This window comes from Tachyglossus aculeatus, chromosome 7, assembly GCF_015852505.1.
Source record: "Tachyglossus aculeatus isolate mTacAcu1 chromosome 7, mTacAcu1.pri, whole genome shotgun sequence".
Classification (NCBI taxonomy): domain Eukaryota; kingdom Metazoa; phylum Chordata; class Mammalia; order Monotremata; family Tachyglossidae; genus Tachyglossus; species Tachyglossus aculeatus.
Window position 1 is genome coordinate 36961844 of NC_052072.1, and position 72089 is coordinate 37033932.

Consider the following 72089-nt stretch of genomic DNA (forward strand, 5'->3'; position numbering starts at 1 on the left):
GAGATAAGAAAGGAGGCCTGCAAGAGCCGAGCCTTCGACTACTGGCAGCTGACTCACCCTGTTTCTCAACCAGCAGAGAGCAGGAACATCGCCCTGCCCCCAGCAGGCCTCCACGCTTTCCTAGACCCACTGGTGCACGTGGAAATGCCAACGGCTCCTTTCCTAAATCCTCCTGGGGTACATGGATAGACAGAGGGAGAGGAGGGGAGCGGGAAGGGCCGGCAGGACCTCGTGGTCTGTACTCACTTGAGGTTCGCTCTCACTCTGGGGGTGGGAGAGGTGATGTCAGAGACAGTGGCGGGGGTCCGGCCCGGTCCCTGGATGGGTGGCCCACTGGTCCGGTGGCAGGAAGCCCAGTCCTCCCTCCGGCAGCCTGCAGACGGCAAAGGCAGCGCTTAAACGAGAGCAGGCTCGGCTTGTCAAACGAGAGTTCTGCACACGGTAAGCGCTCAGTAAATACAATGGAATGAATGACTTCCCTTCAAAGCCCTACTGAGAGCTCACCTCCTCCAGGAGGCCTTCCCCTCCTTCCCTTCCCATCCTTCCCCTCCCCACAGCACCTGTATATATGTATATATGTTTGTATGCATTTATTACTCTATTTTATTTGTACATATTTATTCTATTTATTTTATCTTGTGAATATGTTTTGTTTTGTTGCCTGTCTCCCCCTTCTAGACTGTGAGCCCGCTGTTGGGTTAGGGACCGTCTCTAGATGTTGCCGACTTGTACTTCCCAAGCACTTAGTCCAGTGCTCTGCACACAGTAAGCGCCCAATAAATACGACTGAAGGAAGGAGAGTGGGTGGGCAGCGGGTGAGAGGCAGATCCAACCTACTTCCCTTATCGCTCGGTTCCTGGCGCGGCCCACCATTTTTCCTGGGAGAAAGGCCTGTCTTTCCAAGACTGAAAGAGGTTGCCCTTGCTAATCCCTGGCTTGGGTGTCACCACAGCCGCTGCCCCAGCCCAGCAATGAGAGCAGGGACCCTTCTTCCACAGGGGCCTTCCCTCTCCCTCATCCCAGCCTCTTACCCCCGCATCCAACCAGCCTCCGTGGGCAGCCAACACCTCGTCCATCCCATCCCGGCCTCGGTGTCTCCTCAGTAGCATCTTAATCTCCAACACGGTCAGCGTTCCTGTGAGGCTTGATCTTCCTGTGCGCTTCCTCCCCTCTCCCTCCAAAGCCAGAGGAGAAGCCCCACCGAAGCCCACCTGCTCCATCTCTCTTTGCCCAAGCGCTCAATACATACCACTGATTGGGTGCCCAACGCCTCAACCGTCTCAGTCCTGGAAACCTCTGATTTGGAGAGTCTCAAGTGTTGGAATGGGATGGGATGCGGAGGGGAAGGTTGTCCCCTCTTGTAATGGCTTCTCTCCGTCTGAGCAGAAAGGAGATGAGGAAATGAGCGACCTTCTTCCCACCTTTCCCAAGCCCGTAAAGTGCAGGGTGCGAAAGTGGTGGAGAACAGCCTGATCATTACAACGCCCCCACTCTGCCCTTCCCAGGCCTTCCTCTGCTAAGAGGAAGCAGGGGGTGGGGTGGGGTGTGTATGTGTGAGAGAGAGAAAGAGAGAAAGAGGGAGAGAGATGGCTTCAGAATATCTTTCTCCTAGAAGAACCTCACAGTTCCCCCAAGGCAAGAACTCAGTCATCTCACAGCCCGGGGGTATAGGCCATCTTATGGGTGGGGAAACTGAGGCACGGCTGTGTTGAGCCAAGCAGTGAATCCAGAGCTCTGCAGAGAGTGGATTTACTCCGTAAGCAGGGCTATCATAGTGGTGGGGAAATCTCTCCATCTTCCCTTTTCTAATCTTTAGTCTCAGATGGAATGTTTGGCTCGATATTTGTCTCCTATTATTATGTGCTGCATGGGGAAGCAGCATTGCTTAATGGATAGGCCCGGGCCTGAGGGTCAGAAGGACCTGGGTTTTAAACCCGGCTCTGCCACTTGTCTCCTGGGTGACCTTGGGCAAGTCACTTCACTTCTCCGTGCCTCAGTTACCTCATCTGAACAATGGGGATTAAGACTGTGAACCCCATGGGGGACAGGAAATACATCCAACCCTATTTGCTTGTATCTACCCCAGTGCTTAGAATAGTGCTTGACACATGGTAAGCGTGTTTTAACAAATGCCATCATTAATTTGTTAAGGGCTTCCCTTGTGGCCCAGAGCACTGTACTAAGCCCTGGGGAAAGGTTCAAGAGCACTAATTCAGACCCACCTGATGGTCCACGACCTACGCGCTGTGGGGGAAGATGAAGAACAGAAACCCTGGGGAAAAAATAACAACACGGGACACTCACCGGAAGAAGTCACACTGAAAACCACTCAGGAGCAGGAACAAATGCAACCGAATCCATGGGCTATTTCCATAGGGGACTGGCTTTTGTCACCATGGATGCTTGCTTTGTGGAAATGTAAGGAGCTGGGAGACGAGCTATTCAGGAACCCAGCTACCCTAGGCAGAAGCTGTGCTCCCAGAAGGGAGAAGGAAAAATCTTCAGGAGGAGGAAGTAGCCTGAGGGGGCTAGGAGTCTTTCATTTACCTTTCTGAACCTTCTGCATCTCTGAACCCGTTGGTGTGTAGGTGTCCCTTCCCGGACTTGTTACACAGGCTTTGGGCTCCGGACCATTACTGTCACTTACCTAGCACTTTGGTCAAAGTGGTCATTTAATAATTATTCCTGGGGCTGTTGGCTCACTGGCCTGGAAACCAGGCAGGCTGAGGTAAGTGTGGATGTGGCCTCCAGGTCCAGAGGGAGTCACAAAATGGGAAGCGGCAGGCCTAGTGGGAAGAGCACTGGGCTGGGAATCAGAGGGCCTGAGCTCTACTGCTTCCCTGCTTGAATAAAATCTCAAGCCTTTTCTCTTTCTTTTATCTCTATTTTCACAGGATCATCGATAGACCCCTTGACCTCCCTGTGTCTTCCTGCCCCCTCCTCCTTACAGTCTAAGTAGGACGTACTTCTAGACTGTGAGCCCGTTGTTGGGTAGGGACCGTCTCTATTTGTTGCCAACTTGTACTTCCCAAGCGTTTAGTACAGTGTTCTGCACACAGTAACTGCTCAATAAATACGATTGAATGAATGGATGAATGACGTAGGACAGGTATTAAATTCCCATTTTGCAGTTGAGGAAACTGAGGCCCAGAGAATAATAAAATAATAATAATAATAATAATAATAATAATAATGGCATTTATTAAGCACTTACTACTAAGTGCTTACTACACACAGAGAAGCAGCATGGCTCAGTGGAAGGAGCCCGGGCTTTGGAGTCAGAGGTCATGGGTTCCAATCCCGGCTCTGCCAGTTGTCAGCTGTGTGACTTTGAGCAAGTCATTTCACTTCTCTGTGCCTCAGTTACTTCATCTGTAAAATGGGGATTAGGACTGTGAGCCCCCCATGGGACAACCTGATCACCTTGTAACCTCCCCAGTGCTTAGAACAGTGCTTTGCACATAGTATGCACTTAATAAATGCCATTATTATTATTATTATTATTATTATTATTATTATGTGCAAAGCACTGTTTTAAGTGCTGGGGCGGTTACAAGGTGAACAGGTTGTCCCACAGGCTCACAGTCTTAATCCCCATTTTACATATGAGGTACCTGAGGCCCAGAGAAGTTAAGTGACTTGCCCAAAGTCACACAGCTGACAATTGGCAGAGCTGGGATTCGAACCCATGACCTCTGACTCCAAAGCCCGGGCTCTATCCACTGAATCACGCTTGATTTGCCCAAGGTCACAGAGCAGACAAATGGTGGAGCTGTAAAACAGTGAGGACAATTTCACCCGAGAGGATTTGCGGACTAGAGGTTGACCTAATGGGATTCTGGAAATAGCAGACTCTAGGAGAGGCGTCTGCTCTTCTGCTGAGTGTTGGGTGGGTGTCCTGCAAGATCACCCCTTTCGGTCATGGCATTAGTATATTTAGAAGAATTCCAAACTGCAAAATGGTTTGAAAAACTTGTTTATTCGTGCCGAAACCGAGGCTGCCTTCTCCCAGAAACAGGTACGGTCAGCCGGCAACTAAATATTAGTTACCCAAATGCCACTCATTTTACAATCAGATGCTCACGCCACGGATCCAGACGCAGCTGAAATCGGTGTGTTAACACGCACCAGGCAGCCAAATTCTGTACAAAAATACATTTTCCAATTAAAATTATTTTTAAACGAATCAAACATTCAGCATATCAAATAAGAAGAGGCCACTAGCCCACCCCCGCACTACAAGAAAAACCTCAGCGTCAGACCCCAGTTGGCCGATGGTTCTGGACGGTTCTGGAAACGGAGGCGGCACTGGTGGGGAGAGATCGGGCAGGGCCCTCGCTTGATGGTTTGGGTTTCTTTCCGTAAGATAGAAGCCGGGGGATGGAAGGAAATTGCTTGAACTGTCTCAGGCCTGGCGACTGGAGGAGGAACCGAAAAAACCTGTTGATGTCCTAGATGGTCAGAAATGCCCGAAGATTAAGCCATGAAGAAATAAGTTCTATCTTGTAAAATCTTGAATTCCTTAGTTTTCTGTTTGAGAGAGAAGTTCAAAGTCCACCCAGAGTTCAGAAATTGGCGTTTGACTGGCAGTCCTAAAACCCCCCGCTGGGAACCTAGCATCTAGTACACTGACAATCTGCTTGGGAGGAATGGTATTCTCCCCCTTCTTCCTTGGAGGGAGAGCAATTCATGCCGCACGCTGACTGGTTTCCACTCTTCTGCGGAGCGTCAGTCCAGTTGGACCATTTGCCAAGATCCACCACTTTGCTGGGCTAGATCTACTTCACGCTCGAAAGCCTCCTGGGACCCTTTGCTTTGCAGTGCGTGCCTGGGAGCTTCCCAAATTCTAGGCCCAGGGCTCAGAAGAAACAACACGCTGGATTAAAAAAAAAATTGGCTGATTTATTTATTTTTAAAGTAATTTATATTTTTAACACATTGCATTTCCCAGAATGGAGAGGTTTCACCCAGTCCTTAGGTTTGAAGCGGCTGTTTCCTTCAAAAAATAGGCTCAAATCACTGCTCTTTACATGCCCACGCTGGGAGGAAGGGCAATGCTCCTGTTTCAGATTTGCTCGCCTAATGTAGCCATTCGACTCAAGAGTCCATTGACAGAGGTAACACATCGAGGAGGGAGGATCACAGAAGTGATCTTATCGAGCGGACGGAAAGGCAGAATCGGAGACTCTGTAGATTTACCACCCATGAGGCCTGAAGGAGGTTTAAAGGCAACACTGCCCAGAGGCGGGCAGAGTGATGGGAGTGACGTTTTATGGTCTTGCCAGCTCCGTGATTCTCCACCTGGGATTTGGAAGCTCGGAGGATCCCTTATTCGACTGGACTCCTGGCTGCAGGGAAAGGCAGGGCCAGCGAGACATCACCAGAGCCGCAAAGTGGGATCTGCCCAAGTAGGAGGACCGACAGAACATGCTTCCTGTGCTTGGGCTCACCCTCTCCTCCCTTAGAGAGGTTTTGGGGTCCCCGGGGCTCCGGCTTCTGAGCCAGGGGAAGGTTAGTTGGGGAGCACTGTCACTGCAGTAGTTGCGGGATGGAGGTGTGTCTTGGGGCAACAGCAGGTCCGACAGCTCGGACTCTCCTGCTGGCCTTCTAGACTGTGAGCCCACTGTTGGGTAGGGACCGTCTCTATATGTTGCCAACTTGGACTTCCCAAGCGCTTAGTACAGTGCTCTGCACACAGTAAGCGCTCAATAAATACGATTGAATGAATGGCCGAAACAACGCTCTCCAAACCGAGTATCTGTTGGGTAGACAGGCCTTGGGATGGTGTCGCGGAACCCGGGACCGCCTGATCCAGTGCCTTCTTGGAGAATTTTCAGGAGATCTCCACCCTCCATCCTCCTAGCGGTTTTGATTTTGTTGGAGGAACATGTCCCCGTTACTACCATCTGCCTCAGACTTTGAACCACAATTGCATGAAGCATGTGAAGAAGTGAAGAGGGGAATTGAAATCCCCCAAACATCTCACGTCCAGTATTCAGCCACCTGTCCCCGACTTCTCGGTCAGAGAGTGAGGGAGTGAGGAAGGGCTGCCGGGCTGTAATCTTCTGGGGGAAAAACTCAATAGGAGCCGGAGAAGTCTTCTGAGGGGCGGGAAAAGTGTCGGAAATGGCGTGGAGGAGGGGCCGGCATCTCCCAAGCTAGTCGGCTTGGACGTGGACAGAGGAGAGCTCGGTGGAACGGTCCCCTAGGAGATGCTGCTTCACGTCCTTTGCGAGTTCTAGCGGCCACGAAGCTCTACAGGGCACAGAATCCCATCCGGGAAGAAGAGCCTCTCGGGTTTGATACGTTGAGGGCAGGTGGATGTGGAAGCCTCGGAGGGGGAGAGATGGGGATGGAAAGGGTTCTGGATGAAAGCTACTCTGAAAGGGAGGAAAGAGGGTGCCACAAAGCTTCTGCTCCTCCAGCGGTCAGGGACGCCACGGGCTCCTTCGCCCAGGAAGCATCTTGGTGTAGAATGGAAGGCCGGCGGGTGCACAGAGCTCCTGGATTCCTCCACTCCCACCTGCTCTCCAGGATCCCGGCTCCAACGGTACAACACGTCTTGTCTTCTTCCATCAGCAAAGGAGCCTTTTGGATTCCAACTAAACTTTTATGTACTTTTTTTTTAAAATGCAAATTTTCATCCCAATTCAAGAAAATAATCACTAGCGATTCTCTTTCCATCAGCAAAGGAGCCTTTTGGATTCCAACTAAAGTTTTATGTACGTTCTTTTTTTTTTAAAATATAAATTTTCATCCCAATTCAAGAAAATAATCACTAGCGATTCTCTATCGACGGGAGTTGAGGCCCGCGGGGTCTAGGGAAGAGACCGCTCCCTACGAGGCGGTCTTGGATCGGTCTGTTTCCTGGGTTGATTGAGGAGAGTAGCTTTACTTTGAGTTTCTGATGGCCGAGAGGCTGCTTTCACACAATCAGGAGGGCCGCGAGAGACAGCAGCAGGAAGGCGTTCATGGAGGCTACGGCTGGGGATTGAAACAGAGGTGGATTATAAGGCCCATTCCCAAGGGGTGTCGTGAGATCCAGCCGATGCCTGCTGGCATCCGTTCCTGACTCGGTGGCTGGCTGGCGAACAATCAATCAATCAATCGTATTTATTGAGCACTTACTGTGTGCAGAGCACTGGACTAAGCGCTTGGGAAGTACAAGTTGGCAACAAAAACAAGTTGGCAACATATAGCGTCTGTCCCCAGTAGATTTCTCTTCCTGCTCCACTAGAGGCCAGACCCAGCTTGGGGAATGCAGCAGAAGGTTATTAACAATAATAATAGGAGTAATAAAGCGCTCAATAAATACGATTGATTGATCTGTTTAGCTCTTACTATGTGCGAAGCACTGTTCTAAGCACAGGGGGGCGGGGACAAGTTAATCAGGTTGTCCCACGTGGGGCTTCCAGTCTTCAATCAGTCATATTTATTGAGTGCTTACTGTGTGCACAGCACTGTACTAAGCGCTTGGGAAGTACAAGTTGGCAACATATAGAGACGGTCCCTACCCAACAGTGGGCTCACCGTCTAGAAGACTCATCCTCATTTGACAGGTGAGGCAGCATAGCAGCGTAGCTCAGTGGAAAGAGCCCGGGCTTTGGAGTCAGAGGTCATGGGTTCGAATCCCCACTCTTCCACATGTCTGCTGTGTGACCTTGGGCAAGTCACTTAACTTCTCAGAGCCTCAGTTCCCTCATCTGTAAAATGGGGATGATGATTGTGAGCCCCACGCCGGACAACCTGATCACCTTGTATCCCCTCAGCGCTTAGAACAGTGCTTTGCACATAGTAAGCGCTTAACAAATGCCATTATTATTATTATGAGGGAACTGAGGCACAGAGAAGTAAAGCGACTCGCCCGAAGTCACCCAGCTGACAAGTGGCGGAGGTGGGATTAGAACCCAGGACCTCTGACTCCCAAGCCCAGGCTCTAGCCACTGAGCCACGCTGCTTCTCTAATAATAATAATAATGATGGTATTTGTTAAGCGCTTACTATGTGCAAAGCACTGTTCCAAATGCTGGGACCGTTCTAAGCGCTGGATGATAATTGTGGTATTGTTAAGCATCTATTACATGCCAGGCACTGGTTTAATTGCTGGTCTTTGTGCCAGTGCCTGGTTGGTACAAGGTAATTGGGTTGCATATAGTCCCTGTCCCACATGGGGCTCAGAGTCTTAATCCCCATTTTACAGATGAGGCAACTGAGGCCCAGAGAGGTGAAGTGACTTGCCCAAGGCCACACAGCAGACAAGCGGGAGAACCAGGATTAGAACCCAGGTGCTTCTGACCCCCAGGCCGGTGCTCTCTCCGCTAGGCCGTGCTTGCGGTAAAGCTCTTGCCACCTTCACCCAAAAGTCAGAGCAGGTCAAACGGATGACCGGTGACCGGATGACCAGTGACTAGGCGCTTAGTACAGTGCTCTGCTCACAGTAAGCGCTCAATAAATACGATTGATTGATTGATTGATTGACTTAACGGACCATGCAAACGACTGCTGGTTTCTAGACTGTGAGCCTGCTGTTGGGTAGGGACCGTCTCTATGTGTTGCCAACTTGGACTTCCCAAGCGCTTAGTCCAGTGCTCTGCACACAGTAAGCGCTCAATAAATACGATTGAATTGAATTGAATTCAACTGGGCTCCAATGGCAGGCGTCTTTCCGACTACCAACCAAATTTTATGAAACGGAATCCTTTTGGATAGTCACCCTCGCACCTCGGCTCTCACGTCCACCGCAAGAACAGCATGCAGGCAGGCACTTCCCACCTCCTGACAGTTAGTAGGCACCCAGAAACGCGAATCAGCCCCGAAAACCATCAATCGATCAATCAGTAGTATGTATTTCCCAAGCGCTAATTTGTACTTCCCAAGCGCTTAGTACAGTGCTCTGCACACAGTAAGCGCTCAATAAATACAATTGATGATGTATTAGGCATGTATGTAGTAGTTACGCATTTATGTATGTGTGTACGAATGCAGTAGTGTGTAGCATGTAGAGAGGACTGTACTGAGCATTTGGGATTGTAATTTATTTATATTAAGGTCTGCCTCCCCACCAGACTGTAAGCCCGTCGTGGGCAGGGTATGTGTCTGCTTACGGTTCCTTCATTCATTCAATCGTATTTATGGAGCGCTTACTGTGTGCAGAGCACTGTACTAAGCACTTGGAAAGTACAATTCGGCAACAGATACAGTCCCTACTCAACAACGGGTTCACAGTCTAGAAGGGGGAGACAGACAACAAAACAAAACAAGTAGACAGGTGTCAATACCATCAGAATAGATAGACTCTAGACTGTGAGCCCACTGTTGGGTAGGGACCGTCTCTATACGTTGCCAACTTGTACTTCCCAAGCGCTTGGTACAGTGCTCTGCACAAAGTAAGCGCTCAATAAATGCGATTGAATGAATGAATGAATGAATGAATAGAATTACAGATATGTACTTAATAATAATAATAATGGCTTTTGTTAAGTGCTTACTATGTGCAAAGCACTGTTCTAAGCACTGGGGAGGTTACAAGGTGATCAGGTTGTCCCAAAGGGGCCCCCAGTCTTAATCCCCATTTTACAGATGAGGTAACTGAGGCCCAGAGAAGTGAGGTGACTTGCCCAAAGTCACCCAGCTGACAGTTGGCGGAGCTGGGATTTGAACCCACGACCTCCGACTCCAAAGCCCAGGCTCTTTCCTCTGGGCCACGCTTGTATCGTACTTTCCCAGGAGCGCTTAGTACGGCGCTCTGCACACAGTAAGCGCTCAATAATGCGACTGATTGACTCGGGAGAGAAGACATGAGTGACAGTTAGTTTTTTGAGTGCGCCAGGGTTTAGACTGTGAGCCCACTGTTGGGTAGGGACCGTCTCTATATGTTGCCAACTTGTACTTCCCAAGCACTTGGTACAGTGCTCTGCACACAGTAAGCGCTCAATAAATACGATTGATTGATTGGAGAAAGGACGGCTTGCCTCGCTTTGCCTTTGGTGTGCCATCTGGAAAAGATCACCGTGAGCAGCAGGAACCCAAGAATGGGCCTAAACTGCGCTGGGCTGGCGAAACAACAGCAGGGCGACACTCGGAGGCTGTTATACTGTAGTCTCCCGAGCGCTTAGTGCAGTGCTTTGCACACGGTAAGCGCTCAATAAATACAATAGGATGAACGAATGAAAACTCACCCGCGCCCGAGCACCGCAGCGAGCGCAATCCCTCCAGAGACTCCACGTACTCGGGGCCCAGCCACTCCAAGTACGTGGTTTTCTCCCGCACGGGCACTGTCTGGACGGTGGAGTCTTTGAAGAGCAGGTCTCGGTCGTGGTAATCCGAGGAGTCAAACATCTTGAAGCCGTTCTTGTTGTCGTCATTTCCGAATAAGTCCTGGAATGGGCACACGGACTTCCCTTTAAACCGGCCTCGGAAGCAGCCCGCTTTCCCGCCTCGCCCGGGGCGGCTTCCAACTTAGGCCGGGTCATTGGATGAGGAGAGATTGGGGAGCGGTGAGGGACGTGAGACCTGAGTCTACCCTTCCTCAGGAGGCGATTTGACTGGGGAAAACCCCGGGGGAAAGACTATTTTCATCATCAATCGTATTTATTGAGCGCTTACTGTGTGCAGAGCACTGTACTAAGCGCTTGGGAAGTACAAGTTGGCAACATATAGAGACAGTCCCTACCCAACAGTGGGCTCACAGTCTAAAAGGGGGAGACAGAGAACAAAACCAAACATACCATCATCATCAATCATCAATCGTATTTATTGAGCGCTTACTATGTGCAGAGCACTGTACTAAGCGCTTGGGAAGTACAAATTGGCAACATATAGAGACAGTCCCTACCCAACAGTGGGCTCACAGTCTAAAAGGGGGAGACAGAGAACAAAACCAAACATACCAACAGAATAAAATAAATAGAATAGATGGGTACAAGTAAAATAAATAAATAGAGTAATAAATATGTACAAACATATATACATTTTGCCCCAGGCCTCCTTGTGGATGACCTGAGAGCCCCGCAGCCCCTTGGCGGCTCTGAGGCTGAATGGCCCTTGTGGAGTCGGGGGCCAAAACCGTTCATCAATGGCCTTGCCTCCTTCCCTTCCCTCCCCATCGACTGGGAAAACCCTTCGCGGCCTAGAGCTCTGGGCTTCTCGGAGGCGGCCAGAGAAACTTCTAGAACGGGTCTCCTCCCCTGGACGTCTGCGCTGGGGTGGTCTCCAAGACAGTTAGTGGATCACCCTCAAGGACAGGATGGTATGGACACCCCTCACTCAGAAAGCCGGCTGAGGTCCGGGGCAGCGGAGACCACCGGAATTCCCGGCGGCCCAGGACACGGTTGGCCCGGCCCCAGCTGCAGCCATCGACGGGCGCATGTCGGTCTCAGAGAAATGCAGTCTTTCGTGACTTTTGACTTGCCCCTGACAGGCTCAGTTGGGGAATCTCTCAGGGGCCAGAGGCCTTTTCTCTTTGGCCCGAGAGCAATCAGGGAGGATAGGAGGCCAGGGGAGGAGGCCATTATTATTATTATTATAAGCCATGTTGCATCTCTAACTCCTCTCCCAGCTCCACAGCACTTATGTATATATCTGTAATTTATTAATTTATATTAAGGCCTGTCACCTTCTCTAGAGTGTAAGCTCATTGTGGGCAGAGATTGAGTCTGTTATAGCGTGCTCTCCCAAGCGCTTAGTACAGTGCTCTGCCCGCAGTAAGCCCTTAATAAATATGATCAACCGACTGAATGACGGGGACCCTGTTCCACTTGATTAGCGCGTATCTTCCCCGGTACATAAAAGAGTGCCCTGCTCATAGTGAGAGCTTAACAAACACCGTTTTTAAAAAATAGGCTAATGAATCCAACTCTGCAACTGTTTCAAAGAACCAAGATGCACTGAGAGGAGGTGGGTTTGGACCACCCTGATTGCTGCCCTGGGGGGCTCCTGGCTGCATTTTATTTTGTTAATATGTTTTGTTTTGTTGTCTGTCTCCCCCTTCTAGACTGTGAGCCCGCTGTTGGGTAGGGACCGTCTCTATATGTTGCCAACTTGTACTTCTCAAGCACTTAGTACGGTGCTCTGCACACAGTAAGCGCTCAATAAATACGATTGATTGATTGATTGATTGATTGTACTTCCCAAGTGCTTAGTACGGTGCTCTGCACGCAGTAAGCACTCAATAAATACGATTGAATGAATATGTTGCCAACTTGGACTTCCCAAGCGCTTAGTACAGTGCTCTGCACACAGTAAGCGCTCAATAAATACGATTGAATGAATGAATAAATCCCTGAGTGGCTCAGTGGAAAGAGCCTGGGCTCTGGAGTTAGAGGTCATGGGTTTAAATCCCGGCTCCGCCAATTGGCAGCTGTGTGACTTTGGGCAAGTCACTTCATTTCTCTGGGCCTCAGTGACCTCATCTGGAAAATGGGGATTAAGACTGTGAGCCCATTGTTGGGTAGGGACTGTCTCTATATGTTGCCAATTTGTACTTCCCAAGCGCTTAGTACAGTGCTCTGCACAGAGTAAGCGCTCAATAAATACGATTGATGATGATGATGACTGTGAGCCCCCCGTGGGACAACCTGATCACCTTGTGACCTCCCCAGCGCTTAGAGCAGTGCTTTGCATATAGTAAGCGCTTAATAAATGTCATCATCATTATTATTATTATTATTATTATCACCTGGCCCTACTCGCGGTCCTTACCTGAGCTTTGTCTAATAGTCCATACACTGCAAAGATGTTGGTGTCGGGGTGGACCATGACGGCTTGGGCGGGCACCTGGGCCAGATTGCAGGCGGCATACTGAGTCACCTCTGCCCGGGCACCGTTGGGGCACAGCAGCTGGTAGTCTTCCGACTTCAGATTGATTGCCCAAGCTTCCCCGTTGTGGCCTGTAAGGGAACAGGGATCGGGGGCAGTGGAGAAGACAATCTACCTCCGACTAGGAGAGCTGCTCCATTTCTCTAAACCCAAGCCTCTGGCAGTCATCACCGACTCGGGCTCCTTGCCTCACTCAGTCCACCCCGTTTCCCCATGGGGCTTTTATAATAATAATAATAATGATAATGACGGTATTTATTAAGCATTTACTATGTGCAAAGCACTGTTCTAAGCGCTGGGGAAGTTACAAGGTGATCAGGTTGTCCCACTGGGGGCTCACAGTCTTAATCCTCATTTTACAGATGAGGTAACTGAGGCACAGAGAAGCTAAGTGACTTGCCCAAAGTCACACAGGTGACAATTGGCGGAGCCGGGATTTGAACCCATGACCTCTGACTCCAAAGCCCGGGCTCTTTCCACTGAGCCACGCTGCTTCTCTTTTACGGAGGTGCGAGGTCCAGACACGTTCCCTCCACCAGCCTGCGGGAAATAACTAGTCTCGCAACGCAGAGGAAGTTCCACCATGTGGATCAAGTCTTCTCTTGCCACAATCACCGGTCTTTTTCATCGTCAATCAGATTTATTGAGTGTGTACTATGTGGGCAGAGCCCTGTACTAAGCGCATGGGAGAGTTTAGTACAAGTGAGATGGTGGACACACTCCCTCTTCGTGCCTTTCCCTCCCCTGTGTTCCCAAGCGCTTAGTACAGTGCTCTGCACATAGTAAGTGCTCAATAAATATGATTGATTGATTGATTGATTGATCAGAGACACAAAAGAAGGAGAGGAGGGAAAGAAGTCAGGAAGACGAGCATTCTACCGGCAGCTACTAGTGGAGGTTCTACTACTACTACTACTACTACTACTAATAATAATAATAATAATAAAGCAATAATAATAAGACTGTGAGCCCACTGTTGGGTAGGGACCGTCTCTAGATGTTGCCAACTTGTACTTCCCAAGCGCTTAGTACAGTGCTCTGCACACAGTAAGCGCTCAATAAATACGATTGAATGAATGAATGAATGATATTTGTTCAGTGCTTACTATGTTCCAGACACTGTTCTAAGTGGAGGCTCCAGCACATGTCAATGGCACTGATGCAGATTATGAATATGAAGAAATCACACTTGAATGGGTAAATATATATACCTAACAAGATGTCTACTTGTTTTGTTGTCTGTCTCCCCCTTCTAGACTGTGATCCCATTGTTGGGTAGGAACCGTCTCTATACGTTGCCGACTTGTACTTCCCAAGTGCTTAGTCCAGTGCTCTGCACACAGTAAGTGCTCAATAAATACAACTGAATGAATGCTGGGGTGGATACAAGCCAATCGGGTTAAAACGGTCCCTGTCCCCCATGGGGCTCACAGTGTTAATCTCCATTTTACAGACGAGGTAACCGAGGCGCAGAGAAGTGAAGTGACTTGCCCAGGGTCACTCAGCAGACAAGTGGCAGAGCTGGGATTAGAACCCAGGTCCTCTGACTCCCAAGCCTGTGCTTTCTCCACTATTCTTTGGATTTATTCGGGGACCCCCGCTTCTTCTAGGTTTGCCCTTCCATCATCCTGCATATGGAGTAGCTGCCCCATCCCCAGTGCCTTGGTTCTGCCATTGCTATTGGCTTCATTGCTCCCCACTTTCCCAGCTCTCATAATAATAATAATGTTGTTATTTGTTAAGCGCTTATTATGTGCAAAGCACTGTTCTAAGCGTTGGGGTAGGTACAAGGTAATTAGGTTGTCCCACGAGGGTCTCACAGTCTTCATCCCCATTTTACAGATGAGGGAACCGAGGCCCAGAGAAGTGAAGTGACTTGCCCAACGTCACACAGCTGACAAGTGGCGGAGCCGGGATTTGAACCCACAACCTCTGACTCCAAAGCCCGGGCTCTTTCCACTGAGCCACGCTGCTTCCATGTCAGACCGGGGCGGAGGCGGGGTGGCGTGGAGACGGGGAGGGGGCTTTCCGAAGAGACTTGGGCTCGTTAGGGTTGGCCAAATCCTTCACCTAACCCCGGCTTCTCCCCCATCCCTCAGCCCCCGCTCCCTGCTCCGGCAGTAGAAGCAGCAGCATGGCCTAGCAGACAGAGCACGGGCCTGTTGGAAGGGCATGGGTTCTATTCCCATGCTTCCCATGGGGAAGCAGCGTGGCTCAGTGGAAAGAGCCCGGGCTTTGGAGTCAGAGGTCATGGGTTCAAATCCCGGCTCCACCACACGTCTGCTGTGTGACCTTGGGCAAGTCACTTAACTTCTCTGAGCCTCAGTTCTCTCAACTGTAAAATGGGAATTAAGACTGTGAGCCCCATGTGGGACAACCTGATCACCTTGTATCCCCCCCAGCACTTAGAACAGTGCTTTGCACATAGTAAGTGCTTAACAAATGCCATCATTATTATTATTATTATTCCCCATTCCGCCACTTGTCTGCTGAGTGGCCTTGGGAAGTCACTTCACTTCTCTGGGCCTCAGTTGCCTCATCTGTAAAATGGGGATTAACACTGTGAGCCCTATGTGGGACAGGGACTGCGTCCAATCCAATTTGCTTGTGTCCACCCCGGTGCTTACTGCAATGCCTGGGACATAGTAAGCACTTAAATACCTTAATTATTATTATTAGTAGTAGTAGTAGTCTCTAGAGGTGTTGATCACCTCTCCTGATACCTTCCAACCCTTATTTATTCTCCACCACCAGACACGCTCCCCTCAGTCCCCCAGGGGTTGATGCCCCCGAAGTCTTTTGGGCAAGTTGACCATTGGCGTAGGGCCCCCCACTCCCCGCACCCCAGTGCTCTCATCTTGAACCTCCCCATACCGTCTGTGTTGTCAAAGACCGTCGAGTGCTTGACAAAGGCCACCTCTCCCGCGCCCTCAGCCAGGCACCTGCAGAAGACCGAGAGAGAGAGAGAATCAGAGGGCAATGAACCCTGGAATCCAGGCTCTCAGAGAAGAGGGGGACTTGATTCATTCAGTTCAGTCATACTTACTGAGCGCTTACTGTGTGCAGAGCACTGTACAAAGCATTTGGGACGGTTCAGTACAACAATAAACAGTCACATTCCCTGTCCACAACGAGCTTACAGTCACCCCCAACTCTGGGAGTCTGGCTGCACCCACTCCCCCGCATCCCATCTTCCCCACGTTGCCCGGTTACCTGAACGCCCCGTTGTAGCCGAAATAGCGTTCCTGGCTGCTTCCGACGCACTTGTTCTGGCCATTTTCATCCCCGATGCAGAGCTCACAGAGGCGGGAAGGGTAGTCCTCGGCGTTGTTCACGGGCACGCAGCTGGCCGAGAAAAACTCGCTCACGGCTGGAAGGGGAGGTGTGAAGGTAGACGCAGAGGGAGGTAGAGAACCGGCCCTAGCAGAGCCAGGGAGCCTGGCAGCCCAGCCTGGCCAACTATGAGGCGAGAGAGACCACCCCTCTCTCCATCCCCTCCTCCCTTTTTCTTTTTCGGTGGTATTTGTTGAGTGCTTACTATATGCCAGTCACTGTTTTAAATGCCGGGGTAGATACAAGGTAATCCCAATCCATGCCCCACGTGAGGCTCAAAGTCTGAATCCCCATTTTGCAGATGAGGTAACTGAGAAGTGAAGTGACTTGTCTAAGGTCTCACGGCAGACAGTTGGCGGGACCGGGATTAGAACCCAGGTCTTTCTGACTCTCAAGCCCACGCAGTGGGCCACACTGCTTCCCCCTTGCACGCCACGGCTCCGTCCCTCGTCTCCGGCTGAAACGCTCCAAACCCAAGGGCCTAGGCAGGTTCGCCCAAAGCCGATCCCCTCTGGTCCTCCCCAGCTTGTGGGGGTTTCCCCTATCAGCTGAGCAACGCTGGCCCTGCATATTTGGAGGATGCAGAATCGGGGCCCTGGGTGTGTGTGTAGATGTGGGGTCGAGGGGCTCCACCGTCAGTTTTCGGGAGAATATTTACTTGCCGGCAGCCCAGTCTTCATTGGGTCTGGTCTCAGGTCTTCCAGACTCTTGGCCTGGGGCCTGGACTTGTTAATTTCATCTTATTCGTTCCCTGTCCCCACTGCCCTAATAGATATCTGCTTGGGCTCTCACTGCTGAGTCTCCCTGTCACTTTCCCTGAAAGGGGAAACTGAGGCCCGGTGCTAGAGAGTGACTTTCCCAAGTCCCAGTCTGAAACAAAGCTAGGGCTCAAACCATGAACTCCCAATTCTCTGCCCTATGCCCTCTATATTCTCCTACTTTCGGGTGGCTTTTTATGGTATTTATCATGTACTTACTCTGTGCAAAGCACTGTTCTAAGCACTGGGGGGGATACAAGGTGATCAGGTTGTCCCACGTGGGGCTCACAGACAGAATCCCCATTTTACAGATGGAGGTAACTGAGGCACAGAGAAGTGAAGTGACTTGCCCTAGGTCACCCAGCAGAGAAGTGGCAGAGCAGCTCCCAAGCAGCATGGCTCAGTGGAAAGAGCCCGGGCTTGGGAGTCAGAGGTCCTGAGTTCGAATTCCGGCTTCGCCACTTGTCAGCTGTGTGACGTTGGGCAAGCCACTTTGCTTCTCTGTGCCTCAGTTACCTCATCTGTAAAATGGGGATTAAAACCGTGAGCCCCACGTGGGACAATCTCATCACCTTGTATCCCCCCGTGCTCAGAACAGTGCTTTGCACAAAGTAAGTGCTTAACAAATACCATCATCATTATTATTATTATTCCCTGGACCTCCCCCGTTCCCAGAAAGACACTCTCCTGCAAAGCTCTGCTCCCAAGTTTGCCCCCACACTCATCGTGAAAAGATGGCACCCCCGATCCAGCCCGAAGGCAAGGAGGAACTGGTCATCTCCTGGGAAACCTGCCCTCCCTGGAATTCTTAATAGCAATCCATATCTCCTGGTTTCTCCTCCCCTGGCAAGAGTGAAAGAATCTCTTCCCTATTCACCCTCCCATCTGTCAGCCGCTCTCGCGAAGCCTCACCTTTGGGAATGTCACAGTCCTTGGGGCGGATGAAACCCCTCTTAATCAGGACCCCGACGGGGATGTCCCAGCCGGAAAGCCGGCCGTAGCCGGAGTGGCAGGACTTCTTTCCTTGGAGGTCGTTGATGGTGAAGGCATTGGCGCTGTCCTTCTTCACCACCGCCACTGCGTAGTACGAGTTGCTCCTGTCGCTCTCTGGAGGGGGAGAAAAAGGCAGGATCACATCTTTCATTCATTCAATCGTATTTACTGAGCACTTACTGTGTGCAGAGCACTGTACTGAGCGCTTGGGAAGTACAAATCGGCAACACAGACAGTCCCGACCCAACAATGGGCTCACAGTCTAGAAGCGGGAGACACACAACACAACAAAACAAGTAGACAGGTGTTATTTATGTTATTTATGTTATTTATATTCACACCTGCCTCCTCCTCCGGACTGTAAGCTTGTTGTGGGCAGGGAAGTTGTCTGCTGAGTCTCCCGAGCACTTAGTACAGGGCTCTGCACATAGTAAGCGCTCAATAAAATCCCACCGATGGACTACTTGATCCTAGCTAGTTTAGCTGGAAAGGGATGGGAAGAGCTTCCTGTAGGGAAAGACGACGGATGAGCCTCCATCCTGAGAAGCAGCGTGGCTCTGTGGAAAGAGCACAGGCTTGGGAGTCAGAGGTCAGTCTGTTGTAGTTTCCCGAGCGCTTAGTACAGGGCTCTGCACATAGTAAGCGCTCAATAAAATCCCACCGATGAACTACTTGATCCTAGCTAGTTTAGCTGGAAAGGGATGGGAAGAGCTTCCTGTCGGGAAAGACGACGGATGAGCCTCCATCCTGAGAAGCAGCGTGGCTCTGTGGAAAGAGCCCAGGCTTGGGAGTCAGAGGTCAGTCTGTTGTAGTCTCCCGAGCGCTTAGTACAGGGCTCTGCACATAGTAAGCGCTCAATAAAATCCCACCGATGAACTACTTGATCCTAGCTAGTTTAGCTGGAAAGGGATGGGAAGAGTTTCCCGTCGGGAAAGACGACGGATGAGCCTCCATCCTGAGAAGCAGCGTGGCTCTGTGGAAAGAGCCCAGGCTTGGGAGTCAGAGGTCAGTCTGTTGTAGTCTCCCGAGCGCTTAGTACAGGGCTCTGCACATAGTAAGCGCTCAATAAAATCCCACCGATGAACTACTTGATCCTAGCTAGTTTAGCTGGAAAGGGATGGGAAGAGTTTCCCGTCGGGAAAGACGACAGATGAGCCGCCATCCTGAGAAGCAGCGTGGCTCTGTGGAAAGAGCCCAGGCTTGGGAGTCAGAGGTCAGTCTGTTGTAGTCTCCCGAGCGCTTAGAACAGGGCTCTGCACATAGTAAGCGCTCAATAAAATCCCACCGATGAACTACTTGATCCTAGCTAGTTTAGCTGGAAAGGGATGGGAAGAGCTTCCTGTCGGGAAAGACGACGGATGAGCCTCCATCCTGAGAAGCAGCGTGGCTCTGTGGAAAGAGCACAGGCTTGGGAGTCAGAGGTCAGTCTGTTGTAGTCTCCCGAGCGCTTAGTACAGGGCCCTGCACATAGTAAGCGCTCAATAAAATCCCACCGATGAACTACTTGATCCTAGCTAGTTTAGCTGGAAAGGGACGGGAAGAGTTTCCTGTTGGGAAAGACGACGGATGAGCCGCCATCCTGAGAAGCAGCGTGGCTCTGTGGAAAGAGCCTGGGCTTCAGAGGTCATGGGTTCCAATCCCAGCTGTGTGACTACAGGCAAGTCACTCAACTTCTCTGCGCCTCAGACGGCTCTCCAGACACGGGGCCGGATTAAAGCCGTGGGACTCGGAAAAAGCATCTGAGGTGGTGGGAGATTCGGCATTAAAAAAAAAATAATATGGGACATAGCAGCATCCAATGGCATATCGCTACCAGACAGGAGACAGACCCGTTGAAAAACAGTCTGATATTTTCATTCATTCATTTCAGTCATATTTACTGAGCGCTCACTGTGTGCAGAGCACTGTACTAAGCCTTTGGGAGAGCACTGTGTGGTACAAAACTGGCTAAACGGCCACCTAAGGGGAGATGGGGTGTGCAGAATTCCTGCTGCCCCAGGAGATGGTGACTGTAGTTTCCACACTTAGACAGGGTCTTTCCTAAAGTTGGGGTAATGGGGCTGGGGGCAAGAGGGTAGATCCTAGCCAGAATCCTCACAGCCAACTCCGGATTAATTCTAGGGTTTTAGGGATTGAAACCCTCAAACTAAGTGGGAGCTCCTGCCAAAAATAAATTCCTAATTTCAGGAGTGTTCTCTGGTAAGAAGTAGACTATTTAAGACTGAAACAGCACCACAGAATGGCTTTATGTTAATTAGAAAACGAGTTTAGTATAGTGTTATGAGCCTCGGTGCCAGAATTGCGACAATTGTGCTTTTAATTAGGAAAAGCTGTATATGTAGGAGCCCCTACAAAATCTAATAGCTCCAGGCCCCGCAGGAGAGAGAACCCGGCCCATGGTGGTTTTTCTGAGTGCTTAGTACAGTGCCTGTCACATAGTAAGCGCTAACAAATACCATCATTATTGTTATTATTTCCTATTAAACCAGGACCCTCAAAGTCTAGTGACAGCCCTGCTAAGTTCTACAACCTCCAGTTCTCATGAGGCAAAATTCTAGATGATGATAATAATAATTAACAATTTTGGTATTTGTTAAGAGCTCACTATGTGCCAAGCCCTGTCCAAGCGCAGAATTGGAGCAGGACAGAACCTGACTTTCCCTGTTACTGACATTTTCCTCATGCTCAGGAAAGGGGAGAAAGAGAATCACCAGAACAAGTAGAGGTCCTTGCAGCGGTGTGAGAAATGCTGGGGAATTTGGAGTGTGTGGGTTGGGGGAGAGCATGATGGTTGCAATATTGCTACAGAGCTCCTTGCAAATCTTGGTTCTAAAGGGGCTTGGCTGTCTTGGTGGTTTGATCTCGGCTCAGACAAGACAGCTCTTCTTTTTCTTCCAGCCTCCTGCTTCCCCAGTCCCCGTCAACCTCCCCCAGTAAACCATCTGCGGGCCTTATTAAAAATACACAGAGCACACATATTCTTGGCTCGCTCCGGGTTGATGATTCAGAATCTGAGGAGGAGTAGGTGGGGATGGTTATTCCAGCCGATCATCGTCAACAGCACCGGCTGAGCTGCTACTGTGTGCAGCTCTCTAACTAGCTGCTTGGGAATATACCCGGGAGTGGAAAACTTGATCCCCACTCTCCAAGAGCTTAGAGTCAAATGGGGGAGACGCGTGGACACGGACGACCAAATTGGCAAACGTCAAGGGACTGAGAAACGAGAGAGAAAACCCCAAATAAGCAGATAGATAACTACAGCTGTCCACAGATGTCAATAAATACGATTAAATGAAAGTTAAGTAAACGCATGTTAATGGCTGTCATATTAACGACTGTCTTCCCCTCTAGACTGTAAGTTCCTTGTGGGGAGGGAATGTGCCTGTTTACTGTTGCACTGCGCTCTCCCAAGGGCTTAGTACAGTACACTGCAAACAGGAAGCTCTCAATAAGTACGATTGATTGACTGGAGATGAAAAGTCACTTCTCTGTGCCTTAGTCCTTTCATCGGCAAAATGAGGCTTCAATACGTGTTTTTCCTCCTACTTAGACTGTGAGCCCCATGTGGGACATGATTATCTTATTTTTATTTTGTTATGTTTTGTTTTGTTCTCTGTCTCCCCCTTCTAGACTGTGAGCCCACTGTTGGGTAGGGACCATCTCTATATGTTGCCAACTTGGACTTCCCAAGCGCTCAGTACAGTGCTCTGCACACAGTAAGCGCTCAATAAATATGATTGAATGAATGAATGAATGTGGGACATGATTATCTTGTATTCTTCCCCAGTGTTTAGTATAGTGCTTGGCACATACTGAGGGCATAACCAATACCATCATTATTATTATTACTACTACTACTACTAATACTAATGATAAGATTCCTACGCCCCTCTACTCCCCACAGCACTTGCATATATTTGTACATATTTATTACCCCTTTTATTTTATTTGTACTCTATTTATTACTCTATTTTATTAATGATGTGTATGTAGCTATAATTCTATTTATTCTGATGGTATCACCTGCCCACATGTTTTGTTATGTTCTGTTTTGTTGTCTGTCTCCCCCCTTCTAGACTGTGAGCCCGTTGTTGGGTAGGGACCGTCTCTATATGTTGCCCACTTGTACTTCCCAAGCGCTTAGTACAGTGCTCTGCACACAGTAAGCACTCAATAAATACGATTGAATGAATGAATGAATGAATGTGGGACATGATTATCTTGTATTCTTCCCCAGTGCTTAGGATAGTGCTTGGCACATACTGAGGGCATAACCAATACCACTATTATTACTACTACTCCTAATACTAGTGATAAGATTCCTATCCCCCTCTACTCCCCACAGCACTTGTATATATTTGTACATATTTATTACCCCTTTTATTTTATTTGTACATATTTATTACTCTATTTTGTTAATGATGTGTATGTAGCTATAATTCTATTTATTCTGATGGTATCACCTGTCCATATGTTTTGTTATGTTTTGTTTTGTTGTCTGTCTCCCCCTTCTAGACCGTGAGCCCATTGTTGGGTAGGGATCATCTCTATATGTTGCCAACTTGTACTTCCCAAGCGCTTAGTACAGTGCTCTGCACACAGTAAGTGCTCAATAAATACGATTGAATGAATGAATGAATGAATGTGGGACACAATTATCTTGTATTCTTCCCCAGTGCTTAGTATAGTGCTTGGCACATTCATTCATTGATTCATTCATTCTTTCCAAGCGTTTAGTACAGTGCTCTGCACACAGTAAGCGCTCAATGAATACGATTGAATGAATGAATGGTATTGACACTTGTCTACTTATTTTGTTTTGTTGTCTGTCTCCCCCTTCTAGACTGTGAGCCCGTTGTTGGGTAGGGGCCATCTCTATATGTTGCCATCCCAAGTGCTTAGTACAGTGCTCTGCACACAGTAAGCGCTCAATAAATACGATTGGATTGGATGAATGAATTAAAGGCAGAGGAGTGAGGAGGCTGATGCAATAGTCACTCACTCAATCGTATTTATTGAGCGCTTACTGTGTGCAGAGCACTGTACTAAGCGCTTGAGAAGTACAAGTTGGCAACATATAGAGACGGTCCCTACCCAACAGTGGGCTCACAGTCTAGAAAAGGGAGACAGAGAACAAAACAAAACATATTAACAAAATTAAATAAATAGAATAAATATGCACAAGTAACATAAATAGAGTAATAAAATATCTTTCTGGAATAAAGGATCTTCAAAAATGGGAGAATCTAGGGGCTGTAAATGATTTTCAAATTGACAATACTGTCACCATTTATTTCCTCACCTCAATCACATAAAAAGGTTTCAGTGGGAGCCTACCATTTTCTTTGACTTAATGATAATAATACAGTGGAAAAGAATAATAATAGTGAAAGCATGCTAAGTACTTTTGTGTCAGGAGAGGACAACATGGTACGGTTTGGACGGAGAGGAAGGGCAGATTCTGGAGAGGTTGAGAAGAAGGAACCGACAGGACTTGGTGATCGACTGAACGTGGGGGTTTCAATCGTATTTATTGAGCGCTTACTGTGTGTAGAGCACTGTACTAAGCACTTCGGAATAGGATAGTATATAGTATACTGCACTATAGTATAGTACAGTATAGAGAAGCAGTGTGGTTCAGTGGCAAGAGCCCGGGCTTTGGAGTCAGACGTCAGGGGTTCGAATCCCGCTCCACCGCTTGTCACCTGCGTGACCTTGGGCAACTCACTTCACTTTTCTGGGCCTCAGTTACCTCCTCTGTAAAATGGGGATTAAGACCGTGAGCCCCACGTGGGACAACCTGATCACTTTGTAAATTCCCCAGCGCTTAGTACAGTGCTTTCCACATAGTAAGCGCTTAATAAATGCCATCATCATTATTATTATTATTATTATTGAAAGAGAGTGAGGAGTCACAGATGATGCCAAGGTTGCGGGCTTGTGAGACGGGGAGGATATTCATTCATTCATTCATTCAATCATATTTATTGAGCGCTTACTGTGTGCAGAGCACTGTACTAAGCTCTTGGGAAGTCCAAGTGGGCAACGTACAGAGACGGTCCCTACCCAACAGTGGGCTCACAGTCTAGAAGGGGGAGACAGACAACAAAACAAAACATATTAAAACATCTTTTAGACTGTGAGCCCACTGTTGGGTAGGGACAGTCTCTATGTGTTGCCAACTTGTACTTCCCAAGCGCTTAGTACAGTGCTCTGCACACAGTAAGTGCTCAATAAATACGATTGATGATATGTTGCCAACTTGTACTTCCCAAGCGCTTAGTGCAGTGCTCTGCACACAGTAAGCGCTCAATAAATACGATTGATGATGATATTAACAAAGTAAAATAAATAGAATAGTGGCCCTGGCAACAGTGTCCTCGCAGCCGTCCCGCCCCAAGAAACAGCAAGCTGTTTCCCAAATTGGCACGCCAAGTCTGAGTGGCCACAGACCCAGTTCCCTCCATCCCAAACATCCCCCCATTCCAGGGGCCAGCGGACCCCGCCTCGGTTTCTGGTGGAAATTCCCAACAGCTGGGGCAACAAGAGCCTCATCTGTGTGCTCACCGGAGTAGCTTTCCCCAGCCGCTGGCACAAGCCCGTATGTTTTCCCGGCCTCGTAAATGTCTCCTCCATCCAGAGTTACAGCATCGATTTCCTTTTCCTGAGGGGGGGAAAACACAAATCGAGGCAGTGTGCTTGTTTGGTTTCAACAACATTTCCCAGCCCCACGGTGATGCACGTCAGAGCCTGGCACACATAGCAGCACGTCAGACGCATATCTGGTAGCCTCCGTATACTGTCTGTGACGTGAATTTACAGTGAACGGCATCGCTTTCTAGGAACGGAAGCTGTGAGCCCACTTTTAGACTGTGAGCCCACTGTTGGGTAGGGACCGTCTCTATATGTTGCCAACTTGTACTTCCCAAGCGCTTAGTCCAGTGCTCTGCACACAGTAAGTGCTCAATAAATACGATTGATGATGATGATGATCCCGGCCTAGCGGAAAAGACACGGGAGCCAAAAGACCTGGGTTCTAATCCCGGCTCCGCCACTTGCCTCCTTGTGTAAATCACCTCATTTCTCTATGTATCAGTTTCCTCATATCGTCATCATCATCAATCGTATTTATTGAGCGCTTACTGTGTGCAGAGCACTGGACTAAGCGCTTGGGAAGTACAAGTTGGCAACATATAGAGACAGTCCCTACCCAACATCTAATGGGGATTAAATACCTGTTCTCCATCAATCATATTAACTGAGCGCTTACCGTGTACAGAGCACTGTACTAAATGCTTGGGAGTGCTGTGCACACAGTAAGCGCTCAATAAATACGATTGAATGAATGAGAGGACAGTATAACGCAGCTGGTAGACCTGTTCCCTGTTCTTCCCACATAGACTACGAGCCCCATGTGGGAGAGGGACTGTGTCCCAACTTTTTAATTGTGTATCGACCCAGTGCCCAGAGTACAGTGCTCGGCACGTAGCAAGCATTTAGCAAATAGCACAATTATCATCATCATCAACACTTGAATATCTTTCTATGTGTACAATCAATCAGTCGTATTTATTGAGCGCTTACTGTGTGCAGAGCACTGTACTAAGCGCTTGGGAAGTACAAGTTGGCAACATATAGAGACAGTCCCTACCCAACACATACGGAAGCTCAACGGAGAGGAGAAGATTCCATCGTCTCCAATGTTGAGCTCCAAAAAAGATTTCTGGATCCCGCTTGTCAAAAGACGTATGTTTCCCACAGTCACAGGAACCCATCTACGCGGCTCACGGCCGTCGTGCGGAGAGTGCGAGACCATAATAATAATAATGATGGCATTTATTAAGCGCTTACTATGTGCACATCACTGTTCTAAGCGCTGGGGAGGTCACAAGGTGATCAGGTTGTCCCACGGGGGGCTCCCAATCTTAATCCCCATTTTCCAGAGGAGGGAACCGAGGCCCCGAGAAGTGAAGTGACTTGCCCGGAGTCTCACAGCTGACAATTGGCGGAGCCGGGATTTGAACCCGTGACCTCTGACTCCAAAGCCCGGGCTCTTTCCAATCAATCAATCATATCCATTGAGCGCTTACTGTGTGCAGAGCACACGCTTTGCCATCTGACTGGTTACTCTCAGTATTATTATTCTTTTCCACTGTATTATTATCATTAAGTCAAAGAAAATGGTAGGCTCCCACTGAAACCTTTTCATGTGATTGAGGTGAGGAAATAAATGGTGACAGTATGGTCAATTTGAAAATCATTTACAGCCCCTAGATTCTCCCATTAATGAAGATCCTTTATTCCCTGCCCGGCACAAGGGCTCTAGGGTCTGGAAAGCTGTTGGCCGGAGAGCATTTCCTGCCCACTCCCCTCAGGAGGCAGCAGGCAATCAATCAACGGTATTTACTGAGCGCTTACATGGTGCAGCGTATTGCACTGAGCCCTTGGGAGAGTACAGCTGTGAAGCAGCTGTGGCTCAGTGGAAAGAGCCCGGGCTTTGGAGTCAGAGGTCATGGGTTCTAATCCTGGCTCCGCCACTTGTCAGCTGGGTGACCTCGGGCAAGTCACTTCACTTCCCCGGGCCTCAGTTACCTCATCTGCAAAATGGGGACTAAGACAGGGAGCCCCACGTGGGCCCCCCTGATTGCCTTGTATCTACCCCAGAGTTTAGAACAGTGCTGTGCACCTAGTGAGCGCTTAACAAATACCATCATTATTCATTCATTCATTCAATCGTATTTATTGAGCGCTTACTGTGTGCAGAGGACTGTACTAAGTGCTTGGGAAGTACAAGTTGGCAATTATTATTATTAACATTATTATTATTACAGAACCATAGAGTTGGGAGACGTGATCCCTGCCCGCCAGGAGCTTACAGTCTACAGGGGGATACAGTATGTACATTCATTCATTCAATCATATTTATTGAGCGCTTACTGTGTGCAGAGCACTGTACTAAGCGCTTGGGAAGTACAAGTTCGCAACATACATATACATGTTGCCGATTTGTACTTCCTAAGTGCTCAGTACAGTGGTCTGCACACAATAAGCGCTCAATAAATATGATTGAATGAATATATATATATATATATATGTATATGTACAGACACACACATACATATATAAGTAGTATTTGCTAAGCATTTACTATGCTCCAGGCACTGTTATAAGTGCTGCGGTATGTACAAGGTAATCAGGTTATTCATTCATTCATTCATTCATCCATTCAATCGTATTTATTGAGCACTTACTGTGTGCACAGCACCGCACTAAGCGTTTGGGAAGTACAAGTTGGAAACATATAGAGACGGTCCCTACCCAACAGCGGGCTCACAGTCTAGACGGGACTAGGTTAGACACAGTCCCTGTCCTACATGGGGCTCACAGTCTTTATCTCCATTTTACAGATAAGGTAACTGAGGCCCAGATAATAATAATATCAATAATTATTCTAGCCTGTGAGCCCACTGTTGGGTAGGGACCGTCTCTATATGTTGCCAACTTGTACTTCCCAAGCGCTTAGTACAGTCCTCTGCACACAGTAAGCGCTCAATAAATACGATTGATTGATTAATAATGGCATTTATTAAGCGCTTACTATGTGCAAAGCACTGCTCTAAGCACTGGGGAGGTTACAAGGTGATCAGGTTGCCCGACGGGGGGGCTGACAGTCTTCACCCCCATTTTCCAGATGAGGGAACTGAGGCCCAGAGAAGTGAAGTGACTCACCCAAAGTCACACAGCCGACAACTTTTGGGGTTGGGATCAGGACGCAGGTCCTTCTAACTCCCGGGCCCGGGCCGTAGCCATTAGTTGACGCTGCCAGCTCGGTGATTTGGGTAGGGACCGTCTCTATATGTTGCCAACTTGAACTTCCCAAGCGCTTAGTCCAGTGCTCCGCACACAGGAAGCGCTCAATAAATGCGATTGATGATGATGTGCCACCGAGCGGGCATCCTCCGTGTCGGCCCGGCCCGCCGGCCGGGAGTCGGACTCACCTGGATCAGCTCCATACAGTGTTCGGAGGACTGGGCCGAGACACACTGGATCGGCGGCTTCAGCTTCTGTTTGTTGAAGGCGACGGCCATGTCCCCGCACTTCTGTATCTCCGGGGTGGAGAGCACGCACCAGCGCAGGTGTTTGGGCAGCCCTGCATTGTCGCCACAAGAGAAGACAAGGCGGTGGGGGGTCTGGACTGTGCTGGCCCCCCTTGCCCCCCAGCCTTGGTAAGCAGCTGGCTCGGAGAGCCCCGAGGAATCATCATCATCATCCTCAATCGTATTTATTGAGCGCTTACTATATGCAGAGCACTGTATTAAGCGCTTGGGAAGTACAAATTGGCAACATATAGAGACAGTCCCTACCCAACAGTGGGCTCACAGTCTAAAAGGGGGGAGACAGAGAACAAAACCATACATGCTAACAAAATAAAATAAATAGAATAGATATGTACAAATAAAATAAACAAATAGAGTAATAAATATGTACAAACATATATACATACATACAGGTGCTGTGGGGAAGGGAAGGAGGTAAGATGGGGGGGATGGAGAGGGGGACGAGGGATCAGTCAATCAATGGCGCTTATTGAGCACTTACACTGTGCAGAGCACCCTACTAAGTGCTTGGGAGAGTACAACACGACAGATCGAGCGTACACGTTCCCGGCCCTCAGTGAGCTCACGGTCTAGGGAACTACTGCTTAGTACAGTGCTCTGCACACAGTAAGCGCTCAATAAATACGATTGATTGATTGATTGATACGGAAGCAGTGTGGTCTAGTGGAGAGAATCTGGGCCTGGCTCCTCCACTTGTCTGCTGTGTGACCGCGGATGAGTAACTTAATCAATCAATCAATCAATCGCATTTATTGAGCGCTTACTGTGTGCAGAGCACCGGACTAAGCGCTTGGGAAGTACAAGTTGAGTACAAGTACTCAACTTCACTGTGCCTCAGTTTCCTCATCTGGAAGTCAGGGATTAAGACTGTGAGCCCCGTGTGTACTAAGCACTGGTGTAGATGCAAGATAATCGGGTTAGATATAGTTCCTACCCCCCCATGCGTACTAAGCGCTGGGGTGGATAATAATAATAATAATAATAATAATAATAATGGCATTTTTTAAGCGCTCTATGTGCAAAGCACTGTTCTAAGCGCTGGGAAGGTTACAAGGTGATCAGGTTGTCCCACGGGGGGCTCACAGTCAATCCCCGTTTGACAGATGAGGGAACTGAGGCCCAGAGAAGTGAAGTGACTTGCCCAAAGTCACACAGCCGACAGGCGGTGGAGCCGGGATTTGAACCCACGACCCCTGACTCCAAAACCCGGGCTGTTTCCACTGAGCCACGCCGGATGCAAGGTAATCGGGTTTAGACGTCGTCCCTACATCACACGGGGCTCACAGTCTTAATCCCCGCTTTACAGATGAAGCAACTGAGGCACAGAGAAGTTGAGTACTTGTATTCAACTTGTACTTCCCAAGCGCTTAGGACGGTGCTCTGCCCACAGTAAGTGCTCAATAAATACGATTGAATGATTGATTGATTGATTAAGTGACTCGTCCACGGTCACACAGCAGACAAGTGGAGGAGCCAGGCCTGGATTCTCTCCACTAGACCACACTGCTTCCCTATCAATCAATCAATCAATCGTATTTATTGAGCGCTTACTGTGTGCAGAGCACTGTACTAAGCAGTAGTTCTCTAGACTGTGAGCTCACTGTGGGCTGGGAACGTGTACGCTCAATCTGTCGTGTTGTACTCTTCCAAGCACTTAGTAGGGTGCTCTGCACGGCGTAAGTGCTCAATGAACGCCATTGATTGATTGATTGATTGATTCCTCGGGGCTCTCTGAGCCAGCCGCTTACCAAGGCTGGGGGGCAAGGGTAGCCAGCACAGTTCAGACTTTGCCCCGCGCCCACCCACTAGGTCACGCCGCGTCCTGACGTGAACCCGCGGGCCCGGATCGCCATTCGGGGCCCCCGCTGAAGGAGGTGGGATGGGGCGGGGTGGACGGGTCTGGTCTTACTGTTGGGGTCGCAGGCCAGTCCCCTCATGGCGTGGAGGTACTCGTTCCCCAGCCAGGCCTGGTAGGTCTGGGTGGCGATGGGCACCAGTTCCGTGGTGGAGTCCTTGAACAGCAGATTCTTCTGCAGGTAGGCTCCCGACTCAAACATCTGGAAGCTGGCGTCCTTCCGGTTGAACCTCAGCTGCGGCGGCACACAAAGCAGCCGGGAGGATCATCATCATCATCGATCGTATTTATTGAGCGCTTACTGTGTGCAGAGCACTGGACTAAGCGCTTGGGAAGTCCAAGTTGGCAACATAGAGAGACGGTCCCTACCCAACAGTGGGCTCACAGTCTAAAAGGGGGAGACAAAAACAAACCTACTAACAGAAACCGATCCCAGAGGGCCCACGATGCCCGCGCTTTCGTTCCCCCCCTCAAACCCCACTGAATTTTCGCTGGAGTTGCCAGCCTTCTCCTCAGCTCTCCCACATAATAATAATTATTATGGCACTTGATAAGCGCTTACTATGTCCAAAGCACTGGGGTAAATACCAATTAATCAGGTTGGACACAGAACCTCTCCCACCTGGGGCTCACAATCCTAATTGCCACTTTCCAGATGAGGTAACTGAGGCCCAGAGAAGCAAACAATAATAATAATAAAGGCATTTATTAAGCGCTTCACTGTTCTAAGCGCTGGGGAGGTTACAAGGTGATCAGGTTGTCCCACGGGGGTGCTTACAGGCATCATCCCCATTTTACAGATGAGGGAACTGGGGCACAGAGAATTTAAGTGACCTGCCCAAAGTCACACAGCTGACAATTGGCGGAGCCGGGATTCGAACCTCTGACCTCTGACTCCAAAGCCCGGGCTCTTTCCACTGAGCCACACTGCTTCTCTAAGTGACTTGCCCATTGTTATTTTACTTTGTGAATATGTTTTGTTTTGTTGTCTGTCTCCCCCTTCTAGACTGTGAGCCCACTGTTGGTTAGGGGCCGGCTCTATATGTTGCCAACTTGTACTTCCCAAGCCCTTAGTACAGTGCTGTGCACACAGTAAGCACTCAATAAATACGATTGAATGAATGAATGAATGAATGTTTAGACTGTGAGCCCACTGTTGGGTAGGGACTGTCTCTATATGTTGCCAATTTGTACTTCCCAAGCGCTTAGTACAGTGCTCTGCACACAGTAAGCGCTCAATAAATACGATTGATGATGATGATGATGATGATGATGAATGTCACACAGCAGGCATGTGGCAGAGCCAGGATTAGAACCCAGGTCCTTCTGATTCCCAGGCCCCTGATCTATCCACAGAGCCATGCTTGCTTCACCCTCAGGGGAGGATGTGTCTCGTCATTAGAGAAGCAGAGTGGCTTAGTGGAAAGAGCCCGGGCTTGGGAGTCATTCATTCATTCCTTCATTCATTCAATCGTATTTATTGAGCGCTTACTGTGTGCAGAGCACTGTACTAAGCGCTAGGGAAGTCCAAGTTGGCAACATATAGAGACGGTCCCTACCCAACAGCGGGCTCACAGTCTAGAAAAGCGCGGGTTCTAATTCCAGCTCCGCCACTTGTCTGCTCTGTGACTTTGGGCAAGTCACTTCACTTCTCTGCGCCTCAGTTACCTCATCAGTAAAATGGGCTTCAAGACTGTGAGCTCCACGTGGGACAACCTGATGACCTTGTATCTACCCCAGAGTTCAGAAAAGTGAAGCAGAGAAGAAACAGAGAAGCAGCGTAGCTCAGTGGAAAGAGCCTGGGCTTTGGAGTCAGAGGTCATGGGTTCAAATCCCGGCTCTGCCAATTGTCAGCTGGGTGACTTTGGGCAAGTCACTTCACTTCTCTGCGCCTCAGTTACCTCATCTGCAAAATGGGGATTAAGACTGTGAGCCCATGTGGGACAACCTGATTATCTTGTAACCTCCCCAGTGCTTAGAACATAGTAAGCGCTTAATAAATGTCATTATAAACAGTGCTTGGCACATAGTAAGTGCTTAACAAATATCATCATTATTATTGTTATTATCCCCCTGCAGACGTTAGATGGATGAGTCGCCACCATTCCTTCCCCCTCTCCTCCTCCCTCAGCTTCCCGGGAGACCGGATAAACCATGGGGGCAGCAGGATACACCATGGGGCCGGAGGTTTTGCTCGAGGAATGGCCAATGGGCAACCAAAGCAGTACCAGAAGCCCACACAGGTACAGCGTCCAGGAAGTTTACTCAGAGAAACAGACTTATCAAAGGTCACTTGGATTCCTGTTTTAAAGGGACACTCTCAAAAGTGGTGAGACTCTCACCCTCCACCACGTCCAGGAGATTGGGAAGAGGGGATTAGGCGTGGGGTGGGCGGCCCCTGAAAGATGGCAGGCGCTGGGCGGAGGGCGAGGTGGAGTTTGTGCCTGAATTTTCCTGCTGTTCCTGTCAGATTTCCAAGCGTCGTGTTAGCATCACGATCGTCAAGGAAGGCCCGGCCCGCCTCTCAGCCCCAGCTCCCAGTTTTCCAGGGCCCAGGCCCGTGTCCCGGTCCACACCGCATTTCAGGATCAGCTCCCTCTCCCGCCTCCCATTGCCGGGATGCCGGCTGAAAAAGTGACCAGAAAGCAGACGCACGGTCCTCCCCTCCCGGCTCATAGCCCGGGACGGCCCGAGTTGCGCCCAGAGATTGTGGGAGACAGCGCTGGAGGGGACCGGCGGGCCTCTCAACTCTTTCTTCTTGTCAGCCATGTGCTTGCCTTGTTCCCCCTATATTCCAAGAAGAGTTAAGAGGCAGGGGAATTGACTGGGCCTTGACAGCCAAACGTTGGGACCGGGGGATGCGAAGCTACAGGAGGAGGGGAGGCGTCTGCCGGGCCAGAGCTACCTGCCCCAGGTCAGCACGGGAGGTCAGGGGGGCTACTCGGAGTCCTCCCGAAGGAGGATGACCACCCACCTGGCCCTCGTTCAGCATGCGGAAGACGAGGCTCCCGTCGACGTCGGCTCTGACCACCACGGCGTGAGCGGGGACCCGGGCCAGGTGGCAACGCTGCCACTCGGTGACGTCGGCCCGGCTGCCGTCCCGACAGAGCAGCTGGAAATCCCGGGAGAGCAGCGGTTCCCTCCAGGTGGCCAAGGTCTTCCCTGAGGAGAAAGAACGCCCCAGGGGAGACCCAATCACTTCCCACGGAGGGAACTTCCCGGGGACCTCGTGGAGGTGGATCCTGGACGTCTGTTTAGTAAGCGCGTAACAAATACCAAACTTATTATTATATCCTGGACGTCTGTTTGCAGGGGAATCAATCAATCAATCAATCAATCAATCGTATTTATTGAGCGCTTACTGTGTGCAGAGCACTGTACTAAGCGCTTGGGAAGTCCAAGTTGGCAACATGTAGAGACGGTCCCTACCCAACAGCGGGCTCACAGTCTAAAAGGGGAAGGGGAAGAAACAGAGGAGGGGAAACCCCCATCTACGTCCCTGACTAATCAATCATTGACAGTATTTACTGAGCACTTATTCTGTACAGAGCACTGTACTAAGCCCTTGGGAGTGAGTTAGTAGACCAGATTAATCAATAGTATTTATTGAGCGCTCCCTGCGTACAGAGCACAAGATCCCTGCCCTCAAAGGGTTTGGTCTATTGGGGGAGACAGACAGAATACGGGTAAGTGTTATGGGTAGAGAAGCAGCGTGGCTCAGTGGAAAGAGCCTGGGCTTTGGAGTCAGAGGTCATGGGTTCAAATCCCGGCTCCGCCAGTTGTCAGCTGTGTGACTTTGGGCAAGTCACTTCACTTCTCTGGGCCTCAGTTCCCTCATCTGGAAAATGGGGATGAAGACTGTGAGCCCCCCATGGGACAACCTGATCACCTTGTAACCTCCCCAGCGCTTAGAACAGTGCTTTGCACATAGTAAGTGCTTAATAAATGCCATTATTATTATTATTATTATTATTATTATTATTATTATTATTATGGGTTGAGGGGCTGGAGCTGGGTAGGGATAGTGAACCCAAGTATTTAGCTGACATGGAAGTGTTGAAGTGGAATTAGTGGGGGAAGAGCTTGTTCTCTAGACTGTCAGAGCTTGTCGTGGGCAGGGAATGTGCCTGTTGTTGTACTGTACTCTCCCAACCGCTCAGTACAGTGCTTTGCACTCAGGAAGCGATCAATAAATACGATTGATTGAATGAATGAATGAATGAAGTAGGGTAGACTGTAAACTCCTCTAGCCTGTAAACTCATTGTGGGCAGGGAACGTGTCTACCAACTCCGTTGTAGTGTACTCTCCCAAGCACTTAGTATAATGTTCTGCACACAGTAAACACTCAATAAATACCATAAATACCAATGATAGGGGAAGCATCATGGCCTAGTGGATAAAGCTTGGGACTGGGAGCCAGAAGGACCTGGATTCCGATCCCGGCTCCTCTACGTTTCTTCTATCTTAGGCAAGTCACTTCACTGTGCCTCGGTTACCTCATCTGTAAAATGGGGATTAAGACTCTGAGCCCCATGTGGAACAGGGACTATATCCAACCTGATGATCTTGTATCTACGCCAGCGCTCAGAACAGTTCTTGACACATAGTAAGCACTAAACCAAATACCATCAATATTATGATTATTATAGGGAAAGAAATAATCAAGGAGAAGGGGAATCTAGGTTTCCTCCCTGACACAGAGACAGATAATAATAATAATAATAATGGCATTTGTTAAGCGCTTACTATGTGCAGAGCACTGTTCTAAGCATTGGGGGAGATACAAGGTGATCAAGTTGTCCCACGTGGGGCTCACAGTCTTAATCCCCATTTTACAGATGAGGTAACTGAGGCTCAGAGAAGTGACTTGCCCAAGGTCACACAGCAGGCATGTGGCGGGGCGGAATTCGAACCCATGACCTCTAACTCCAAAGCCTGTGCTCTTTCCACTGAGCCACACTGCTTCTCAGCTGCACGCTCCCAAGGCCCTGCCTGACATTCCCTTTCTTCAGCACCGAAAAACGGCTTCTTGGGGCAAGCTGAGGGGGTCTCGGGGCTGAGAATAATAATAATAATGACGATGGTATTTGTTAAGTGCTTACTATGTGCCAAGCACTGTTCTAAGCGCTGGGGGAGATACAAGGCAATCAGGTTGTCCCACATGGGTCTCACAGTCTTAATCCCCATTTTACAGATGAGGGAACTGAGGCACAGAGAAGTAAAGTGGCTTGCCCAAGGTCACACAGTAGACAAGTGGCGGAGCCGGGATTAGAACCCAGGTCCTTTAACTCCCAAGCCTGTGCTCCTGCCACTAAGATGAGCTGCTTCTCACTAAGTGCTTAGTACAGTGCTCTGCACACAGTAAGCACTCAATAAATACGATTGAATTTATTTATTTATTTTACTTGTACCTATCTATTCTATTTATTTTATTTTGTTAGTATGTTTGGTTTTGTTCTCTGTCTCCCCCTTTTAGATTGTGAGCCCACTGTTGGGTAGGGACTGTCTCTATATGTTGCCAACTTGTACTTCCCAAGAGCTTAGTACAGTGCTCTGCACACAGTAAGCGCTCAATAAATACGATTGATGATGATGATGATGATTATTATTATTATTATTACCTGTATTAACGTCAGTTACCTTGAGGCCCCTTCCAGGCCTGGGATTCTGCAGAGGCCCAAGCTCGGTCTTTGCTCCAGGGGAATCACGGACCCTCCACACAGCTTTGGGCTATGGCTGGGACCCCCCCATCCCCACCCCCAGAATATTCATTCATTCATTCAATTGTATTTATTGAGCACTTACTGTGTGCAGAGCACTGTACTAAGCGCTTGGGACGTACAAGTCGGCAACATATAGAGACGGTCCCTATCTAACAACAGGCTCAAAGTCGAGAGGGGAGAATTTATTGAGCACTTACTCTGTGTGCAGCGCAGTACTAAACACTTGGGAGAGTACAATGCAACAGAGTTGGTAGCTATGTTCCTGCCCATGAGTTAATAATTTGCACGACTATAGGCATTGTCATGTTTTAAGTATTATCAGGAATACCTGCTGTGAAGAATTCTAATTCATTCATTCATTCATTCAATCATATTTATTGAGCGCTTACTGTGTGCAGAGCACTGTACTAAGTGCTTGGGAAGTACAAGTTGGCAACATATAGAGACGGTCCCTACCCAACAGTGGGCTCACAGTCTAGAAGGGGGAGACGGACAGCAAAGCCAAACATATAAACAAAATAAAATTTAATGTCCGGAATGAGACAGACTGATGAGAAAAGGGAACTTTTAGTAAACTTGTTGGGTTAAATATCCCTTCCCAAACCACAGGCTTAAATCACAGATGCTCTCTACTGCTTTTCTAAATCCAACAAGGTCTGCAATGAGGGCTCCCGAGATGGGTTTTAAAGGCGATTATTGGACTCAAAGCAAGTTGACTTAATTAGCTGTAACTTAATTAGCTGTAACTTAATAAGCTGTAAGTTGGCATCCTGTACGTTTTGGCTGTTGGAAGAAACAGGTGAACTGCAGGAGTTCCAAAGTACTAAAATTAGGAATTTTTAAAAAAGAATGTAAGGAAATTTGGGTTCATACAGGTAATCTTTGAAGTAGAGAATAAAATGTTGGCATCCTCCAGTGCCCTACTCAGCCATCATTTAATTATCTCTGCAGGTTACGTCCTTACGCATCTCCCCCTCCCCATCCCCCCCGCCTTACCTCCTTCCCCTCCCCACAGCACCTGTATATATGTATAGATGTTTGTATGTATTTATTACTTATTTTATTTGTACATATTTATTCTATTTATTTTATTTTGTTAATATGTTTTGTTTTGTTGTCTGTCTCCCCCTTCTAGACTGTGAGCCCATGTTGGGTAGGGACCGTCTCTAGATGTGGCCAGCTTGTCCTTCCCAAGTGCTTAGTCCAGTGCTCTGCACACAGTAAGCGCTCAATAAATACGACTGGATGAATGAATGGACGAAATCATAAATCACCCCTCTTGGAGAATGGATCACTCATGAATTTAAAAAATTAATTCTCCGGATGCTCAAAGAGCACCCCGAGATGATAGAACGTCACCAGCCAAAACACAGAAAGGAGGGAACCTGCGGTTTACACAAAGTTTTCGTGACTATGTGCCTCCTCCCGCTTCTCCTGGTGACCGTCAAACCCTCCCTTTCTTTTCCCGGGGCGGCGGGGGGCACATCTCACCATCCGTATTCTCCAGCACCGTGCTGTGCTTCACAAACGCCACATCTCCTGCTCCATCAGCTACGCACCTACGGCAAGGAAAACCAGGTCGGTTTGGCAGACGAGCCCAGGGCTGGGAGGGGATGCAAGATGTGGAAGGTGGGTGGGATGGGAAAACTCTGCTCTGCCCCCATGATAATAATAATAATAATAATGGTATTTGTTAAGCCCTTACTATGTGCAAAGCACTATTTTAAGAGCTGGAGGGGGATACAAGGTGATCAGGTTGTCCCACGCCCGCAGTCTTAATCCCCATTTTCCAGATGAGGTAGCTGAGGCCCAGAGAAGTGAAGTGGCTTGCCCGAAGTCACCCAGCTGACAAGTGGCGGAGCCGGAATTAGAACCCACGACCCTAGCCTGGGCTCTTCCCACTGAGCCACGCTGGGCAGCCGGCTTCTCTCCGAAAGGAGACCTCGTGAGGACCGCGACCCCAGCTTCGTGTGGCATGGGAGCAGAGCGGAAGAACACGATGTTGATGGCAGTCAATTGTATTCATTGAGTGCTTACTGTGTGCAAAGCACTGTACTAAGCGCTCGGGAGAGTACAACCTAACAATAAACAGACACATTCCCTGCCCACAACGAGCTTACGGTCTAGAGGGGAGCTTAAGTGCTTACTATGTGCCAGACACTATACTGAGATCAAACACAGTCCCTGTCCCACCTGAGGCTCACATTCAAGGAGGGAGGGGACAGTTATGCCGACAACAGCAGCCCAGAGAAGCTCCTTGTGGGCAGGGAATGAGTCTACCGACTCTATTATATTGTAATAATAATAATAATTGAGCGCTTACTGTGTGCAGAGTGCTGTCCTAAGCACATGGAAGAGAATAATAATAATAATAATGATGGTATTTGTTAAGCGCTTTGCACATAGTAAGCTGGGGGGGATACAAGGTGATCAGGTTGTCAATCAATCAATCAATCGTATTTATTGAGCGCTTACTGTGTGCAGAGCACTGTACTAAGCGCTTGTCCCACGTGTGGCTCACAATCTTAATCCCCATTTTACAGATGAGGTCACTGAGGCCCAGAGAAGTGAAGTGACTTGCCCAAAGTCACACAGCTGACAATTGGCGGAGCTGGGATTTGAACCCATGACCTCTGACTCCAAAGCCCGGGCTCTTTCCACTGAGCCACGCTGCCCGCAATGACCTTATTAAGCACTTACTATGTGCCAGGCACTGTACTAAGCTCTGGGGCCGATACGTTCAAATTGGGTTGGACACAATCCCCGTCCCACATGGAGCTCACTTCCTTAATCCCCATTTTACAGATGAGGAACTGAGACCCAATGTAGTGACCCATCTCAGGTCTCACAGCAGAGAAGCAGCATGGCTCAGTGGAAAGAGCACAGGCTTGGGAGCCAGAGGTCATGGGTTCAAATCCCCGCTCTGCCACTTGTCTGCTGGGTGACCTTGGGCAAGCCACTTAACTTCTCTGGGCCTCAGTTCCCTCATCAGTAAAATGGGGATTGAGACTGTGAGCCCCACGTGGGACAACCTGATCACCTTGTATTCCCCCCCCCCAATTCATTCAATCGTATTTATTGAGCACTTACTGTGTGCAGAGCACTGTACTAAGCGCTTGGGAAGTACAAGTTCGCAACATATAGAGGCGGTCCCTACCCAACAGCGGACTCACAGTCTAGAAGGGGGAGACAGGCAACAAAACAAAACATATTAACAAAATAAAATAAATAGAATATGTAAATATGTACAAGGTAAATATAATAAGCGCTTAACAAACACCATCATTATGATTATTATTAAGTAATAATAATAATAATGGCGTTTATTAAGCACTTACTACGTGCAAAGCACTGTTCTAAGCGCTGGGGGGGATACAAGGTGATCAGGTTGTCCCACGGGGGGCTCACAGTCTTCATCCCCATTTTCCAGATGAGGGAACTGAGGCCCAGAGAAGTGATTTAATCAATCAATCAATCATATTTATTGAGCGCTTACTGTGTGCAGAGCACTGTAGTAAGCGCTTGGGAAGTCCAAGTGGGCAACATATAGAGACAGTCCCTACCCAACAGTGGGCTCACAGTCTAAAAAAGCAAAGTGACTTGCCCAAAGTCACACGGCTGACAAGTGGCGGAGCCGCGATTGGAACCCATGACCTCTGACTCCAAAGCCTGTGCTCTTTTCCACGCCGCTTCTCAAGTAGTAGTAGAGCCGGGATTATGAGCGCAGGTCCTTCCGGATCCCAGGCCACGCTGCTCTCCCAAGTGTTTCGGCCAGTGCTCCGTGCACGGTAGGTGCTCAGGAAATAGCACTGATGGATTACATCTTACCTCCTTCCCTTCCCCACAGCACCTGTATATATGTATAGATGTTTGTACATATTTATTACTCTATTTATTTATTTATTTTATTTGTACATCTCTATTCTATTTATTTTATTTTGTTAGTATGTTTGGTTTTGTTCTCTGTCTCCCCCTTTTAGACTGTGAGCCCACTGTTGGGTAGGGACTGTCTCTATATGTTGCCAATTTGTACTTCCCAAGCGCTTAGTCCAGTGCTCCGCACATAGTAAGCCCTCAATAAATACGATTGATGATGATGATGATGGATTACCTTTTAGACCCCCTTTTAGACTGGGAGCCCACTGTTGGGTAGGGACTGTCTCTCTATGTTGCCAATTTGTACTTCCCAAGGGCTTAGTCCAGTGCTCTGCACACAGTAAGCGCTCAATAAATACGATTGATGAAGATGATGATGGATTACCTTTTAGACCCCCTTTTAGACTGTGAGCCCACTGTTGGGTAGGGACTGTCTCTATATGTTGCCAACTTGTACTTCCCAAGCGCTTAGTCCAGTGCTCTGCACATAGCAAGCGCTCAATAAATACGATTGATGATGATGATGATGATGATGATGGATTACCTTTTAGACCCCCTTTTAGTCTGTGAGCCCACTGTTGGGTAGGGACTGTCTCTCTATGTTGCCAATTTGTACTTCCCAAGGGCTTAGTCCAGTGCTCTGCACATAGTAAGCGCTCAATAAATACGATTGATGATGATGATGATGTCGACCTCAGTGTCGCCCTGTGACACTGCAGTGAGGCCCGCGGAGGCTGGGGTCACGGGGGGGCTTCTCACCGGAAAGCTCCGCTGTAGTCATAGTATCGCTCCAGGTCACTCTTGTAGCATTTGCCTTCTCCGGCCGCATCCCCGATGCACAGCTGGCAGAGGGACTGGGAATAATTGGTTTCTCCGGCTCCGGGGACGCAACTGCTGCCGAAATACTCACTGACGGCTGTGGGGACAGGGACAGAAGAGGTGATGGGCAACAGATCCCAAGGTGGCGGATTTTCCCCAAGCTCCAGGAGTCTATTCTGTCCTTTATTTAGGCTATTTTTTAAGCACTGTGTGCTGGGCACTGTATTCATTCATTCAATCGTCTTTATTACTCTATTTATTCATTTATTTTACTTGTACATTGCACAGACATTCACTGCATGCAAGGAGCTTACAGTCGAGAGGGGGGACGGAGAGAAGCAGTGTGGCTCAGTAGGAAAGAGCATGGGCTTTGGAGGCAGAGGTCATGGGCTCAAATCCCGGCTCCGCCAATTGTCAGCTGTGTGACTTTGGGCAAGTCACTTCACTTCTCTGGGCCTCAGTTACCTCATCTGGAAAATGGGGATTAAATTTTTGAGCCCCACGAGGGACAACCTGATCACCTTGTAACCTCCCCAGCGCTTAGAACAGTGCTTTGCACATAGTAAGCGCTTAATAAATGCCATCATTATCATTATTATTAATACAAATGGTTAAGACGGACTGAGCCCCCTCCTTCCTCTCCCCCTACTCTCCCTCCCCATCCCCTCCGCCTTACCTCCTTCCCCTCCCACCGCACCTGTGTATATGTTTGTACATATTTATTACTCTATTTATTTTACTTGTACATATTTATTCTATTTATTTTATTTTGTTAACATGTTTTGTTTTCTTGTCTGTCTCCCCCTTCTAGACTGTGAGCCCGCTGTTGGGTAGGGACCGTCTCTAGATGTTGCCAACTTGGACTTCCCAAGCGCTTAGTACAGTGCTGTGCACACAGTAAGCGCTCAATAAATACGATTGAACGAATTGTACATATCTATTCTATTGATTTTATTTTGTTAATATGCTTTGTTTTGTTGTCTGTCTCCCCCTTCTAGACTGTTAGCCCACTGTTGAGTAGGGACCATCTCTATATGTTGCCAACTTGGACTTCCCAAGCGCTTAGTGCAGTGCTCTGCACACAGTGAGCGCTCAATAAATACGATTGAATGACTGAATGGAGGAAAATGGGCAGTTGTGTGTGCCATAGGCTGAAGAGGGGAAGGGCTGGAAGCTAGGAGACCGATAAAGACAATGATCAATCAGTTAATCAATGACTGAATCACTGAATCAATCAAATACGATTGATTGATTGAGCGCTTACTGTGTGCACAGCACTGTACTAAGCTCTTGGGAAGTACAATGTATTTATTGAGCACTTACTATGTGCAGAGCACGCTTGGAAAGTACAATTCAGCAACAAAGAGAGACAATCCCTGCCCATAACAGGCTCACAGTCTAGAAGGGGGGAGACAGGCATCAGAACAAGTAATAATAATAATAATAACGTTGGTATTTGTTAAGCACTTACTATGTGCCAAGCGCTGTTCTAAGTGCTGGGATAAATACAAGGTTATTAGGTTGTCCCATTTGGGGCTCTCAGTCTTGATCCCCATTTTACAGATGAGGGGACTGAGGCACAGAGAAGTCAAGTGACTTGCCCAAAGTCACACAGCGGACAAGTGGCGGAGTTGGGATTAGAACCCATGACCTCTGACTCCCAAGCCCGGGCTCTTTCCACTGAGCCACCCTGCTTCTGTAAATGCTGGGGTGCTAATAATAATAATGATGATGGCATTTATTAAGTGCTTACTATGTGCAAAGCACTGTTCTAAGCGCTGGGGAGGTTACAAGGTGATCAAGTTGTCCCACAGGGGGCTCACAGTTTTAATTCCCATTTTACAGATGAGGTAACTGAGGCACAGAGAAGTTAAATGACTTGCCCAAAGTCACCCAGCTGACAACTGGCAGAACCGGGACTGGAACCCATGACCTCTGACTCCAAAGCCTGGGCTCTTTCCACTGAGCCACGCCGCTTCTCATGAGGTTGGAGGTTGGACAGAGTCCATGTCCCACATGGGGCTCACAGTCTTAATCCCCATATTACAGATGAGATAATTGAGGCACAGATCTCTGGCTTTGGAGTCAGAGATCATGGGTTCAAATACCGGCTCTGCCAACTGTCAGCTGTTGGACTTTGGGCAAATCACTTCACTTCTCTGTGCCTCAGTTACCTCATCTGTGAAATGGGGATTAAAACTGTGAGCCCCCTGTGGGACAACTTGATCACCTTGTAACCTCCCCCAGCGCTTAGAACAGTGCTTTGCACATAGTAAGCGCTTAACAAATGCCATCATCATCATATAGAGACGGTCCCTCCCCAACAGTAGGCTCACAGTCTGGAAGGGGGAGACAGAGAACAAAACCAAACATATTAACAAAATAAAAAAAAATAGAATAGATACGTACAAGTAAAATAGAGTAATAAATATGTACAAACATATATACATATATACAGGTTAACTGACTTGCACAAGTTCATACACCAGAGAAGTGTGGGAGACAGAATTAGAGTCCAGGTCCTCTGACTCCCAGCCTGTGCTCTTTCCACTGGATTATGCTGGCTATTTTCCCTTTCTCCCCACGGACTCAGAGTTTCATCAGGAACCTACTGACCTCTCCCCAAATCCTTAGTCTTAGGGCCCGAAAACATGCTGCGGTAACTGTTTAAGCCAAGAAACAGAGCACGAGGGGAAGGCAGTCGCTTAGACGCTGACACAGGTCGGTCGGGGTGTGGAATAACTGCTCCTGATGCTGTGGGAACCTAAATACCTCAGTACCACTTTGGCTCGGCTGGAGTCTGGAGTGGAGGGCACTGAGGGGGCCCGGAGCTGCGAAGCTGGGCAGGGATAGGGAAGCACGGGTTGATCAATCAATCAATCAATCGTATTTATTGAGTGCTTACAGTGTGCAGAGCACTGGACTAAGCGCTTGGGAAGTCCAAGTTGGCAACAGATAGAGACAGTCCCTATCCAACGGTGGGCTCACAGTCTAAAAGGGGGAGACAGAGAACAAAACCAAACATACTAACAAAATAAAATAGAATAGGTATGTATAAGTAAAATAAATAGAGTAATAAATATGTACAGACATATATACATATATACAGGTGCTGTGGGGAAGGGAAGGAGGTAAGATGGGGGGAATGGAGAGGGGGACGAGGGGGAGAGGAAGGAAGGGGCTTTTAGACTGTGAGCCCACTGTTGGATAGGGACTGTCTCTATATGTTGCCAATTTGTACTTCCCAAGCGCTTAGTACAGTGCTCTGCACATAGTAAGCGCTCAATAAATACGATTGATGATGATGAAGGGGCTCAGTGGGTTGATGCCCACGCTCGAGTCACCAGGTTGCCCAGCAATGGTTGTGGCGTTGGGCAGGTGGTGGAGGAAGCGGGGGCTTGTGTCTCAAGCTCAGACTAGCTCCAAAATGCCCCCACAAAGCTCCTGTGCAAATCTCGCTGAGATGTACCTGGAGGGAGAAGCGGAACTTATGACGTCCCTCCTTCGCTCAATGCCTGACTTCCACCCCTTCAAAGCCACACTGAAGGCGCATCTCCTCCAACAGGCCTTCCGTGATTAAGCCTTCATTTCCTCTTTTCCCACTCCCTTCTGCATCGCCCAGCCCCGCAGCACTCATATCCATATCCATAATTTATTTATATTAACGTCTGTCTCCCCCTCTAGACTGCAAGCTCTTTGTGGGCAGGGAATGTGTCCGTTCTATTGTTGTGTTGTACTCTCCCAAGCGCTTAGAGCAGAATCAAGGTCACCCAGCTGACAAGGGATTTGAACCCATTACCTCTGACTCCAAAGCCCGGGCTCTTCCCATTGAGCCACGCTTTCCCAACGAGTTTACAGTCTCACCCCTAACATGGACTGTTAGGTGGTTCTCAGCCTTGTTGGAAGAGTTCACAATAGGTCAGAACTACTGTCTGAGCCCCCTCCTCCCCCTCCCCATCCCCCCCGCCTTACCTCCTTCCCCTCCCCACAGCACCTGTATATATGTACATATGTCTGTATATTTATTTATTTTACTTGTACGTATTTATTCTATTTATTTTATTTGGTTTACACGTTTTGTTTTGTCGTCTGTCTCCCCCTTCTAGACTGTGAGCCCGCTGTTGGGTAGGGACCGTCTCTATATGTTGCCAACTTGGGCTTCCCAAGCGCTTAGTACAGTGCTCCGCACACAGTAAACGCTCAATACAATTGATTGATTGACCGTCTCTATATGTTGCCAACTTGTACTTCCCAAGCGCTTAGTACAGTGCTCCGCACACAGTAAGCGCTCAATACGATTGATTGATTGATTGATTGACCGTCTCTATATGTTGCCAACTTGTACTTCCCAAGCGCTTAGTACAGTGCTCCGCACACAGTAAGCACTCAATAAATACGATTGAATGAATGAGTCCTGCAAACAGTGAGCGCTCGATAAATATGATAGATTGATTCCTCCGAAGGTCCGAGCAGGGTGACCGATTCCCGTTCCCCGAAATGCCCCATTCTGGTCTGGGCCCCAGCCCTGCCTCCTCTCACCTCTGGGGATGTCACAGCCCATCACGGACAGGCGGCCGCTCTCCACCAGGTAGCCGACGGGGACATTCCAGCCCACCGTCCGGTTGATGCCCGTGTGGCAGGACTTGGTTCCTCTCAGGCTGTTGATATCCAGCGAGGAGTTCCTCCTGACCACGGCCACGGCGTAATAAGAGGTGCCAACCTCTAGAAGGAAGGGGTGGAGGGTGGGTCCAGAGCGGTTTCAGAGGCCGACCGTCTCGGACAAGGCGAGGGCCGGGCGGGATGAGGCCGGGGCTCACGGCAGAGGGCCCGGAGGAGCCGCTGTCGCGGCCTGCGGTTGGGCTTTGGGGCCAGCTGTGCAGGCCACAAGTGGATGTGGGGCAGGGTTAGAGTCTGGCCCTTCTGGGGAACACCAGTGGGAAACCAGGATTTTGTGGCTTAGCCGCTTAGGTCGAGATTATCTAGAAACTCAGGCCCCCACTCCCAGCCTCTCCTGGATCCCAACAGAAACCTTTCGGGAGGCCCTGGGAAAAGGTGCCCAAGGGAAATGGTTGTGGGGTGGGTGAGCTCGTCAATCCCAGGCTGGGGAGCCCAAATTTCCCCGGGGTCAGACCTCTCCCAAGCTCCAGGGTGATCCCACTGACCAATCCTCCCCTTGCCCTTTACCTTGGTCGTACACTTCCCCCACCACAGGCTTCAGATCGTACTCCTTCCCGGCCTCGTAAATGGCTCCCCCATCCAGGGTGATGGCGTCCGCCTTGTTGGCCTGTTGAGAGAGGAATCCCCCCGCCCCCACAGCACAAACACACACACAGTTAACGCCCGTGGCCTCCGGCTTGGCTGCTGATCCAGCCAGGACGATCAGTGACCCCCCCTGCCAGGCCTAGTTATTAAGCCCTGGTCCATGTGGGGCTCAATCAATCAATCAATCGTATTTATTGAGCGCTTACTGTGTACAGTAAGCGCTTGGGAAGTCCAAGTTGGCAACATATAGAGATGGTCCCTACCCAACAGTGGGCTCACTGTCTAAGAGGTTGGGGAAGCAGGCATCCCATCCCCATCTTACAGATGAGGACAATGAGGCGCAGAAAGATGAAGTGATTTATCTGAAGTCACACAGCAAGCTAGTGAGCAGCGGTGTGGCTCGGTGGAAAGAGCGCGAACTTGGGAGTCAGAGGTCATGGGTTCTAATCTCGCCTCATGCCACTTGTCAGCTGTGTGACCTTGGGCAAGTCACTTAACTTCTCTGGGCCTCAGTTCCCTCATCTGTAAAATGGAGATGAAAACTGTGAGCCCCATGTGGGACAACCTGATGGGACAGCCTGATTACCTTGGATCTCCCCCAGCGCTTAGAACAGTGATTGGCACATAGTAAGTGCTTAACAAATACCAAAATTATTATTATTATTAGTGGCAAAGCTGGCATTAGAACACAGGTCTCCTGGCTCCCCATCCCATGGTCTTTCCATTAGGCCACGCTTCCTTTTATTCCCATTTTGCAGGTGAGAAAACCAGGGCACAGAGAGGTTAAGTGACCTGCCCAATGCCACACAGAGCAGGTCTATGGAGGAGGAAGGACTGGAACTCAGCTCTCCTGATTCCCAGGGCTGGGCTTTTTTGACCCCACTACCTCCCTGGCTTTACCTAATTCTCCCTTTGACTTGAGCCTTGGCTTTCCAAGCGAAACACAGGCATCGAGGATCGAGTCACTCGCCACACTTCCATCTCCTCTCCCAAATACCTGCAGCCTCACTCCACTGAACAGCCTGTGTGTGTTTGCCAGTCTGGGAGAGGCCTCTGCGGCCATGTAACATAAGATAAAGCAATCAGGAATCAAGGTGTACCAAAAAGGTGATGTCTCGGGGCACACGAGTTTTTCTCTCCAAAACCCCTCCTCTCAGCACATTCCTAGAACATTTCTCTGGAAGGTTTCAGGTTTGTATGAGGGGCTCAAATAGAACCAGGTCCATTTTCCTGGTACTAAAACTGGGGTCCAGGTGGTTAAGAGTCCTACAAATTAGGAACACAGGAACCTCTCAGCTGCAACATCAAAAATCAGGTAATAATAATAATAATAATGGCATTTATTAAGCACTTCCTATGTGCAAATCACTGTTCTAAGCGCTGGGGGGATACAAGGTGATCAGGTTGTCCCACAGGGGGCTCACAGTCAATCCCCATTTTACAGATGAGGTAACTAAGGCCCAGAGAAGTTAAGTGACTTGCCCAAAGTCACACAGCTGACAGAGCCGGGATTTGAACCCATGACCACTGACTCCAAAGCCCGGGCTCTTTCCACTGAGCCATGCTGCTTCTCTCCCATGTGAGGGGTACACCGTCCCCATGTCCCCAAGAAACCAGTCGGGGGGACTTCTTTCTAACAGCTGTTCCTTGAGGTCCATGGGCTCCTGGCCCATTCCTGAAATGACCAACTGGGCCAAGATAATCCATTTTACAGGATGAATCCTCCCTCTCTGGCCCCTCAACTCCTCAACACGTGGGCCCTTCACTCCCCACATCTCACCCTCTTGGGCAAGCCAAACGTGAAGGTGGAAGGCCCCCACGGACGCTCTTTGATCGGGGCCCTTTTAAGGGCTGATCAGGTGTCTGCTAGCAGTGCAGTTCCTCTGCCCCGGCCCCGGCCTCCTCTCAGAAGGGCCAAGGATCCATAGCTCACGAAATCATAAAACCAAAGTCCGGCTTCCACTACTCACAACCCCCTAATCTCCGACCGGTCAGCTGAGTGGCAGCGCAGAAGAACCAGGCACCAAAACAATTAAAGCTGCGTGGAAGAAACTCAGGTAGAACTGCTGCTCCCAGATAGACCCATCTGACTCCCCTGAGGACTCCTTCGGAAGTCCCTTCACTTCGTCCCGCTGCTTTCCTCACTGGCTTTGAGCGGCTACTGGTTTCAAGCCGGGGGCAAGGAAGGAGCTGCTTGGAGCCAACCCCGGACCAGAAGGGTTCAGTATCCCAGTGCACCAGTTTGTGGAGGGTTCAAGAGAAAGGTGGGCCAAACCCCTTTCCAAGATAACCCTCTCCATCTCGCTCTTCCTGGTGTAAAAGCAGACCACGCAGCCTTCTATTGTTAGATTGTGCAGCCCCACTGAGGGGCCAGGGACCTGGTCTAATTCCCACCTTTGCATTCTCTTCCAGTGCTTATAGTTCAGGGGTCTGCACACAATAAGCACTTACTAAATACTATTTCTTCTACTGTATCCCGGAAGGTTTGTTTGACTGGGCGCCTGCATACTCCTTCTCATTATTCCATCAACAACTGGGGACATTGAATTCCCCACTGCGGTCCCCCATTGCTCTCGCCTCCTCCTTCTCTAACTCCTACTGACCTCAGGAACCACTTTGAGGCCATCACACATATGTTGCCAATTTGTACTTCCCAAGCGCTTAGTACAGTGCTCTGCACATAGTAAGCGCTCAATAAATACGATTGATGATGATGATGATCACACAGGAAATTTACCAAGAGACATCTTGGCTCCTGCTGGCTTTGCCGCTCTCCATTCCCGCATTCTCCTTCCCAGCTGTTGTCTCAGGAGAAAGCTTCACGTCCTGCTTTTTGAATCTAACCCCTTGACTGGGTCATGGATCTTACTCTCTCTCCCCACTCCAAAACACTTGTTCCCACTCTTTTCCCCTCTTTTCCTGCTATCTGCAACTTCATAATTTTCTCCGGCTCTTTTCCAGCTGCCTTCACCCATGCTTTTCTCCCCAATAGTGAAATACCTTTCTCTTGACCACTGAACCCTCCATCTATTATCTCAGCTCCCTGTTCCCATTCCTGCCCAAGCTGTTCGGATGGGCTATGTAGCCCCACTGGCTTTCCTTTTGACCCCTCATCTTTTAGACTGTGAGCCCACTGTTGGGTAGGGACTGTCTCTATATGTTGCCAACTTGTACTTCCCAAGCGCTTAGTACAGTGCTCTGCACACAGTAAGCGCTCAATAAATACGACTGATTGATTGATTGATAGAGACCACACTCCCTTCGACGCTTCCTTTTGACAGCGCTTAATGAACTCCTGAGCCTTCTTGACTCCTTTCTCTGCCAGTGAGGACCATTTCCTTTTCTTAGACCCACGGCTCCACTGACGAGGCACTCTTGCATAGTCTGGCGGATAGAGCACATGCCTGGGAGTCCAGAAGGACCTGAGTTCTAATCCCGCCTCTGTCACTTGTCTGCTGTGTGACCTTGGACAAGTCAATTTACTTCTCCAGGCCTTAGTTACCACACCTGTAAAATGGGGATTAAGACCGTGAGCCCTGTGTCTGCCCTGATTAGCTCATATCTACCCCAGAGCTTAGAACAGTGCCTGGAACATAGTAAGTGCCTAACAAATACCATAATTACTATGATCTCTCTGATATTCTATTTATTTTATTTTGTTAGTATGTTTGGTTTTGTTCTCTGTCCTTTTAGACTGTGAGCCCACTGTTGGGTAGGGACTGTCTCTGTATGTTGCCAACTTGTACTTCCCAAGCGCTTAGTACAGTGCTCTGCACACAGTAAGCGCTCAATAAATACGATTGATTGATTGATTGATCAGGCTCCGTGGCTGGCCCCACCTTTTAAATGCGGGCGCCTCACAAGTCTTTATTCTGGGCCTTCCAATCTTCTCGCTCAATACTCATTTGCCTCAAGTGAGTTCATCCAGCACGAGAAACAACGTGGCCCAGAAGGGAGAGCACAGGACTGGGAATCAGGAGGCCTGGATTCTAATCTTGGCTCTGTCACTTGCCTCCTGTGTGATCTTGAGCAAGTCACTTCACTTCTGTGCCTCAGTTTCCTTATCTGTAAAAATGGGGCTTACATACCCGTCCTCCCTCCCCCTTAGATTGTGAGCCTCGTGTAGGACAGGGAGTCTATCACACCTAATTATCAAGTACCTACCCAAGTGATTAGCACTTTAGACTGTGAGCCCACTGTTGGGTAGGGACTGTCTCTATATGTTGCCAACTTGTACTTCCCAAGCGCTTAGTACAGTGCTCTGCACACAGTAAGTGCTCAATAAATACGATTGATTGATTGATTAACAAATAACACAGTTATTATTATTACCACCCCCCTACGCAAGATGACTCAGAAACAGTGTGGCTCAGTGGAAAGAGCACGGGCTTTGGAGTCAGAGGTCAGCGGTTCAAATCCTGGCTCCACCAAGTGTCAGCTGTGTGACTTGGGGCAAGTCACTTAACTTCTCTGGGCCTCAGTTCCCTCATCTGTAAAATGGGGCTAAAATACCCGTCCTCCCTCCCCCTTAGATTGTGAGCCTCGTGTAGGACAGGGAGTCTATCACACCTAATTATCATGTACCTACCCCAGTGATTAGCGCTTGGCACATAGTAAGTGCTTAACAAATACCACAGTTATTAATATTATTACCACCCCCCTACACAAGATGACTCAGAAGCAGCGTGGCTCAGTGGAAAGAGCACAGGCTTTGGAGTCAGAGGTCAGCAGTTCAAATCCTGGCTCCACCAAGTGTCAGCTGTGTGATTTAGGGCAAGTCACATAACTTCTCTGGGCCTCAGTTACCTAATCTGGAAAATGGGGATTAAGACTGTGAGCCCCCCGTGGGACAATTTGATCGCCTTGTAACTTCCCCAGTGCTTAGAACAGTGCTTTGCACATAGTAAGTGCTTAATAAATGCCATTATTATTATTATTATTATTATTATGTTCTTCACCTGCTCTGACCCCTCTCATTTACCTCATAATCTCTCATTCCCTCCTCCTTTGCCTAGGATGTCTCCATATGGATAACTCTAAACTCAATACGGTGAAAACTGAGCCCCTCATCTTCTCTTCTAAACCTCTTCCTCCTCATTCAATCGTATTTATTGAGTGCTTACTGTGTACAGAGCACTGTACACAGTGCTTGGGAAGTCCCAAGTTAGCAACATATAGAGACGGTCCCTACCCAACAGTGGGCTCACAGTCTAGAAGGGGGAGACAGACAACAAAACAAAATGTTAAGCACCACCTCCACTTTCCCACCATGGCTGACAGCATCACTATCCTCCCTACCCTAGAAACCTCGGCCTTGGGGTCACGTTTGATTCCTCTCTCGCTTTTTATCTCCGACATTCAGTCTGCACACTAAGTCCTTTTGGTCCATCCTCTACAATATTTCCCAGATCTGCCTCTTCACCCTGGTCACTTCCTGGAAGAATTATCCCATTAGTCATTGATTAACTGATTGATCATTGTCTTTATCAGCTTCCAGCCCTTCCCCTCTTCAGCCTATAGCACACACAACCGCCCATTTCCCTCCATTCAGTCATTCAATCGTATTTATTGAGCGCTTACTGTGTGCACAGCACTGGACTAAGCGCTTGGGAAGTCCAAGTTGGCAACATAGAGAGACGGTCCCTACCCAACAACGGGCTCACAGTCTAGATGGGGGAGACAGACAACGAAACAAAACATGTGGACAGGTGTCAAGTCATCAGAATAGTGATAAAGCTAGATGCACATCATTAACAAAATAAATAGAATAGTAAATACGTGCAAGTAAAATAGAGTGATAAATCTGCAAAACATGTGGACAGGTGTCAAGTCATCAGAATAAATAGAGATAAAGCTAGATGCACATCATTAATGAAATAAATAGAATAGTAAATACGTGCAAGTAAAATAGAGTGATAAATCTGCAAAACATGTGGACAGGTGTCAAGTCATCAGAATAAATAGAGATAAAGCTAGATGCACATCATTAATGAAATAAATAGAATAGCAAATATGTGCAAGTAAAATAGAGTAATCAATCTGCAAAACATGTGGACAGGTGTCAAGTCATCAGAATAAATAGAGATAAAGCTAGATGCACATCATTAACAAAATAAATAGAATAGTAAATATGTACAAGTAAAATAGAGTAATAAATCTGCAAACATACAGAACACTTCACCCCAGGTCTATGGCTCTGCCGATGCTCTCTTTTTCTTGCTACCTCACAACTCACACCCTTCACTCCTCCCAAACTAATCTCATTCTCGACTCTCCTGTCTCTGCCCCAGTGAGCAAGTTCTTCCCACCATCTAAAACCCTCTCTAAATTTGAAAAACCACATCCCCTCCACACCCTAAAGTACTTTTGGCATTTTCGTGAGCTATGCGGCATGCCGCCTCCTCAAAGAGGCATTCCCTGACTAACCCCAACCTCCCAAGTCATAGCACCGGCACCCTCAACAGTTGTGTACATCTATGAGTTTCATCTGCTTCTCCGACAACCGACATAGACTGTGAGCCCACTGTTGGGTAGGGACTGTCTCTATATGTTGCCAACTTGTACTTCCCAAGCGCTTAGTCCAGTGCTCTGCACACAGTAAGCGCTCAATAAATACGATTGATGATGATTGATGATATCCAACAGTGGTATTTGATGAGAGCCAACGGTGCTGTATTAAGTACTTAGGAGAGTGTAATGGAAGCAAATTACAGGAACCCCGACCTCAAAGGCCCTGTAGTCTAGAGGGGGAGACAATAATAATAATAATAAAAATAATGATGGCATTTATTAAGCGCTTACTATGTGCAGAGCACTGTTCTAAGCGCTGGGGAGGTTACAAGGTGATCAGGTTGTCCCCCGGGGGGCTCACAGTCTTCATCCCCATTTTACAGATGAGGTAACTGAGGCCCAGAGAAGTTAAGTGACTCACCCAAAGTCACACAGCTGACAACTGGCAGAGCCGGGATTTGAACCCACGACCTCCGACTCTTTCCACTGAGCCACACTGCTTCCCAATAATAATGACGGTACTTGTTAAGCGCTTACTATGCGCAAAGCACTGTTCTAAGCGCTGGGAGGATATAAGGTGATCAGGTTGTCCCACGTGGGGCTCACAGTCTTAATCCCCATTTTATAGATGAGGTAACTAAGGCACAGAGAAGTTAAGTGACTTGCCCAAAGTCACACAGCTGATAGGTTTCAGAGAAGGGTTAGAACCCATGACCTCTGACTCCCAAGTCCGGGCTCTTTGGGCAAGTCACTTCACTTCTCTGTGCCTCAGTTCCCTCATCTGTCAAATGGGGATGAAGACTGTGAGCCCCCCCGTGGGACAACCTGATCACCTTGTAAGCTCCCCAGCGCTTAGAACAGTGCTTTGCACATAGTAAGCGCTTAATAAGTGCCATCAATCAATCAATCGTATTTATTGAGCGCTTACTGTGTGCAGAGCACTGTACTAAGTGCTTGGGAAGTACAAGTTGGCAACATATAGAGACGGTCCCTACCCAACAGTGGGCTCACAGTCTAGAAGAGGGAGACAGAACAAAACAAAACATATTAACAAAATAAAATAAATAGAATAGATATGTACAAGTAAAATAAATGAATAAATAATAAATTAATAATCACTTATCATAAATCACCATTATTATTACTTCCCCTGAGCCACGCTGCTTCTAGACAAGCAGTCAGCAAGTTAAAGACAGGAGCAGGAGGAAGAACACCACCAACTTGCTGTAGATACTATTCATTCATTCATTCAATCAATCGTATTTATTGAGCGCTTACTGTGTGCAGAGCACTGCACTAAGCGCTTGGGAAGTCCAAGTTGGCAACATATAGAGACGGTCCCTACCCAACAGTGGGCTCACAGTCTAGAAGGGGGAGACAGAGAACAAAACAAAACATATTAACAAGACAAAATAAATAGAATAGATATGTACAAGTAAAATAAATAAATAATCACATCATAAATCATTATTATTATTATTTCCCCTGAGCCACGCTGCTTCTAGACAAGCAGTCAGCAAGTTAAAGACAGGAGCAGGAGGAAGAACACCACCAACTTGCTTTAGATACTATTCATTCATTCATTCAATCCATCGTATTTATTGAGCGCTTACTGTGCGCAGAGCACTGGACTAAGCGCTTGGGAAGTCCAAGTTGGCAACATAGAGAGACAGTTCCTACCCAACAGTGGGCTCACAGTCTCGAAGGGGGAGACAGAGAATAGAACAAAACAAAACATATTAACAAGATAAAATAAATAGAATAGATATGTACAAGTAAAATAAATAAATAATAAATAAATAAATAATCGCTTATCATAAATCATCATTATTATTATTTCCCCTGAGCCACGCTGCTTCTTGACAAGCAGCCAGCAAGTTAAAGGCAGGAGCAGGAGGAAGAACACCACCAACTTGCTGTAGATACTATTCATTCATTCATTCATTCAATCCATCGTATTTATTGAGTGCTTACTGTGCGCAGGGCACTGGACTAAGTGCTTGGGAAGTACAAGCCGGGGATCCCTCAGTTTCAGCGGTCACCACTGACGGCTGGTTCTGAGGCAAATCCAAAAGAAGAACAATTACTTCTTGTTGCAGTAAGAAGCCAAATGCAGCAAAGCGGATTCTGCCAAGTGGAATCGGGCAGCAGGGTAGGATGGGCACTGGTGTGCCACCTGGCAGAATGGCAACACCACCAGAGCAGAGCCATGGGGAGGGCACGGCCTTCCAACTTGGGCACCATGCCCCCGCACCCCAGGCAGGTAATTCCTCTCTCTACATCTCCCTTTTCCCAGCCGGTTAATGCTGCTTCATTAATGAGGTTAATGAAGTCTTCTAGATTGTGAGCCCACTGTTGGGTAGGGCCTGTCTCTATATGTTGCCAACTTGTACTTCCCAAGCGCTTAGTCCAGTGTTCTGCGTACAGTAAGCGCTCAATAAATACGATTGATTGATTGATTGATTGATTGAAGTCAATCCACCTGGCAGATGGCACGGGCCTGCGATGGGGCTCTGGGCTTCGGAGCATCTGTGGCCAGAATCCCAAGCCCAGGCCGATCTCCCAGACCAAACGTGGAGGCGAAGAAACACCTGCTCCCTGAAACGTGGGCCGTTTTCCCTTTCGTTTATTTTACCTGCTCGGGCTGAAATGATGCCAGCAACCATGGCTGGACTCGTCACCCCCAAGAGCGGTGACGTTTCCCTTCTCGGGGTCCCAGCGAATGCAACCTCCCCTCAGGATCCAATCCCACCTCTCAGGGCTGGTCAGCCTTGCCCGATCGTGACCACTTGGGTCAGCAGGGAAATTTTTCCCCCTTTGGGAGAGCTCAAGGCAGCAGGGGGAAGGGGGACTTAGCATGGGACGGACGAGACTCTGGAACGCCGAGGCCCAGGAGTTGAGAGACTTCTTGCCCCCTATCTGTACCTCGGTTTCCCCCATCTGCGATATCTGACCTCCCTGAGGACTTTACAGGGCTGCACGGAGTAGCCTGCCTATCGGCACTCCAGCCCTATCACCAAAAAGGGTAAAACTGTCAATCCCAAAGTGAGATAAGCTCATTTGCTGATCACTAGGCATGTGATTGGGTTATATTCTCGTGCGCAGAAATATTCCCCGCTCTTGACTGCCCTCATTTCTTCCCAGCTTCTTCTGATTAATGATAGCATATTAAGCGCTTACTATGTGCAAAGCACTGTTCTAAGCGCTGGGGAGGTTGCAAGGTGAACAGGTTGTCCCATGGGAGGGCTCATATTCTTGATCCCCATTTTACAAATGAGGTAACTGAGGCACAGAGAAGTGAAGTGACTTGCCCCGAGTCACCCAGCTGACAATTAATGGAGCTGGGATTTGAACCCATGACCTGTGACTCCAAAGCCCGGGCTCTTTCCACTGAGCCACGCTGCTTCTCTGATTCTGATTCAGGTTCAGTGGGCCCAGTATAAAAAACTCCACCGATGGGCTAGCGGGCTTTACCCGGAGCTGCTTGGCTCCCCACTAAAACTTGAAGAAACACCAGTTGAGACCAGTAGTTGACTCTTGAAACTTAGAGAAAGAGAGAGAGAGAGAGAAAGAGAGAGAGAGTGTGTGTTTGGTAGACAGGAAAGGAAGACAAAGAGCAACTTTCTGCTAAAATCATCTCCTCCTTGCCACCCACCCCCTTCTCCCACCTTCTTCCCCTCCCAGCTACTGTGAGGATTCCCCCCGATCCCGCCACTCTGAGGAAGCTCCTACTGAAGGAATATGTTTCCCTGTAACAGGTGAGCTTCTCTGCTGATCCTATCGTTGGGCCCGGCAGGGGAATCACTCTCCTTCTAGTCAACAGTGAGCCCACTGTTGGGTAGGGACCGTCTCTATATGTTGCCAACTTGTACTTCCCAAGCGCTTAGAACAGTGCCCTGCACACAGTAAGCGCTCAATAAATACGATTGAATGAATGAATGAATGAACAGGGCCACTGTTGCACTGGGGCAGAGGCTAACGGAGCCCTGGGGGAGAGGTGGCAGGGCCAAGAGGGAGGTGAAGGAGGAACAGCAGGAGGAGGAAAGGCAACACTCACGGCGATGAGGCGGACGCAGTCATCGGCGGAGGCCTCCTGGACGCAGGTGAGGAGCGGGTGGATGGCGGCTTCCTTGAAGGCCCTGCTCATGTCTTCGCATTTCTCCTGCTCCGACTCTGAGGTGGTGCACCAACGCACTTCACTCAAACCGAGAGCTGCAGCATTAGGTGACAGAGGAGGGAGAGTGAAGGAGCTATGCTACTCCACACCCGCCCTCAATCCCGTGTTCACCCCAGAGGTGGATTGAGGCCTGGATTCGGGTGGGGGGGTGGGCCATCTCCACCCTTAGCCCTCTCAATAGTCCAGCAGTATCCCTGCAATCCTCTTGAATGGTTACCTTAACCTGGGGTGGTCTCATCCACTGGCCAAGGACACGGCGGGAAGGAAGGAGAGGAGTTAAAGTCACATGTGATGCCTCTCTCTCTCTTTCCCTTGTCTTATGCTATTGAGTTAACTCCGACCCATAGCGATACCATGGACCCATCTCTCCCAGAACGCCCCATCTCCACCTGCAATCGTTCCAGTAATAGTTTTCTCGGTAAAAATATGGAAGTAGTTTACCATTGCCTCCTTCCACGCAGTAAACTTGTGTCACCACCCTTGACTCTCCCCCATGATGCTGCGGCCCTGCACGGGTGAATTTTGACCTGTAGCAGATTGCCTTCCACTCGCTAGCCACTGCCCAAGCTGGGAATGGAATGGGTAGGCCTCTGCTTGACTCTCCCTCCTGTAGCCGAGGCTGGTAGAGGACTGGAAATCAATCAATCAATCAATCGTATTTATTGAGCACTTACTGTGTGCAGAGCACTGTACTAAGCGCTTGGGAAGTACACGTTGGCAACATATAGAGACAGTCCCTACCCAACAGTGGGCTCACACTCTCCAGGTGTGACCCTGAGAGGGCATCTCTCTTCCTACTGGTTCCCAAACTCCTAAATCTATTAGCCCTACTTCCAAGGTTCCCATCAGTCCCTATGTTCCGCATCCTTTCTTCATCACAAAAGCTACCCCGAATTTCAGTCCAACTCCTGCCTAATATTTCAGCAGATCTTTTCAGGCCAAAAACCGAAGGAATCCGTGGAGGTCGGGGAAGAGGTGCGACCCTGAGAGGGCATCTCTCTTCCTACTGGTTCCCAAACTCCTAAATCTATTAGCCCTACTTCCAAGGTTCCCATCAGTCCCTATGTTCCGCATCCTTTCTTCATCACAAAAGCTACCCCGAATTTCAGTCCAACTCCCGCCTAATATTTCAGAAGATCTTTTCAGGCCAAAAACCGAAGGAATTCGTGGAGGACGGGGAAGAGGTGCGACCCTGAGAGGGCATCTCTCTTCCTACTGGTTCCCAAACTCCTAAATCCATTAGCCCTACTTCCAAGGTTCCCATCAGTCCCTATGTTCCGCATCCTTTCTTCATCACAAAAGCTACCCCGAATTTCAGTCCAACTCCCGCCTAATATTTCAGAAGATCTTTTCAGGCCAAAAACCGAAGGAATCCGTGGAGGTTGGGGAAGAGGTACGACCCTGAGAGGGCATCTCTCTTCCTACTGGTTCCCAAACTCCTAAATCTATTAGCCCTACTTCCAAGGTTCCCATCAGTCCCTATGTTCCGCATCCTTTCTTCATCCCAAAAGCTACCCCGAATTTCAGTCCAACTCCCGCCTAATATTTCAGAAGATCTTTTCAGGCCAAAAACCGAAGGAATCCGTGGAGGTCGGGGAAGAGGTGCGACCCTGAGAGGGCATCTCTCTTCCTACTGGTTCCCAAACTCCTAAATCTATTAGCCCTACGTCCAAGGTTCCCATCAGTCCCTATGTTCCGCATCCTTTCTTCATCACATAAGCTACACCGAATTTCAGTCCAACTCCCGTCTAATATTTCAGCAGATCTTTTCAGGCCAAAAACCGAAGGAATTCGTGGAGGTGGGGGAAGAGGGGGAAGGGGTGTCTTGAAGAGGTGCCCAGTTTGCTGTTGCTCCAATTGTTGGTAAGACAGTATTCCAGCCCCCAGAGCCCCCCTGAAGTCCTTCCAGGCTTTCCCCAAGGGAGGGGTCCAGGTTCCGGATTGAGAAACTCATCCAGAGACATTTGAAAGTGACCAATGTCGACAGAATCTCAGGAAGACTTCCCTATCAGTCCTCAACTTCCCTTTCCTACTGAAGCAATTCCTTGTCCTTGCGCTCTGGGAGCCAGAGAGGCCCTGCTGGGGTGTCCCACCTCATGTCAAGCTCGCCAAGGGCTCTACCACTGACTCCTCCGCTCCTTAGGCGGGGAAAGGACCTGACCCTAGTGTCAGGGAAATGGGTGGAAGAATGGGTATGATGATGATAATGGTATTCGTTAAGCGCTTACTATGTGCGAAGCACTGTTCTAAGCGCTGGGATGAAGGGTATGCCCAGGCAGCTGAAAACCTGGGCCCTTGGCTCTAGGCTGTGACCACGTCTCTATGGAGACCCTCCCTTCTTTTGGTGTTTCCGACCGGCAGTCCTTCGAGGAGGTCTCCATCCAGCTGGAAAATCAGCAACAGTTACGGTACTTGTTAAGCACTTACTGAGTGTCAGGCACTTTACTAAGTGCTGGGGTGGATACAAGCAAAGCGAGTTGGACACCATCCCTGTCCCACGGGGGGCTCGCAGTCTCAATCCTCGTTTTATGGATGAGGAAACCGAGGCGCAGAGAAGTGAAGCAACAATATATGTTTGTAAATATTTATTACTCTATTTATTTATTTATTTATTTTACTTGTACATATCTATTCTATTTTGTAGTATGTTTGGTTTTGTCTCCCCCTTTTAGACTGTGAGCCCACTGTTGGGTAGAGACTGTCTCTATATGTTGCCAATTTGTACTTCCCAAGGGCTTAGTACAGTGCTCTGCACACAGTAAGCGCTCAATAAATACGATTGATGATGAAGTGACTTGCCCAAGGTCGCACAGCAGGCAAGTGGCAGACCTGGGATTAGAACCCAGGTCCTTCTTACTTCCAGGCCTGTTTTCTATCTAGTAGGTCGTGCTCCTTCCCTTTCCGATCCAGCCCTTTTGAGTATTCCCAGGCTCGAGGGGGCCAGGTTCAATCAATCAATCGTATTTATTGAGCGCTTACTGTGTGCAGAGCACTGTACTGAGCGCTTGGGAAGTACAAGTTGGCAACATATAGAGATGGTCCCTACCCCACAGTGGGCTCACAGTCTAGAAGAAGTTTCCTCTAGAAGAAGAAGTTTCCTCTCCCAGCCCCCCAGCCCTTGGTGGGATCTGCACTTAGAACAGTGCTTTGCACATAGTAATGCTTAATAAATGCCATTATTATTATTATCTGGGAGGGGCAATGACCAGGGAACAAATGTGTCTGTTTATTATTGTGCTTAGAACAGTGCTTTGCACATAGTAAGTGCTTAATAAATGCCACTATTATTATTATTAATTATTATTATTATCTGGGAGGGGCAATGACCAGGGCACAAATGTGTCTTTATTGTTGTGCTTAGAACAGTGCTTTGCACATAGTAAGCACTTAATAAATGCCATTATTATTATTATTATTATCTGGGAGGGGCAACGACCAGGGCACAAATGTGCCTGTTTATTGTTGAGCTTAGAACAGTGCTTTGCACACAGTAAGCGCTTAATAAATGCCATTATTATTATTATTATTATCTGGGCGGGGCAATGACCAGGGCACAAACGTGTCTGTTCATTGTTGTGCTTAGAACAGTGCTTTGCACATAGTAAGCGCTTAAAAATGCCATTATTATTATTATTATTATTATTAATTATCTGGGTGGGGCAATGACCGGGGCACAAATGTGTCTGTTTATTGTTGCGCTTAGAACAGTGCTTTGCACATAGTCAACACTTAATAAATGCCATTATTATTATTGTTATTATTATTATCTGGGAGGGGCAATGACCAGGGCACAAATGTGTCTGTTTATTGTTGCATTATACTCTCCCAACTGCTTAGTACAGTGCTCTGCTCACATGAAGCGCTCAATTCATTTAATCGTATTATTCAGTCATATTTATTGAGTGCTTACTGTGTGCAGAGCACCGTGCTTAAGCACTTGGGAGAGTACAACATAAATACAATTGAACGAATCTCATTCAATCGTATTTACTGAGCGCTTACTGTGTGCAGAGCACTGTACTAAGCGCTTAACAAATGACTGAGTGCAGAATTGTCCCACTGCTTCCATCGCCCCGACCTCAGCGTCATTCTCCACAGAGCTCCAAGAGCTTTCCCCACCTTGTCTCTCAGCGCCCCTGCCACAGAGCTGAGCAGCGTGGCTCAGTGGAAAAAGCCCGGGCTTTGGAGTCAAAAGTCATGGGTTCAAATCCCGGCTCCGCCAATTGTCAGCTGGGTGACTTTGGGCACGTCACTTAACTTCACGGTGCGTTAGTTACCTCATCTGTAAAATGCGGATTAAAACTGGGAGCCCCACGTGGGACAACCTGATCACCTTGTAACCTCCCCGGCGCTTAGAACAGTGCTTTGCGCACAGCAAGCGCTTAACAAATACCAATATTATTATTTGGGCAAGTTACTTCACTTCTCCAGGCCTCAGTTACCTCATCTGGAAAACGGGGATTAAGATTGTGAGCCCCACGTGGGACAACCTGATCACCTTGTAAATTCCCCAGCGCTTAGAACAGTGCTTTGCACCTAGTAAGCGCTTAATAAATGCGATCATCATTATTATTATTAACGATACCCACTTCACCATGGGGCAAGAGAGTCCCTGGGCTACGAAATGTCAGTCCTTGTGTGGGGGTGTCCATTTGGGCCTTCCGTTTGCTACTCTGTCTGCACGGTGAAGCGGCGAGCAGCCCGCGGGTGGTCAGCTTGTTGAATTTGGCCCCCGCGCTAAGGATCGTGGCTGGGGAGTTTTGGGTGATCAAAGGGTCTAGGTTAGCAGGAGAGTCACCCTAGCAGGGCATAGAGTTTACTTCGTGGTGGGCGTGGAGCTGGGGGGAGAGGTGGGGTGGTAGAGGATTCATGTCCCCCGGGAGGACAGCAGAGATCATTGTTCCCTACGGACCGGGCCGCCTCTCCCAGCGTCTGGCTGTCTCTGGGGAAACAGGAAGGCGAGGGAAAGAGAAGAGTCTGAGGTTGGACAGTTGGCAAGTCACGCTCTGACTGAGGCCGCTGCTCGCCCGCCCCTTCCCCGGCAGTTCGGAGCTGCTGGTTGGGGCCCGGGACACCTCGCCTGGATGTGTTGGGCCCTCGGGAGGGGATTATTCACAGCCTTCTAGGCCGTGAGCCCGCTGTTGGGTAGGGACCGTCTCTAGATGTTGCCAATTTGGACTTCCCCAAGCGCTTAGTCCAGTGCTCTGCACATAGTAAGCGCTCAATAAATACGATTGATGATGATGATGTTGCCAACTTGGACTTCCCCAAGCGCTTAGTCCGGTGCTCTGCACACAGTAAGCGCTCAATAAATACAATCGGATGAATCAATCAATCAATCGTATTTATTGAGCGCTTACTGTGTGCACAGCACTGGACTAAGCGCTTGGCAAGTCAATCAATCGATCGTATTTATTGAGCGCTTACTGTGTGCAGAGCACTGGACTAAGTGCTTGGGAAGTCAATCAATCAATCAATCGTATTTATTGAGCACTCACTGTGTGCACAGCACTGGCCTAAGCGCTTGGAAAGTCCAAGTTGGCAACATCTAGAGACGGTCCCTACCCGACAGCGGGCTCACAGTCTAGAAGGGGGAGACGGAGAACGAAAATAACCATATTAACAATAATAAAATAACTAGAATAGAGGACACAGCCAGACTGGGGACGTGCTGATGGGAACCTTGGGGAGGCAGGCAACAGAAACAGGGGCGCGTTCTGTTCTGCACCCCTCCCCTCCCCTGCTCTCTGGGATTGGATGAATCCGTCGGCGTCTTTCCGTCTCCACCTTTATGAGGTGAGGCGTGTGGGGATGGGGAAAGGAGGGGCAGGAAAAATAGTTCCAATAGTTCCCTGCCAAGTGTCTTCCAACAGCATTCCTCCTGGCCCTCTGCCCTCCAGGAACAGAGGCCCCTTTCAGCCGCGCCAGAGTCGGGTCGGGAGCGAGCGGGAGAAGGGAGTCACCACCTCAAAGATGAGGGGCACTGGCGGGGGCTGCAGGGAGCAGCTGGTCAGGAGTTTTCTGAGTCAGCCTTGAGTCACTCATTCATTCATTCAATCGTATTTATTGAGCGCTTACTGCGTGCAGAGCACTGGACTAAGCGCTTGGGAAGTCCAAGTTGGCAACCTATAGAGACGGTCCCTACCCAACAGCGGGCTCACAGTCTAGAAGGGGGAGACAGACAACAAAACATATTAACAAAATAAAATAAATAGAATAAATATGTACAAATAAAATAGAGTAATAAATATGTACAAACATTCATTCATTCAATCAATCGTATTTATTGAGCGCTTACTGCGTGCAGAGCACTGGACTAAGCGCTTGGGAAGTCCAAGTTGGCAACCTATAGAGACGGTCCCTACCCAACAGTGGGCTCACAGTCTAGAAGGGGGAGACAGACAACAAACCATATTAACAAAATAAAATAAATAGAATAAATATGTACAAATAAAATAGAGTAATAAATATGTCAAACATTCATTCATTCATTCAATCGTATTTACTGAGCGCTTACTGTGTGCAGAGCACTGGACTAAGCACTTGGGAAGTCCAAGTTGGCAACATATAGAGACGGTCCCTACCCAACAGTGGGCTCACAGTCTAGAAGGGGGAGACAGACAACAAAACATATTAACAAAATAAAATAAATAGAATAAATATGTACAAATAAAATAGAGTAATAATTATGTACAAACATTCATTCATTCATTCAATCGTATTTATTGAGCGCTTACTGTGTGCAGAGCACTGGACTAAGCGCTTGGGAAGTACAAGTTGGCAACATATAGAGACAGTCCCTACCCAACAGCGGGCTCACAGTCTAGAAGGGGGAGACAGACAACAAAACATATTAACAAAATAAAATAAATGGAATAAATATGTACAAATAAAATAGAGTAATAATTATGTACAAACATTCATTCATTCATTCAATCGTATTTATTGAGTGCTTACTGTGTGCAGAGCACTGTATTAAGTGCTTGGGAAGTCCAAGTTGGCAACATATAGAGACGGTCCCTACCCAATAGTGGGCTCACAGTCTAGAAGGGGGAGACAGACAACAAAACATATTAACAAAATAGAATAAATATGTACAAATAAAATAGAGTAATAATTATGTACAAACATTCATTCATTCATTCAATCGTATTTATTGAGCGCTTACTGCGTGCAGAGCACTGGACTAAGCGCTTGGGAAGTACAAGTTGGCAACACTTGGGAAGTCCAAGTTGGCAACATCTAGAGACGGTCCCCACCCAACAGCGGGCTCACAGTCTAGAAGGGGGAGACGGAGAACAAAACAAACCATATTAACAAAATAAAATAAATAGAATAAATATGTACAAATAAAATAGAGTAATAAATCCGTACAAACATATATACAGGTGCTGTGGGGAGGGGAAGGAGGTAAGGCAGGGGGGATGGGGAGGAGGGGGAGAGGAAGGAGGGGGTGACTGAGTCACCCCAGTCTGCCGCTCCACCAGCCACAACTTCCAAAAAGCTATTTCTCCGAAGTGGATTCAGTCCCCACGTCAGCTCAGCGGCTAATAATAATAATAACTTTGGTATTTGTTAAGCGCTTATTACGTGCCAAGCACTGTTCTAAGCGTTGGGGGAGATACAAGGTAATCAGGTTGCCCCACATGGGGCTCATAGTCTTAATCCCCATTTTCCAGATGAGGTCACTGAGGCACAGAGAAGTGAAGTGACTTGCCCAAAGTCACGCAGCTGATAAGTGACAGAGCCTGGATTAGAACCCATAGTAATAATGATAGCATTTATTAAGCGCTTACTAGGTGCAAAGCACTGTTCTAAGCACTGGGGGGGTTACAAGGTGATCGGGTTGTCCCACGGGGGACTCACAGTCTTAATCCCCATTTTACAGATGAGGGAACTGAGGCACAGAGAAGTTAAGTAACTGGCCCAAAGTCACACAGCTGGCAATTGGCAGAGCCGGGATTTGAACCCATGACCTCTGACTCCAAAGCCCGGGCTCTTTCCACTGAGCCACGCTGCTTCTCTACCTTTCCCCTCGTCCCCACTCTGGCTCTCCCTGCCCCTGCAGCTGTTCCTCGGGTAATTTTCCCATCCCTTCCAACTTGCTGATCTCCCAGACTGGAGTTTCCCTTGACCCCAGCAGGAAGAGACTTCCAGAAAGCAAATATCATTAAAAAACCAAAATCCAAGCCCTGAGAGCATCACCTCAGCACTGTCAGAACCCCTAGGGGTCAAGCTCATGGTTCACCGTAGACCCCTGACAAGGGGGGAGGCAATAAGTGCTTAGTACAGTGCTCTGCACACAGTAAGCACTCAATAAATACGATTGAATGAAGTATATATTTATATTGTCTTCCTGCTTTAGCTTTATCAATTCATTCATTCAATCGTATTTATTGAGCGCTTACTGTGTGCAGAGCACTGTACTAAGCACTTGTACCAATCAACCAGTGGTATCTGTTGAGCGCCAACAGCGTGTAGAACACTGTACTAAGTGCACTGGAGACTCCAGCATATGTCAATGGCACCGACGCAGATTATGAATATGAAGAAATCACACTTGAATGGGTAAATATTCCTAACGAGATGTCTGCTTGTTTTGTTGTCTGTCTCCCCCTTCTAGACTGTGATCCCATTGTTGGGTAGGGGGCCGTCTCTATTTGTCGCCGACTTGTACTTCCCAAGCGCCTAGTACAGTGCTCTGCACACAGTAAGCGCTCAATAAATACAACTGAATGAATGAATGAATGCACTGGAGAGTACTGCTGCAGCTACAGCCAGAATCTCTCATTAACCCAACTGCACACCCCTTTAAAATATCGGCCTCCCGCATGAGCAAACCTTGAATCAATCAATCAATCGTATTTATTGAGCGCTTACTGTGGGCAGAGCACTGGACTAAGCGCTTGGGAAGTGCAAGTTGGCAGCATATAGAGACGGTCCCACAGTCTAAAAGTCTTGAAGTTTGGAGGTTCGAACTGGATGCCGTCGAATTTTATTTTTTTTTTTACCATCCCCGCGCTTGGGTTAGGCTTGGAGGGGCCCATGGTTGCCCCCGAAGCGGCCTCAGCCTCCCACCCCTGCCCGGCCCGGGTTTCCAACCAACCCGCTGCCCACTCTGGACCTGTGCCGCTCAGTTCTTCGGACCCCAGTGGGCTCCTGAGTCCAGTGCTCTGCACACAGTAAGCGCTCAATAAATATGGTTGAATGAATCAGGAGAGCAGAAAGGCCCAGGGCGGTCTCCTCAGAGGGAGAACCCAAGAGGCACTTACCGGTCGGAAGGAATACGAGCAGGCACAGCGCATTCCCAAGGATCATCCTGGAAAGGGACGGCTGACCGCTGGGCAGAAACAGGATCAGTTCTCTCTCCTTTATCCCCACTGCCAGGCTGGATTTGGGAGCTGAGACGCTGCTGCTCCTTGTAGCCCAGACCCGATGACGGTCTGCCTCTTGCGGAGTGCCCTTTGCTACTTAAACACCCATCCCCTTCCGAAGAGGGAGGGAGGGAGGAAAAGAGAGTGGGAAAGGAATACACCCCCCTCCCCACCCCTTCCTCTCCTGCCACAGCTGCAGTTCCCTACAGGACAGCAATCAATCAATCAATCGTATTTATTGAGCGCTTACTGTGTGTAGAGCGCTGGACTAAGCGCTTGGGAAGTACAAGTTGGCAGCATATAGAGACGGTCCCTACCCAACAGTGGGCTCACAGTCTAGAAGGGGGAGATAGAGAACAAAACCAAACATGTTAACAAAATAAAATAAAAAGAATAGATATGTACAAGTAAAATAAATAGAGTAATAAATATTAATTACCTGGATTACCGTCCTTACCCAACAGTGGGCTCACAGTCTAGAAGGGGGAGATAGAGAACAAAACCAAACATGTTAACAAAATAAAATAAAAAGAATAGATATGTACAAGTAAAATAAATAGAGTAATAAATATTAATTACCTGGATTACCGTCCTTACCCAACAGTGGGCTCACAGTCTAGAAGGGGGAGATAGAGAACAAAACCAAACATGTTAACAAAATAAAATAAAAAGAATAGATATGTACAAGTAAAATAAATAGAGTAACAAATATTAATTACCTGGATTACGGTCCCTACCCAACAGTGGGCTCACAGTCTAGAAGGGGGAGATAGAGAACAAAACATATTAACAAAATAAAATAAAAAGAATAGATATGTACAAGTAAAATAAATAGAGTAATAAATATTAATTACCTGGATTACTGGGAGGGAGAGGGCTCTGGATATTAATTCAACACCATCTAAAGGCCCGGGTGGAAGAGATTGTGGACCAGTGTGCAAACTCGCGACCTTTCTGGACGTGAGTGAGGTCAACAAGCCGGTTGGATAGAGAAGCAACGTGGCTCAGTGGAAAAGAGCCCGGGCTTTGGAGTCAGAAGTCATGGGTTCAAATCCTGGGCTCTGCCAATTGTCAGCTGGGTGACTTTGGGCAAGTCACTTGACTTCTCTGGGCCACAGTTACCTCATCTGGAAAATGGGGGTGAAGACTGTGAGCCCACTGTGGGACAACCTGATTGCCTTGTAACCTCCCCAGCGCTTAGAACAGTGCTTTGCACATAGTAAGGGCTTAATAAATGCCATTATTACTATAGCAGGAAATCCCTCATCAGGTTTCTGCTTCAATTTGGGTAGGGGGAAGAAGAGGTGGGTTCCATTTGCCGCCTCAAGAGCCAGCGGAGAAAACTGCCGTTCAGTTGGTGTTGCTGTCTCGGGGGCTGTACCGCTCTGGTTATCCCAAATCCCGAATTTGTATCCCGAATTTGGGAGATGATTTGGGGCCGCCATGGATTGGACCACTCCCTAAGGAAGGCCGCTTTGTCCTGATTTACACTTCCCTCGGAGCAAAGAGAAGGGCGGCCTGGGGCACAGAACTGAACCCTGTACTAAGCGCTCGGGAGACTACAACAGACTCAGCAGACAGGTTCCCTGCCCACAACAAGCTTACGGTCCAGAGGGAGAGGCAGGCATGAATCTAAATAACATAAAAAACACTCGTCTATTTGTTTTGTTGTATTGTGTGTCTCCCCCTTCTAGACTGTGAGCCCGTTGTTGGGTAGGGACCTTCTCTATACGTTGCCAATTTGTACTTCCCAAGTGCTCAGTACAGTGCTCTCTCTGCACACAGTAAGCGCTCAATAAATACGATCAGAGCACTATACTAAGCGCGTGGGAAGTACAAGTCGGCAACGTATAGAGACGTTCCCTACCCAACAACAGGCTCACAGTCTAGAAAGGGGAGACAGAGAACAAAACCAAACATGTAGACATGTAGACAGGTGCATTCCAACATAAGATGAGGGAACGCGTGGGTAAGAAGGAGTGGCTCGGATTCTTTTCTGACCAGAAGGAACCAGAACGAGAAGCCTCAGTGAGTTACAATCCATCAATCAATCGCATTTATTGAGCGCTTACTGTGTGCAGAGCACTGTACTAAGCGCTTGGGAAGTACAAGTTGGCAACATGTAGAGACAGTCCCTACCCAACAGTGGGCTCACAGGCTAAAAGGGGGGGACAGAGAACAAAACCAAACATACTAACAAAATAAAATAGAATAGATATGTACAAGTAAAATAGAGTAATAAATATGTACAAACATATATACATATATACAGGTGCTGTGGGGAAGGGAAGGAGGTAAGATGAAGGGGATGGAGAGGGGGACGAGGGGGAGAGGAAGGAAGGGGCTCAGGCTGGGAAGGCCTCCTGGAGGAGGTGAGCTCTCAGTAGGGCCTTGAAGGGAGGAAGACAGCCACCTGGGCGGGCAGATTGCTCGGGTGAGTCAAAATAATAGACTGGACATCCAGTTCGCCACTTTAAAGTTGCGGCTAGAAGATGGCCTGGGAGTCGGAGGACCTGGGTTCTAATCCCAGATCCTCCGCTTGTCTGCGGTGTGACCTTGGGCAAGTCATTTCACGTCTCTGGGTCCCGGTTCCCTCATCTGTAAAATGGGGATTAAGACTGCCAGCCCCATGTGGGACAGGGACTGTGTCCAACCAGATTAACTTGTATCTACTCCAGGGCTTAAAACAGTATGACACACTGTAAGCGCTTAAATATCACTAAAGAAAAAAATGATACTTTCAAAGGAAAGGCATACCCTGCCATTGAACCGCGGGAAAGTCCCTGGAAGGGGAGATTATAAATCGTCTGTGGTGTGCGGATGCTTCTACTCGAATGGGGAATTCAAATTTCTAGATAGTGATGGCTGTTCTTAGAAATGTTCTCCTGAGCTGCTTGCCAATGCCTTCACCTATTAGTTCTGCAAAGCCTGACCCGCTCGTGGTCCTGAAGAACAGAGTTCGACGTCCCTAAGGGAACCTAAGGGAAAAGAAAGCTCAAATTGAGGAATTTCTTGGATGGGTCAAAGGGTCCCCATATCCATCCATGGTACTTACTGAGCGTTTACTGTGTTGCTTCCAAAGCACTGTACTAAGTGCTCGGGAGCGCTTATCCCCCTTTTAGACTGTGAGCCCACTGTTGGGTAGGGGCTGTCTCTATATGCTGCCAACTTGTACTTCCCAAGCGCTTAGTACCGTGCTCTGCACACAGTAAGCGCTCAATAAATACGATTGATGATGATGATGATGAGCGCACAGTATAAGAGATTTTGGTAGACGCGATCCTGCTCCCAAGGAGTTTACCTTCTGTCTCTCGAGAGCCCAGGACCTTACCTGGGACATCAACTGTGAATCAATCAATCAATCAATCGTATTTATTGAGCGCTGTGTGCAGAGCACTGTACTAAGCGCTTAGCACTGTACTAAGCGCTTAGCACTGTACTAATCACTCCATTACTTCTTCCTTAACCTTAACTCTCCCTTTTCCCCACAAAACCACCTAATTACCAACTGTGGATGGCAACAGCTATTCCAAGACATATGCCCTCTAGACTTTAAGTTCACTGTGTGCGGGGAGTGCGTCTACCAATTCTGTTGTATTTTACTTTCCCAAACACTTAGTAATAGTAATAATAATAATAATGGCATTTATTAAGCGCTTACTATGTGCAAAGCACTGTTCTAAGCGCTGGGGAGGTTACAAGGTGATCAGGTTGTCCCACGGGGGGCTCTCAGTCTTAATCCCCATTTTACAGATCTGAGGCACAGAGAAGTTAAGTGGCTTGCCCAAAGTCACCCAGCTGACAAGTGGCGGAGCCGGGTTTTGAACCAATGACCTCTGACTCCAAAGCCCATGTTCTTTCCACTGAGCCACGCTATTAATAATACTAATGATAATCGCTGTATTCGTTAAGCGGTCACTCTGTGCTAGGCACTGTACCAAGCATTGGTGTGGATACAACGTGGCTCAGTGGAAAGAGCGTGAGCTTGGGAGTCAGAGGTCATGGGTTCTAATCCCGGCTCTGCCACTTGTCTGCTGTGTGACCTTGGGCAAGCCACTTAACTTCTCTATGCCTCAGTTCCCTCATCTGTAAAATGGGGATTAAGACTGTGAGCCCCCCGTGGGACAACCTGATCACATTGTATCCCCCCCCCAGCACTTAGAACAGTGCTTTGCCACCCCTCTCCATCCCCCCCCGCCTTACCTCCTTCCCTTCCCCACAGCACCGGTATATATGCTTGTACTTATTTATTACTCTATTTATTTATTTTACTTGTACATATCTATTCTATTTATTTTATTTTGTTAATATGTTTTGTTTTGTTCTCTGTCTCCCCCTTCTAGACAGTGAGCCCACTGGTGGGTAGGGACCGTCTCTCTATGTTGCCAACTTGTACTTCCCAAGCGCTCAGTACAGTGCTCTGCACAGAGTAAGCGCTCAATACAATTGATTGATTGATTGATACATAGTAAGCGCTTAATAAATACCACCATTATTATTATCAATATACAAGCAAATTGGACTGGGCACAGTCCCTGACCCTTGAGGGGCTCCCAGTCTCAATCAATCAATCAGTCAATCAATCAATCGTATTTATTGAGCGCTTACTGTGTGCAGAGCACTGTACTAAGCGCATGGGAAGTACAAGCTGGCAACATATAGAGACGGTCCCTACCCAACAGTGGGCTCACAGTCTAGAAGACTCAATCCTTATTTTACGGACGAGGTAACTGAAGCACAGAGAAGTGACTCGCCCAACTTCACACAGCAGACACGTGGCGGAACCGGGATATTCGTTCATTCATTCATTCCATCGTATTTACTGAGCGCTTACTGTGCGCAGAGCACTGTACTAAGCGCTTGGGAAGTACAAGTTGGCAACGTATAGAGTCGGTCCCTACCCAACAGCGGGCTCACAGTCTAGAATAGAGCCCATATTGTCCGAGTCCCTGATCCGTGCGCCCTCCACTATGTCCTGCTGCTGCTGCTCACGCGCTCCGCCTCCCCATACATTGGACAGTTCAGTAATACAGTGCTTTGCCCACAGTAGGCTCTAAATAAGTACCACCGATGACATCCTGAAACATCCGATCTACAGAATACGCATTTCCAGAAACCCCCGACCACTCACTCTTACGGCAGAGGAAAATTGAGAGAAAAAGACAACGCAGTTGGTGACAATGGATGCTGTCACCTACCCGTCGTGGGATAACGCAAACGGGCGTGGGAAGGGCACGGGAGGGGGCAACCGGCCAGTAGCGGCTCCTACGTTTCAGAAAACGTGCCAGGATCCCGTCGCTCCTGGTCTTCACCATTCATTCATTCATTCAATGGTATTGATTGAGTGCTTACTGTGTGCAGAGCACTGTACTAAGCGTTTGGGAAGTCCAAGTTGGCAACATCGAGAGACGGTCCTTACCCAACAGTGGGCTCACAGTCTAGAAGGGGGAGACGGAGAACAAAACATATTAACAAAATAAAAGAAGTAGAATAAATGTGTACAAGTAAAATAGAGTAATAAATATGTACAAACATATATACACCAGCCTTACAAAGGGCATGACAAACTGAATGTGTACACGATAATAATAATAGTGGCATTTATTAAACGCTTACTATGAGCAATGCACTGTTCTAAGCGCTGGGGAGGTCACAAGGTGATCAGGTTGTCCCAAGGGGGGCTCACACTCTTCATCCCCATTTCCCAGATGAGGGAACTGAGGCCCAGAGAAGTGAAGTGACTTGTCCAAAGTCACACAGCTGACAACTGGCAGAGCCAGGATTTGAACCCATGACCTCTGACTCCAAAGCCCGGGATCTTTCCACTGAGCCACGCTGCTTCTCCAGGTATACAATGAGTATACCCTGAGCGGTCAATCAATCAATCAGTCGTATTTATTGAGCGTTTACTGTGTGCAGAGCACTGTACTAAGCACTTGGGAAGTCCAAGTTGGCAACATATAGAGACAGTCCCTACCCAACAGTGGGCTCACAGTCTAAAAGGGGGAGACAGACAACAAAACCAAACATACTAACAAAATACGGACCCCTCTGCCCCGGGGCATATATTTTCTTGAAATAGAAAATGTTCCCTGGCTTCAGGTTAGGTGCCAAGATTCCTGTAGATGGACCATTTATGCCCAGCTATACATTAACTACTAAGTGCATTAGAAAAAAAGGAAAAGAAAAAAGGGACAAGGCTTATCTCTGCTGACAGCCTAGAAATAGAGGGGAATGTTGCAAGGATTCAGATCCACGGGATAATCAGTTAGCGGGAAGCAGTCAAAGATTAAGCTAAATCTTTAATTGCACATTCTTTGAGTATTTTAAGACTGTATCAGTGGGGGTATGAACGGAGAAACATTTCAGGGGACATGAAACCAACTCTTCTGTCCAAAGATTATGTCCAAGGCCAAGGGTAATTGGAATCTAGACTGCCTTATTACAGCAACCGAGTTCAAGGATTACTTTGCA

The 72089-nt window shown here is 48.4% G+C and overlaps 1 protein-coding gene across 1 annotated transcript; it reads right to left on the minus strand.

Moving 5' to 3' along the window:
* Positions 1-5655: 5655 nt before the first annotated feature.
* On the minus strand, positions 5656-57087 carry MELTF (melanotransferrin). Its single transcript, XM_038748785.1, has 16 exons — positions 57015-57087; positions 56122-56276; positions 45477-45576; positions 44832-45014; positions 40233-40389; positions 37089-37156; positions 32848-33035; positions 29928-30108; positions 27899-28050; positions 24468-24564; positions 17820-18014; positions 16030-16186; positions 15691-15758; positions 12700-12887; positions 10179-10377; positions 5656-6984 (listed from the first exon to the last, which is right to left on the minus strand). The coding sequence occupies exons 1-16, from the start codon at positions 57085-57087 to the stop codon at positions 6926-6928; spliced, it is 2220 nt and encodes a 739-aa protein (XP_038604713.1). The 3' UTR covers positions 5656-6925.
* Positions 57088-72089: the final 15002 nt, after the last annotated feature.

What these genes read in the sequence shown, in the direction of transcription:
- MELTF (XM_038748785.1), bottom strand. Translation starts at nt 57,087, where the DNA reads ATGGGAACCTTGGAAGTAGGGCTAATAGATTTAGGAGTTTGGGAACCA. An exon ending in GGGGGAAGTGTACGACCAAG is followed by an intron (nt 45,015 to 45,476) that starts GTAAAGGGCAAG and finishes CCTTCCTTCTAG; the next exon opens with AGGTTGGCACCTCTTATTAC. An exon ending in GGTCTTTGACAACACAGACG is followed by an intron (nt 12,888 to 15,690) that starts GTATGGGGAGGT and finishes GTTCCCTTACAG; the next exon opens with GCCACAACGGGGAAGCTTGG.